The sequence below is a fragment of the Dermacentor andersoni genome, chromosome 7 (genome assembly GCF_023375885.2).
Source record: "Dermacentor andersoni chromosome 7, qqDerAnde1_hic_scaffold, whole genome shotgun sequence".
Lineage (NCBI taxonomy): Eukaryota > Metazoa > Arthropoda > Arachnida > Ixodida > Ixodidae > Dermacentor > Dermacentor andersoni.
In genome coordinates, this window is record NC_092820.1 from 56,522,151 (window position 1) to 56,594,239 (window position 72,089).

Here is a 72,089-nt window from a genome sequence, read left to right on the forward strand (position 1 = left end):
ATAACTTTCTCTGCTATTTTGGAAAATAGCGGAAGTACTGATATTGGTCTGTAGTTAGAAATACAGTCAAGAGGACCACCTTTATGCAGAACTGAAACCCTAGCAACTTTCATTTTATCCGGAAATATTCCTGTCAACAAAATAGTATTCATTAAGTGGCAAACTACGTCGGATAGCAAATCCGAGACCGCTTTAATTGGGGCTGCTTTAATGCCATCAAAACCACACGAAACATTACTTTTAAGACTGTTAATTATAGCAGCAATTTCAACTTCGGTAACCGGGTAAAGAAATAAAGTTTGTGGCAAATTGTGTTCCATATATGTTTCAAAATCCTAACAGGTGGTCCCTTCCGACGCTCCAAAAGCCAAAAAGTGGTGGTTAAACTCATTAGCGAGAGCCTTACCAGTTAATCTCTGCCCATCTATTTTCATTTCTTGGGGGACGTCAGTTCGCGTTTTCCGTAGTAAGTCTTTGATAGTGCGCCAGGTTTTCTGAGGGTCATAATATATTTCGGCAAATTTACTAGCATAATAAGAAATTCAGGACTTCTTAATATCTGAGCTCAGCTTATTTCTGATCTTTTTAAATTCTACAAGCATTGCCAAGTCTCTGTGTTTTATAAATTTATGGAAGAGTTTATTTTTTTCTTCTATTCGACGCAATAGCTCTCGGGTTATCCAAGGTTTTCTTGCTTTCTTACATTTCTTAATTATCTTGATCGGAAACGCACGATCATATGCTCCGATAATTTTATCAAGAAATCCATCATAGAGGTCATTAGGATTAGTCTCTTGCATTAATGTACCCCAGTCTATCAACGATACAAGTTGTCGAAAATTATCAATACAACTCGATGTTATAGGCCTGTAAGGCTTGTAGCTATGGGTGTCACCCTATGCACCGAGCGTTTTGGAGCAAAACAATAACGAGACACATGGTCACTGATAGCAGTAGTAAGTACACCAGCATTAATATCGCTTTTATCGAGATTTGTGAGGCATAAGTCAATCAGAGTCTCAGAAGTGGCCGTTATGCGTGTGGGAACATCAATAACATTCGAAAAACCATTTAACGTTATAATATCGACAAATTCTGTAACTAAATCCGTTTCGTTCAAAATGTTTATATTGAAATCCCCTAAAAAAATTACTGCCGATGTGAAAGATGAAAAATACTCCAACATTGGTTCAAAAAAGCGGTAAAACCCTTCTAAGGATCCAGAGGGCGGGCGGTAGATAACTCCAAGTGTGAATACGTTAGCTGTAATGAAAAGGGACTCAAAATCTGGATTAACAACAGAGTATTCGGGTATAACATTATATGAAAATTCATTTTTGATGTAAAGGGCCACGCCGCCACCCCTCCTGTTTTTTCTACATAGTGCCTCGCAATTGTAGCCATCGAGCTGTACGACATCCCAGTCACAAGTAAACCACGTTTCACTAAACGCCAGTACATCAAATTTGTAGTGTACAGAAGACAAAAAAGAGCGCAGTTCTTCCTCTTTGTTCCTTAAGCTCTGCGCATTTAAATGGTAATAAGAAAAAAAAACTTGATTGCTTCTGCTGCACAGATACAACGTTGCGGAAAGATGCGATATCATGATAACGGCAGGAATCCTTTGCGACGGGCATTGGAAATCGCTATCGCATTTAAAGAACAAAGGCTTAACCACCTATACCATTTTGTCGAGGTCATGTTCGTTACGGATACGAATGACGCCATCGCCCTCGTCCTTACGGACAAGCACATGCCCATTCTTTTGCCACACAAAACGGTAGCATTTTTCTTCAGCCTTCTTTCGCGCAAGCCACAGGAGATGTTTGTTGAAAGCAGTCATGTTTTCAAAGATACGCGTGTTAGGCTTTGTTAACTTAAGGACAGAGCGGCTCTGTAACCACGCTTCCTTAAGGGTGGTTGAACGAAACCGAACAATTACAACAGATTCTTTACCGGGCCGTGCTGGCAGTCGGTGAAGGGCGTCAACGTCAGAGCTCGTTATCTCGGGCAGTTCCAGTGTTCGGGCCAGGTCGTTAAACTTTTCGAGCAAGTTTTCATTCTCAGTTTTTACAATATCGTGAATTTCAGTGTTCAGGCGTCGGCTGTACTGCTCCAGGTCATTCAGTTGATGCTTCATTTGCTCAACTACTGGCGAGGTACCCGATTCAATGCGTTCTACCCGCTTCTTCAGGGAAGTAACATCCTTCTCTTGTTTGTTAACTTTGTCCATTATTTGGTCGTACTTTTCAGAGATAAGAGCGAGTGATGATTCAATGCCGGTAACTTTCGTGACCAGTTCAGGAAGGGCGTCTACTTTTGCGACAAGCGGAAGGAGCATGGAAAACTTATCGTTAAGCTCAGTTAGTTTGCGCTCAATGTTGGAGGCGTTTGATTCACCAGGGACACATGCGCTTCTACTACTAGCCACTACACAGGTTGCACAGTTCCAAGTAGCCTTCAAAGAGTCCTTTTGTTTGCGGAATTTAGAGGCGCTAAGGCCAGAGCAATCTCCAATGTGGTAAGGGTAATCACAGGAAGCACACGTTATGAACAAATCACCCTCAGACACTTGGCCATGACACTTTAGGCACTCGATCAAGCTTTCCTTAGACATCGCAGAGAAAACGGCAGCGGCAGCAGCAGCAGCAGCAACGGTAGCACAAGAAATAACTTATAGTACAGAAAGGCCGAAAAGCAACCAACCTGCAAAGTAGTTGGGCAAAAAATTAGGCCACGTTGAAGCGTGCGCCCGTTGCCGCTGCTGCGTGAGAAATGTCAGAGCCTCCGGTGTCCTCCAGCGTCCCTCGTCGATGCTGTCGGCGCCATGCAACTTACGCCGAGCCAGTAGCTTGTTATCCGGACCGTAGGTCAGGTGACGGTGATAGCGGATGCTTCTGCAAAGTAGTTGGGCAAAAAATTAGGCCACGTTGAAGCGTGCACCCATTGCCGCTGCTGCGTGAGAAATGTCAGTTGGCCTCTCGCCTACTGTTTTCTTTAGCTCGTAGATGCCTAAGTAAAACACTTATGCAGAAGTATCATTTTTTCAAATGCAGAATCGATGAGTAGTGAAAAAACAGCCCACCCATAATATAGGCATGACAAATTGTCTCTAGCAATATGTTCCTGCAACATGTTTTAGCCTAAGTGTGATTGTTTTTGTAGGTATAAGTCTAATCAAGCGTAACAGCATTCTGATCCGACCTGGCAGAGTGAGTTTGCTATCGCATTTGACGAGAGCGGTCTTCAAAATACATGATAAAGCGCAACTGAAAATAGCGCTGGATCATACAAAGGACAATAACACGACTCTAACACTGTGTGCATTCAAAAGAAACGGAATAAGTAAACGCACAGTATGCGTTTGCCTTGTTTGTGGTAGCCGATGGATGACGAAGACCAGACCAATTTCGTAGGTGAATCGCACAAATGAGGGTACTTCATTTTCTTCCACAAATAACCACTTATCAGACGTGCAAACCAACCGCTGCGGTAAGTGCGGAGTTGGCGCTCCAGGATTTGTATTTCTTTATTGTTCCACACAGATTTTCAGAGTGATAGAGTTAGTGCATATATTGCACTAATGCATATGGTGTATTCGGCGACAACGTTAGTGGTCCATCGCCTGCATAAGTTTCGGAAAGGGGCCCTGAATCAAGGTTGCGGTTTGCGTACGAGTGCTAGGTGTTGGTAAGGTGGGTCTTTCCCTTTATCAGGAGTCGACTTCGAGTGCCCTGCATAAAGTATGTTATTTATTATTAGGTGGTTATAATCTGCATCACTGGGCATCAGAGCGGTGCCCTTCTCCGCCTTTTCAGACACAGAGTTTCACACAATTACTAGAGAGAACTCTGGCACTAGTATCTACGGGACCTGCTACCGAGATAGTGCAGCCAACATGGAAATAATGGGCAGTGCATTGATTTTAATAAACCTTGTCCTCCTTGCTTTAAACGTCTCCGTGACATTGAAAGGTGAACATCTTGTAGAACGTACTGCGTTATAAGTGGTTCAGTCAAATTGATTGAAATGCGGAGAAAATGTGGCCGCCTCTCCCCATTCTAGATAAAAAAGGCGAGTAACGCCACTTGGGCAAGCTATCGGATTGGGTGGCCACTTGAAGTCATCAAGAATCCGTGAAACGTGCCTCTGCATAAAACATATTTCGCACGTTACCACATTATTTTTTTTTGCGTACACGAAAGATCAATACGCATATACAATAAATGCAGACGTTTTTCGAACAGATGGTGCATTGCCTATTGAGAATGAATAAGAATCGTCTGCTACAGCTGTTGTCTGTGCACGTGCATTTGCGCGCTTCTGTGGGACGCGTAGAAAAATGAGTTTCCTCCAAAACACTGGGCATTGCAGAAGTTTCCTCAAATTTTAACGAGCGAGGCGAGGGGTGAAAAGAATGTGACAAAGGTTACCGATTGTACAGCCGCGACGGCAGCCGTTCAATCGCGGGGGGTTCATTCGACGTTGATAGGTGCAGTTGTGTCTTCTTTGGAGGCAGGAAGTTGAATGGTAGTAGCGTTGTATTATCCTCTTCCATCACGGCGTGTGTGTGCAAGCTATAGAGACGCGAGTGATATATCTCCGTATCAACACAGAGACCACCCGTACATGTGAAAAGAAATATTCTTTTTGCGGCAACTGCAAGTTCCGCATTTCTGGGAGAGGCAGGTTATGTGTATTATTGGCAAAGGGAAGAAAACTAAACAAGTCGACATTGTGGAGAAATACGTTCTTAAGGTAAATGAACATGCTTTACAACTTGTCAAAACGGCTGTCCGAAACCCACTATCTTGAGTAATTTAGTTCCTTACGATTTGACGGTTAAGAGAAAACGGACACAAAAAACAATCACCAGTTATGGTAAACAAACAACAAATTACCAAGTACCAACAACCCTAAACTAGCTAGAAGATAACATTCTATGTCTATGATTAGAATTGCCTTAAAAAATCACGTGAAGGAATTCTTATGAACACAGTGTTTCAGAGAGTGGTTTTTGTAACATTTTCATTTTTAACGTGGATACATATATGTACATGCTCATATGCTGCTTTTGAGTATACCATGTGTGTGAAAATATTTACAACATGTTTTCGCTCCCTGCAGATGAACTGCCACTAAGTGATGTACAATAGAGTATATGTTGCAAGGACAGGGGCCCATGTATGGCGCTGCGCGCCTGTTGCTCCTGCAGCTTTCTTAAATTTGGTGCGCTATAACGTAAAACTATTCCAAACTTTTCTATTCCAATTCTCCCATCAACCCACCGCGATTGGTCAAAAACTTTTTGGACCCCCCCCCCCCCCTTCACCTGTCTGTCACGCGACGTCACAAAAACCGTGATAGCTCCCCATCTGATATGACGTGTGCACACTGATTTTGCATGATTTGACCGAACAAAACAAAAATAGTATATCTGATTCGACGCCTTCTCGCCATTAGCCCTCGAATATTGGTCAAAAGTTTCCGGGCAGCACCCACTTCACCTTCCTGTCACGCATCGTCACAAATCCGCAAAAACTGACCGCGTCAAAGTGACGTGTACGCCTTAAAGATGCAATAATATGCCGAACAAAACTGAATTTTCTTCTGCCCAGACTGCCCCGTTCCGAGATGAATAAAAGATGGCTGCCGCCGATCGCTCAGGCACTGGCGACTCGCAGCTGCCGGAGAGCATGGGTTTATTCACGCATAATAACACTTTTTTGCGTGGCCATGTAATGTTTTCGATCACTTCCGGCACGTTTACGACATTGTTCTGCCAACTCTTCTTTGCTGAGGATCCGTTTCAGTGTGATTTTTAAGCTTCCGGTGCATGGCGCCGCGATTTTCGAGCAGCCACCACAAGCTAAGTAAGGGAAAGCGGACCAATCACAGACGCCAGCACCAGCTCCTTGATCCGGTTATCGATTTTGAGAGCAGTGGCTCGGTCCCATTGAATGCCTCTCCACTTGAGCGTGCTCCTCGCCTCTTGTCAGCCACTTATATAAGAGAAGCCGGTCAATGTAGGCAAAGTTACTCGTTTTTCAAGCCAAAAAAGTGACCTCTTATGAACTAGGGGAGGATTTAATTGGTCTGTTCAGACAACCCTGGGGGTGACCCTGGGGGTGACGTTGGCGGTTACGCAAATTTGACGTCAGGAGAATTGAATAAAAACATATTGGAATAGTTTTACCTTATAGGGCCCTTGTATTCACGATCAAAAATAAATGTTCATTCATTAAACATTCATTCATTCATTCATTCAGCCATATTGGTAATGTCTCGGACACTTAGACAGAAAGTACGCGTTGGATTCTTGATGTCCCACGTACTTTTTTTCTTATATTTATTATTCATATCTCGAGTAGAGAGAATTCAGTTAGTTACACACCTGCTCACATTCACACCTGATGGCCAAATGGCGGCGGCAGTTGCTTTGTCCGCTGAAGGTCGCAGAGAACCCTTAGGAGCATAATGGAGAGACAATTGTGAAGGTGTGCTTCAGATATATATATATATGTTTGCAGGCTATTAGCGAACGAGAATAATACCGCAAACACCTACTTTGTCGCTTGTACATTCCATATGCGCTCCCAGGAACGCAGCGTACGCCTGGCGACGTGCGCCTTTCTTTCTCTTCATTTATTTTAGCGCAAGCCAGCGAACATTGCGCGCCGTGACCCCACGTCTTCATTCCTGGGCCGGAGCACGTGGTGAAATTTAATTTCATTGATTATCACCTTGAATGCCAGAAACCATTACACAAGGGGGAGGGGGCAATAAAACACGTGTAAAATGGTTAAAAACGTACGAATGACGCCATCAAAGAGACATTGTTGATTTTCTGCAACTTGAAACAAGCAAACAAAAATTCCGAAGGTAGATAATCAATGTGGCATACATAAACTCCATTTGGTTCTGCATAACGCGAAAAACTGCTTCAGATTAAGTTTTGGGATAGCACTTGCTTTAAAGCAAAAGGAAATAGACATCGTGTACGTCACTGCTTGACGTTATGGCCACAAGGCGGAACATAGTGATGAACGAAGGGTGTAAAAGTTCAAAGGGAGTGCTATGGTTCTTGAGGAGGGCCATATTTCAGGTAGTCGTAACTCTTTTTTTACCGAACGTTGTAGTCGACGGTGTCTGGCTATTGGGTGATAGAAAGAGTGAAGCATGCAGAGACACGAGATGATACGACGTGATTGGAAACTGGGAAGATCGAGTGTGCGCTTTAGTTCAGTTATGCTGGTTTTACTTGAGTAGTTTGACATGATGATGCGTGCACCACGATTCTGAATAACTTCCAATTGGTAGGTGAGATATGTTTGTGAGGGGTACCAGATGATGCGTACTCCAGTTTGTGCCAAACGTATGTCTGATATGCAAGTTTTTTTAATAGCAGGCGATGCAGATTTCAGATTGCCATGCAAGAAACCAAGTGTGTGCGCGAAGCGTTTGTTGCCTCACAAACATACACTCTACATTATTGGCGTGACCGACAGTGCAGCCTGCGGGGTCTGCGGCACCGAAGAAAATATCGACCACCTGCTGTGCCACTGTCCACGATATGCCCCAGAAAGAAAAGAACTTGCAAACGGTTACCAAAAACTGGATAATCGGCCGCTTTCCGTGCTGGTGGTGCTTGAACACCGCCCACATCGCCCGTCGGCCCATAGAGCGGTGAAGGCACTTTTATGCTTTTTGAGGACGACGGGCTTGTGTGAACGTCTGTGACTATTATTGCATTTTCTATTAGACCATACACGTCAGCGAACTCACCGCCAATTTCCTTCTTTCCTTCCCTCCTCTCTCTCCCTGTCATATTTGTTTTCCCCTTTCGCATTCTCCGGTGCAGGTAGCCAACCGGACGTTATTCTGGTTAACATCCATGCCTTCTGCTTTTCGATTTCCTACTCCTCCTCCTCCCCTTATGTCTGCTGTATGGCCGCGACCTGATCCTGCCTCTCGACTCTCTGCTCCCTCCCGATGTCAACTGCATTACTTTCTACCCCCACGATTCTAGGTTCACGCGGTCGTGGCGCCTTGCTGTGATTGACTTCAAGTGTCTCCTCAAAACTTCTTTCTGGGTGCGTTCGTGCATGCTTGAGTTGAGAAATAAAGCAGAGCTTGTGTCTCGTCCTTGTTCCTTTGTGATTACATGTGTTAGCGCTGTTTTATTCGTCAAATTAGGCCGTCTCAGGCGACCCAGAAGCTCCTGTTTGACAGTCGCCATTGAGATGTCAGCTTCAGCCCTGGGTCTCTTCTCTGGCTGCTTTCGCGTCGCGTTCGCCTGTGCCTAAAACTGGTGCAGGGCTACACCGGGCCTTACCGGGTCCTGCATCAAGTGACTGAACTAACGCAGGGGATCTCACCATTGACTTCGAAGTCCTCCTCTCATCCACTTTTCATTGACATTATGCACGTTGCCCGTCTGAATCCTTTTCTTCCGAACACTGATTCACCACACTAAATTGCACCGAGACAGTGCTTCCGGCGCCGCGAGTTAATGTTACGTAGTAGTTTGTGCCGCTATAGAAAGACGTAGACAGGATAATACGAAGATGATGTCACGGTGACATCGATGAGTCGAATCACTCTGTGCTGTGTTCTTGAGCTACGCGTCCTCCCTGTATATATTTTCCATGGGAATATTCTTCGCCGTAATAATATCAGCAGAATATATAAGAAATAAGGGAGAGTGATGATCACGTTCTATAAAAATATTATAATGTCATATTTCAGTAGCTCTCTTGTCATTGTGGCGCTGTCGGCTACGATCTCACTGTCAAAGCGGCCATGTCTGCTACCGCAGGCACTCGGATTACCTGATTTAAACTGGCAGAGATTTACGCTGCTAGATAGCTTAGTTTGCTTGCTTGCACAACGACACTTTCCGGAGCGCTTCGACCACATACAATTCTAGCCTACGTACCGTGGGCCCATTGTTACGGCTCTAAGTGCAAAATACCCTCTCCCACTGGGATGCAATCCTGCTCTGCCGCCTATAGCTTGTTGCGGCATTAACGAAGGTGTATTGTTTCCCTCTTGAAGTTGCCGATAAACACATGTGTGACATATGTGGCTGAAAAAAAGAGGATTGAACACATATCTTGTACACTTGTCTTAAGTACGACGTGTAGCGACGATCTTTACAGACCACATTAAGCCGACTGGACTCTAAATAAACAATTGGAACGAGAATTCTTCGACCCGGACCATAGCCATGAAGCCATGGATAGAGCTGCATGATGGTTGCATCGATGGATCAGTGGAGAGACATGAGCCACTAAAGTTTCTGAGGTACACCGACCTCAATGACCAATCATAGTACTGCTGTGTGTCCGACTGTGCGTCCTACAGTAAGCGCGTAGTGCTCATTCTCTTGCCCTCTTCATGTTTCCCCTTTATATTGGCCCTTTTCCTTGCCCTCAATGGTGGTTAGCATACAAGAAGCTCGTCTCGTTGGCTTCTCTGCCTTTCCCCTTGTTGTTTTCTCTTTATATTATCTTGATCTTAATCTAATAGATATTTCTGCAGTACTAGTAGTGCATATTCTTTTTATTTTATTTGCTTTTCAGACCGCTTTCCTAAAGTCCAACCTCTCGGTGTTTGCAACCTTTACTTTTCCATTGCTTGTTATGACTTCGTCCCAACTTTGGAGCCTTATTAATCACCTGTATATCATATAATACCTCCTGGGCTGTAAGACTATCGAAATAAATACCTAAAGTATTGTAATTTCATGGGTCGAAGTCACGCTGCCATGAGTTACTTACGCTTACGCTGCAGATGCCAAAAATTATCACAAGGTGAAACCTTATTTTCAGAGCAATAACCGTGGCACTAACAAAACCGAGGAATCAAAGCTGGCAGCACAAAAAGCAAAGTTCTTCTTGTAACATTTTATTTCTTTTGACAGCTAGACAGGTGGTTAGGCTTTAATATGAACTGGCTAGCCCAAGATGAAGTGCTGCTGATCTATCTACTGATTGGGTACCGTTGGGCCCATAATGTGGATCAGCAGCTAATTAGGAGCCCAACGGACAATGCTTGTTGGTCGCAAGAACATGCTGAACTAGTGTAGGTCCTATGATCCCCTGTTCGTTTTGGATACGTCATTAAATGTCTATAATTATCGGTGCTGCTCGCGTAGATTTAAAATTGTCCTTCTTTCTTCATATCGCGGGTACACTCTTCCGGCATTCATGCTATCCATTTGACGACTAGTTCAAGAAGTGCGACACAGGAAGACCGTGTTGTGTGCAAGCCAAGTCATGATATCAATCATGATGGTGTCCAAGTCTTCACTGGTGCAAAGTCAGAGAACACTCCCTTTGAAAAGCTCGATCCCCTCCCAAAAAACGTGATCACGATGCTCGAGGAAAAAATAGATATAGAAAAGAAGTAGGAATGGAAATAAATCACGAAGCAATCAAGAGCGATCCCCATTTGACAGCCCGTCAGCGGGAGTAAAATGGTTTTTTGCACACGATGTAGGCGACTTCATAGCACGTGCTTTTCTCAAAACTGTCGGAATACTTTGTACAGACCCAACAAAACCTCAGAGATATTTTTTTCTTCTTTTTTTGGAAAGTTCACGGAGTCTTATTGCTGCCCAAGCTCAAACATGTTCTGCCAAAAGACTGGGCAGCTCTTTCACCTATCAAATGATTGCCCCGCGATTGTATAATATAAGACAATCGTACAAAGAGAAAGAACAAAGAAGAGTCTGAACACTTTCTTTGTGTGCGGCTGTCCTATTTCTCAGTGGCGCGCTGCAAGCATTCAAAATGTACAACTGATTTTCTCCAACATTAGCGCTTCTAGTCTGCCTAGCATGTTTGAAGATTGTGGCGCCGGGAGTCGCTCTCATGAATGATTGCACGTTCTGTTTCCCGGCTACGTAGTTATCACTAGGCGCAAGAGGTACCTCCGTGTATCGGAAGAATCTCGAAATCAGATTGCACGCGATACGCATTTAGAGGTTTACATTGGGGAACCTACAGAAGCATTAATATATAATAACGATCAAATGTACGCGGGATTGTCTAGAAAAAGTTGATGCTCTTGACACATTTCAGACACTGACAAGATTGTGGTGTATGAGTGTTACTTGTTTTTTTCGGCGCAAGTTAGACGGATAGAGTTATTTTTGTGAATTGCTTTTGTACAGCAAAGTGACAGGTTCTTTCCAAAGGCAGCTGAATTACCATGCTACTGAGCGATGTACAAAGGTGGCGACATTTATGTTGATCTCGTCCGTGTTGTCTGGCAACCCTACGTATAGTGCGGAAACCACTACATCAGGCTGAACAATGCCATCAGCGTCCGGGTTTATTGGGCGTTCGCGCAATCTAACTTCGTTTATGAAAAATCTTATTACGTGGCTGCTGCTTCAAGGCCCACATGATGCATGACAACATTTTACGAGTATCTTGCTTTAGGTACTCAGTGAGGTAATTCTATGATGATCACATGCAGTAGTCCTATCTGTGGCTTTGTTTCTTTGTTTTGCATGCTCCCTTCTCTAATCTGGAACAGACAATTTATTCCTTGGTTGACAATGTGGACTGAATGCGTCAAGTTGTAGTACGATACTGTCGACGAAGAACCTCGAATATTCTGTTGCACTACTCTTCGGAGGGGCTTTGGTCTCACTAAAGTCGGTAAGTTTTTGAGTTGGCCGTGCGGTTTTCCTAATAACCAATGTTGACGTCGGAAATGTACATTGCCATCCTCTGGAGAGGTTCCAAAGGAGGTTTCGTATACTTTAGCTCTCCGGAGCGCCCTATATTGGCGGCTTACGTCTTTTACGTGTTCCGCCAGCCGTGAGGTAATTGGCGACGTCACAAGACCGGCGGCCAGTAGCGTTTAGTATTTTTGTCTATGTATATATTCGCTAGTATACGCAAGAAGGGAGGGTGCGCATGTTTTTTTTTTTTTTTTTGTGAGTATAAATGAGTGATTTCTTCTTGATTTTATTATTTCAAGATAGTCTACGCCTGATTTTGACAAAAATGTTGCTAAACTTCAAACGTTTAGCAACAAAATCCTTACTGTGCACAGTGGGTCCGCATCAGAACCAGATGCGGTTTTACTATGATGATTATGAAAATAACAGGATGCTAATATACAGAAGGAGGTTCGCAAGTCAAAGACTACAATTGGACCTCCTTTACAATCGAAACTAATAAAGCACAGATTACAGCAGTTTCATCAAATCGTTAGCAAGGAAGTATTACAAGTTTAACCAAGAATAGCATAATTCAAGAATAAAATGTGCAACAATCACAGGCGTATAAAAATGCATTGTAGCTTATTCTCGTACATGAATGTATAGTTGCGCTACTCTTTATAGTTTCAGAATTAGTGTGAAATGATGTGCGGCTCGAGAGAAAGTGAGTTCTCATGGTGGGAAAGCAACACGAAAGATAGATCACAAACAAAAGAAAACCGTAAACAATGCAAGAGCCATAAACTAATGAACAAGCACAAAACCGAAAATAACATTAAACGGAACAACGGTTTACGCGCCACTGAAAGCCGGTATTAAAGGCACAAGATGTGCCATGTTTTTTGATGATTAGCATTCTTTGGCGTAGGAGCAGCGGACTCTTGAAAATTTCTTATGCCTTTGCAGTTTTTCACAAATATGGTAGGGATTGTATTCTGCCGTGACAAATGTTTAGCGCTCTTTTTTGCACCGCGAATTCCCACAAACTAGCCCAGCAGTCGTTCTTCAAAAGAACGTTTTATATATCTATAGCATTGTCTTATTGCTCGTGAGTACGTTTGTCGACTCCAGTCCACGAGGAGTCTCCCAGCGCGTCTCCGCCTTAACTATGTTCCGCTGAAAGGGAGCTTCAAGGCTTCCCCGCTTTCTGTACTGATGGTTGTTAGAATGCTCAAACTCTACCGCGTCATTCTTCGTCTTTCCATGGCCACAAATGTCGCCGCTGTGGAAATGATCTGACCATTTTTTCGCAACAATAACACAAACTGCTTTCACGCCCAATCACACCCTACTTCTTGTCCAAAAACTGCTGCCAGAGTCATCACACTTTGGCGACACAGCCATTATGTCCCGGCAACTACCGAACTATTTATTTAGTTTTGTTTGTTTTTGCTTATTGCAGACGCAGCTGACTACACTCTATACGACATGCTTTATTATTAGCCGGCTTTGTCATGCCGGATCTGTGTTGTGGCCGCTTCTTTCGCAAGCCAGGCAATAATGGACGAAGTTGGACGCCGTACCGTGCGATGAGCACATATGGCATCGTAATAACTCAAGTAAACATAAAAAAGGGCGATCAGTCATATCGCACAGATCGATAGCAAAGATCTTTTTTCAGTGGTATAGTAAATAAAAACAATCGCCCTGAAGATGTTAGTTTAGGCTCTCGTCCTCGACATACTGCGGTTGTTTGCGTGCTCAAAACAAGGACTGTACACCCGACTCGAGTACACCCGACTCGAATTATTAAGCTTTCTCAATGTTATATGTTGTAGAAAATACCATAACATGGGCGCAATAACGTGAAGCTATTCCAAACTTTTCTATTCCAGTTGTGCAATCAGCCCTCCACGATTGGTCAACAACTTTTTTAATCTACCTCTACTTCGCCTGTCGGTCACGCGACGTCACGAAAACCGCGATAGCTCCCCATCTTATATGACTTGTGCACACTGATTATGCATGATTTAAACGAACAAAAGAACAATCGTTATTTTTGATACGACGCCTTTTCGCCACTAGACTTCGGCTATTGGTCAAAAGCTTTAGGGCTGCACCCACTTGTACTGCCTAACATGTGCCGTCAGAAAACCGCAAGAACTCCCCACGCCAACATGACGTGTACGCGTTAAATATGCAGTATCATGCCGAGCAAAACTGATTTTTTTTTCTGAATATCCGGAGGCTGCGCTGTTCCGAAAGGAATAAAAGATGGCTGCCGCCGATCGCTCAGGCACTGGCTACTGACACGTGCCGGAGAGCATGGGTGTATTTGTGTAGAATAATATATTTTACGTGGCCATATAACGTTCTCGAGAACTTTCAGCACGTTTACGACCTCGCTTTGCCAAGTGTTCTTTGGTGAGGATACGTTTTGAAGGCATTCTTAAGCTTCCGTTGCAGGGCGCCGCGATTTTCGACGAGCCGCTACAAGCTAAGTAAGGGAAAGGGGACGACTGCACCACCCTCTTCATCCAGTTATCGATTTTCAGGCTCGGTCCCATCGAATCCCTCTCCACTAGAGCGTAGACCTCCCCTGTAGTCAGCCAATTAGATATGACGAGCCGCTGAGTGGACGCAAAGTTATTCGTTTTTAAACCAAACAAAAGTGACCTCTTATAAACAAGGAAAGCCTTGCATTGGTCTATTCAGACAACCCTGTGGGTCACCGCCCGATGCTTGCGTCGGCGGTTATGCAAATTTGACGCCAGGAGATTGGAACAAAAACATATTGGAATAGTTTTACTTTATGGGGCCCCATATCAGATTAAAATGTGAAACATGAGCATTGACAGGTGAGCAACGCACTCCATTGTGCTGCCCACTGCCTCAGTGGACAAATATGGTGCGGACATCTCAAGTAGAAATACGCGGGATGATCACTTTTAAATATTCCGGAATTTTAAATATCGCCTGTTGCAGTTAACCTTCTTCTAGCCCTTGAGCTGCATTATTGAGTACTGCGGGCATGATTTGCATGCGAAAGGAAATCACTAATTGAAATCATTTAAACAATGAGAAATTAATTTCTTCAATAATTGGACGACAGCCTTCTAAGGCGTATCCACTTCCATTGCATTCGCAGAATGACACCAGTTTGGAAATCTTCATTATCAGTCTATTTTAATGCCCACTGCAGGACGAAGGACTCCCCCAGCGATCACTAAATACCTCTGCCTTGTGCTAGCTGACTCTGCTTTGCACCTGCAAATTTGGGAATGTCATCCCGCCACCTAAGGTTCTGCCGTCCTCGGCCGTGCTTCCCTTCCCTTGGTACCCATTATGTTTCTCTAGTAGTCCCCCGTTTGTCTACCCTAGACATTACATAGCCTGCCCCGTTTCATTTTTTTTGCTCCTAATAGCAACTAGAATCTAGGCTATGCCCACTTGCTCTGTGACCCAGATCGCCCTCTTCTGTTCTCTTAAGGTTATGCTTAATTTGTTTTCCTTCCAGTGCCCTTTGTGTTGTCCATAACTTGTTTTGGAAGTCCTTTGTTAACGTCCAGATTTCTGCTACATTTGTTAGCACCGGTAGATTGCAATGACTGCGCGCTCTTATTTCCAATTAGAGTGGTAAGCCCCCCCACCCCTCCCATCCCCCCTCTGCCAGGATGTGGCAATGCCTGCCGTTTGCACTGCAACCCATATTGCAGCGAAGCTGTCTACCTCTAGTCGGGCGGGATCTTTCGACGGCTGCTCACCCAAAGAAACAGTACCACCACCTAACGGATGCGGTCACTAGTCAATGAAGCAGGAAAGGGACTTTGTGTTCGAGTTTCCCCATAACAGAATTAGGTTTTCTCGTGTAATCGAATTTTAGTTTCGTATAATCGAATGAAACCTCATACTGTCATGCCTGCAGCTTCTATCTAAGCCATACTTTACAAATGTTCATACGCATTTCACCTCAATTAGTTCAATACGCATATGCGCTAGGACGAGGGCCTACAAGAATTAGGTTGTATAGTGCACTTCCGCAAACGTGCGAGTGCGCCTGGCGCACGTGTGCACACAATGTAATGGTCCTTGATGCATAGGCGCTCTGTCTGTTGCATCTGTCGCAAAGTGTGGGCCGCAAACATCATGGACATTACGACGAACCTTGTCCAACATAGAGTACTGCCACCTAACCACTGCCGTCACACAGACATACATCAAACCGCGGTCGAAAAGCGATTTGTGTTTCAGTTTGCATGTAAAAGGATAATTTGTTTTATTTATTTGTACATCTTGCAGCCCCATCGGAGGAGTATTGCAGTGGTGGGTTAATACGTTGGTGAAAAAAAATTTGAAATCGACAGTGCCTCTTAGAAAATTTGCAAATGTATTTCTGCGACAGTCAAAGAACTGGAACATTGTTTCATCGATTCTGAAAAACAGTGAAAAAAGCGGAATGCATAAATAGAAAGTGTAAACAAAACATAATTTAGGTAGTTACACATACTGGTTTTCCTAGAGAGCCGTTTCGAATTCGCTTATCGGGAGTGAACGAAGGTATCCAGGGGCAGAATTTCATACTTCTATAGTGTGGAGAAAGAAGCTGTACTGGAAAGTACTTGTACTGCCCTCGAAAGGGTTAACATTGAGCTCGTGGAAGTTGCGCGTGCAAGAAGTCTTGGTGAAATGTACACAAGCTTTGTTCGAAATAGGATAGGACATGTTAATTATGTGTGCAAAGATTTTAATGAGTCCGCATCGCGATGTAGTGAAATTATTGTTAGTTTCAGAGTACGGAGAGCAGATTAGAAGGAAAAATAGCAGTGATACCACTGAAAGAAGGAACAGATGGCTTTTTTTTCCTAACTACTTCTAGTTTCATTATGTTATTTTTGTTATGGGGGCACACTGTGGTGGCATCTTCGATAACGAGGTGAACAAGAGTTCTATACATTGCGAGTTTAGTTGCCTTTGGAGCCTTCTGCATAGTATGACGTAGGTACCCCAGTTGTTTTAGGGCCTTTGAAAATGTTTTGTCAGTGCGTCCAGTACATGAGAGATTGTGAGTAAATGTTACGTGAAGGAACTTATATTGTTGATCTCTGATTATAGATAATCCATTCAACGAATATTCCACAATTACACGTCCCACTGTTTTCGTGAAGGATAACACAACCGCTTTCTAAGATTATTGTTCATTTTTTACTTTTCACACCATACACAAAAAGACCCAAAGGAATCATTCAGCCGATTTCGAAGTAGTCGCAGAGTCAATCACGTCGTATAAGACGCAATCGTAAGTATAAACACATATGCTGCGAGATACCATTTCGCGACGTCATCGATATTCATTAAAAACAATAAATGACCCAGGACGGATCCTTGAGGAACGCCAGAGCCTATGTTTTCTCTTATAGCGTGTGATTCGTACTTTACGCATTTTGCTGATGCAGTTTACTTATAAACTTACATTTAGTTTGTTACGCACTTGCACTAGGCGGAGGGCCTAGAAGAATTAGGCTGCAGGGTGCACTTACGCACACGTTCACGCACGTGTGACGTACGTCGTTTGTCGTGGTGGTGCTCGTGTAACGTTAGTTGTGCTATTCTCACGTCCGCAACAGGCACGTGGTACATCCAACTTTAATAGGGCCTAATGGAGGGGGAATTTTTTTAGTCTTCTGTTATTTCCTTATCATGCTCAGGATCACTGGTGAGTAACTGACCTATATATAAACGCACTCCTCCAGAGACTGCAGAGGCTGACTGGCCTTCATCAATTCTTGTTTCTTTGTCAGGCTGTTAACTATTACCTTCGTCTCATCTGCATGTTATCTTGAACCCCGCTCCAGCACTCTTTCGGTGAAGGTCCCAAATCATCTGCTGCGATTCATCTCCAGTGTTGCTGCACAGGACAACGTTATTTGCAAACACAAGGCCGCAGAGATATTCGCCTTTGATCCTCACTCCTTAGCCATCCCAGTCTAATAGATAGAATACGTCTACTAAACAAGCAGTGGATAGCACTGGAGAGATTGTGTCTTCGTGCCTTACCCCCTTGTTGATAGACAGCTTTCTGCTACCCTTCTGGACAGCCAAGGTAGATGTGCAATGCATGTAGACATTTTCAAAGATATTCGCGCATGTCTCCGAAACTCCCTGGTTAAGCAATGCCTCCATGACCGCTGGTATCTCTGCTGAGTCAACGGCCTTTTCATAATCTATGAAAGACATACCGAGGTTGATTGTACTCCGCAGATTTCTCAATTACCTCATTGATGCCATGGATGTGATCAATTGTACAATATGCCCTCCTGAAGTCAGCCTGTTCTCTTGGTTGATTAAAATCATGTTGCCCTAATTCTATTTCAAGAGCCTATTCGATTATATTTGAACTTAGGGTTTGTCCTGGATCCATTATTTTTTTAACATCTTTGTTAATAACCTTGAAAAATGGTTGCGCTCTGTGAAATAGAATCAGAGCATGGTTGTGAATTATTACACGAAGAAGTAAATTCTGTTGCGAAGCGGTGTGCTTCCTACTGTGTGCGCATTAATGCAACTAAGACACTTGTTGTTTCCTTTAATCGCCAAATGTACTCTTTACTAAACGAATACTCACTTGATAACGTTCCTTTGAAAATAGAAAGTTGTACATGCGATTTAGGAGTATTGCTTGACTCTCGGCTAACTTTTGAAGAGCATGTTCCAAGCATCGTTAATGCATCCTGCCGGAACTTACTGCTTATATCAAGGATCAATAAACAGTTTACGAATGTGAACTACTTTATTATGTTGTATTCTTCTTTTTTTTTGCTAGAGTTTAGTTCTGTTCTATAAAACTGTATTAATTTGACCAATGCTGCAAGAAATTGAATATGTTCAGCGATATTTCATTCGTACCGTGTACGATCGATTTCATGGACGCCGTGTATTTTATGCCTATGAGTGTGTACTGTGCATGCTTAATATTAGACCCCTAGAAATAAGGCGGAAATACTGGAATTAATTATTCTTGCATAAACTAATTCACAATCACCTCTTCTGTCCGCGGTTGCCGTCAGCTGTAACGTTCCGCGTGCCTCGCCCTAACTTACGTAATCCTGGCATTTTCTACCTGAATTCCTCTTGCACCTCTAACGCTATAACACGTCTTGTAACACAACAAAATACCTTTCGTCATGATCTCTTTTTGTTGATATAATATAAGGAGATGTTGACACACAATTTAAGTCGCTGGCTATTCTTTACCTCTTGAATGGGTCTAGCTTACAGCATACAGGGTTCAAGATTACATATCAAATAACCTTTTCATACAAGCATCAGCACTTTTCAAGCAATGTTTTGGCAGTAACACAATGACGTAAGGAACACATGGTACGTGCAATATACAAGTTAAATGACTCCACATTTCCGTAGAAAAAGTATCGAAAATACAAATGATACTGTCGCCTAGTAACACAGTCTATAGTCAGCCTATTGGTCAGTCTATATGTAAACGCATTATCACATATATTCACGACAGAACCGTCAACATAACATAATCCATACAGACATAGATATATACAGCGACATTGAAGTGAAACGTACAATAAATATGTTATAACGGCCGACAATGCTGCTGTTTTCAAGAATAGTCTTTAGTGCTTTTAAAGCACTCTTCGGCGAAGACATTGTTGGCTAAGGACCCAAAAGTTCTTTTAAACTGAAAGGTCTGTGGTATAACGCAACTAGGGTTGATTTAAAGCGGCGTCCTGATGTGTCGTGATGTAGGCAGTCTTGAAGGAGGTGATGTATAACTTCGTTGAGAAATGCAAAATCACATTCGGGGGTTTCCGCACGGCGAATTCTGTGTAAGAAATGTTTTGTGTAGGCAGTGCCTAGCCTTATTCGATGAATAAGCGTTTCCATATTTCTTGCTAATGGCAATAAAAATTTGAATTCAGAAAACGGATCAATATGACACAAATCCCAGCCCTTAGAATTCTGCTCAAAGCACGTATTTCTAACCATATTGAAAGACGTCCTTATAATGCAGTATAATTCATTCTTTGATATTGAAAGCGGAACTGCATCATCTTAAAGGTGTGCTTGTCGTGCTGCTTCATCGGCTCTTGTGTTGCCAGGATTGGGCCCGAATTGCTGACAATTACTGCAAGGAAGTGCATGTCCTAGATATTCCTCGACAGGATGACTGGCGAAACCTAAGTAACTTATTCCTGAAGTAGGGCGATCGTCTCTGGATGTAAGAATTACTGTTTGAAGTGGATACAATTTTACTGGTCCATCTTCCTGGCGGTAATACTTTATCTGTCCTGCGTGTCGATATAAGTCATGCATATTTCAAGAAGTCTAGGAGTTGCTCGTCCATGTACTGCAGAGGCACATGCCTTACTGTCCCACCGTTTTGTGTGTATGACTCTGGGATCAAGGGCTTGACTTCTAGGCCGCCTACACTCGAGAGCACAAAAAGGCGTTTTCTGGATGCTAAGGAAGCAGCGCTGACACGGAAAATTCCATCTCTGCTCGTCCTAAAAGACTGTACTATTTCTTTGGCATCGAAAACTATTTCCGTCAACACTGGGTTTGGATTCACTTGCCAAAATGTAGTACCTTCACTTCTTGAGCGAAAGACAAGCGGAATGCCTTCTGCTCGTTTTTTCTTATACGTGAGCAAAGAAGATGGTGCATCTTCACAGATCTCTTCTTCATAACTTAGCTCATTATGTTGTATCATCATACTTGCTGTCCTCTAGACAAGGTTTCATGCTCTCAGCTTCACCGTCAGCCATTATTCCTGAAGTCGCCGAAGTTGATTCCGAGTTGTGGAGAAGCAAACGTGCCGGCTTTAAAAAGCTTTGTGACACCTGCAAGGCCCCAGGCTTTTAATTACGGCCTGCAGTATCATTCATATCGCTTGCTACACTTGGGCAAGCACAAGGCTCGTGACAATGTTTTTGGCTTCCGACCACCGTACTGGCAGGGTAATAGCCAGGTCCTCAAAAGAGAAGCGTCGTACCTCTATATCACCGGGACCGCTGAATCTTCACCCGACGTCTTGTTCCTCAATTGTCGTCATGATTTTGATATACTCAGCTCTACTATTCGCTCATTATCTAACTTGTCTTTTAATAATTCAGTTTTTGTTGCAATTTGTACCTCTGTTGTCAGAGATACTCTGTTTTGTTTTAAGTTGTATGTTACTTGCGTAACACAAGGGCTGCAATATTAAGGCGTAAAGCTGTTCTTGGCTAATTTCAGAAAATAGATAAATAAATAAATCTTATTGAATATTTTATACAATGCCGCAAGCAAGCTAGTATACCTATATTTCTCCAATTCATTATTTTCTCCCTTTTAAATGATTATTGTAATTTTGGCATTATTCCAGCTCTCTGGTGCACTTGGATTCGTGAGGCATTTTATATAAGGAGCCGCGATCTTTTAAAGAAGAATGTTTTTTTTTATCATTGATTAAAACTACAGCTATTGCACCATGTCCTGCCACTTCTTCCCAGGTCATGTCTTGCAAGTGTATTCTAGCTTCATCGCTAGTTATATAAGGAGCCGCTGCATCCTGCTCATTACTACTTTCAATGAAGGTTGCGTGGCTGCTTTGAGTGCTGTAGCGGACAGCATTCAATTCTGCTTTTACTATGTTATCTATCTCGCTGATGAAATTAACCTGCTTATCTTTCATTGCGTACATCGTGCCTCGTCCTACACAAAAATTTATGCTCACTGATGTCATTCTGCGGTCCTTTTTTACCAGTTCCTTAATATGCGCCGTGTTATGATTTTAAATGCCACTACTTCCTTGTTTATTAATTTTAACATTTCAGCGAATCCTATCTGATCTCTTGACTTGGACACTTTCATGCTTTGTTGTTTCTTTATTAGGTCCTTTTGTTATTTGGAGGAGCTTACCTACTGGTTGTCTTGGTGTCTCACCTACCACTTTAATTTCCACTTCTCAAGTCAGTCTAGTTATCGTTTCATTCATTGCGTCTATGGTACCTTCATCTTACTGTTCTGGACGAATCTCACCGGCGCTACTCTATATGAAACCAGACTAAAAACGTTCAAATGTTTGTGGATAATTTTAACCTGACTCCTTATTTGATTTCTGAGATGCACTGTTTGCCTCCAATCCAGAATGGAATAGTGCGGGTATCTTATATATATGAGCGTTGACAACCACCTCGTTCAGCTGCCAATGGTGACAATACTGGCGTCGGTGTTTACGCGAGTAACCTACGGATTCCCGAAACAAATGATTATACAGGCAATATGTTATTCGGTGTCCTCTTTACTAACACGTTAACTGTGTGCGTGAAAATAGTAAGCAGAATGAGATATATGTCTCTATAGCAGCACGTGATGCACACGTTTTTCCTTTCGGTGTGTGCGAAGGGCGCTCATACCAGCTCCAATGAAGGACATCCTATTAGGCTCACATGAGCGAAATTGGCGTATTTTGTGTTTGACGACGTTATGTGATGTTTTCATATCCATATGTATTGCAATTCAAGCGAAATACGAGTACCCATTACGTCTGCCGAGTTATCTAAATGCACCGGTCAGTCGATTAGATTGGTGCCGGCACTCTTCCGCAAAAAAATTGAGCTTTATACGACATACAAATGGCTAAAACAGCGCTCTAAGACAAGCGCGAGTATGCGAAACGGTTTCTTGAAAAAAGTAAGACACATTAAATAGCAAGCAGCTATTCGTTGAAATCAGTGGCATGAATCCCATGGAAATCTTGTCGGCAGGACTACAGGGCAGTCGCTTTGTTTCACCGGGACGTAAAACTCAGCTCCCTTTCATAATCACCTGCAGACCTCTGTAGTCGGAGCAGTGTGACAGAGTAGCCTGCGAAATGGAGACCGCAGTTCCAAGTAGTAAAGAGACAAAAAAAATGGAGGACACTGTAAGAGCGGAACGCGATAGAATAGTGCACGCTTCTGCATAGAATTCAAAGTTCCCTGACTAATTCTTACTCATCCCAGCAGCTTCAGTTTATGTAGCCGTAATGTTGTTCTGCAACATGACGAAGACGAGTTTTTCGGTTCTTGTTATACGGCACGGCGAGGAACCGAGGTGGCCGCGACGTGCCTACTACGACAGGCCTGAAATGAGAGCTCGAAAACCGTATCGCGTTAAAAGGGGTGTGTGTTTGAGTTTCCGGGTAACAGAATTATGTCTTTTTCGTGTATTCAAGTGACAGTCAGGCGCTATCATGTCTGTAGCTTATGTACAATTCGAACTCCACGAATTTTGTGACGCATTTCACATTAAGAAATTCAATTATTTCAGTAAGACGTCTGCGTCGTGCAGAGAGCCAGCGTGCATGGGAACACGTCATTTGAGATAATTTGTACGCTGCAGACATCGCCGCCGACGCGGAAACCGGATTTTCGCGACAAGGGGGCATTCACGCTCACGCTTTAGAAACGGTGGTGTTAAGCCGTTTTGTGTCCCCCCTGACGCCGTACGAACTCCGACGCAGGCATTTGGTTGTGCACCTCGTTCCTACTGCCGCGTTGCAGTGGTTAGACCTTTATGCCTAATGCGAAGGGCCGAAACAATGTATCAGTAGGCCGCGACCATCGCTCACAGAATTTTAATTGAATCTCAAAGCTTGGACATGCATGCATGACGTTCCCGAAGCATACGGAATTTGCGACAGATGGCTCAGGAATACAATCAAACGTTCTTTGTCAATGTCAACTTTTTTTAGTGCGAAACTGTTAGCCGATTCGTCCGTCCCTCCGTCCGTCTGTTGACCGCCTGTACGCTGAAAATCCTCCGGTGCCACCCCATGCGCATGCGCGAATAAAAGGAAAGAGAGGCGAGCGATTAGCCAACATCACCTAGATAGCACAAGACCTGTTTGCTCCGATCCAAGTCCTCACCCTACCTCGACCGAAATTTTTGTAGACAAGGCTGGCGTGATGAAAGCGGCGACCTCAAAATCATTGTTGCCTACTCGGGAGCTTTCCTATTGGATTATATGACAGTCAGGCCAGGTAACATGACATCATGGATCGAAGTGAAGAGGACTTGTGCTGTCTAGGTGGTGTTGGATTAGCTGCGCCAGTGGGGTCGTCGTTGTTCTCCGCAGCAGCCGAGCGCGCGCGCTGCAGTTTCTCTCCGGCTCCGGGCATCGATCTCGGGCACAAGAACAGGCTAGTGCAGCCGAGCGCAAGCATCAACGGCGTACCGAGGATCTGGCAGCCAACCAAGCCGTACTTTAATGAACCATCGGGATTAACCCACTGATAAATGCCGGGGCCACACGTTTCAGCTTCGCTGGTTGACCATCTATACGGAATGCTCTGGAGCTCATTTTTATTCAATATATTTTCTTAATGGGGTTGCGGAGTACAACTTGATTACATTAAAATCGAAATTCGGACCTGAAAGAAATAATTCGTGCATTTTTACCCCTGCCAAAACAAAATATGTAAACATCTCCACAGCTCCGCCGTGATGTAGTAAAGCTTTTCATCTTAGCATACCGATATTGACGGTGCTGAGGTGGCACTCGGAGTTTGATTATTTTTCTTTATATTGTTACCAAGCACTGCTAGAATACAAGCGAGGACAGTACCGAAAAAGACGCTTGCTGATATTGGGGCGACTGTCTTCCATCTTGAATGCCAGAAAAACCATTGTGAATACCAGTATATATATTCAGACCACTCTTCTCCCCGTAAAGTTTTAGTGGAGGTTGCGAACTGTCCAGGAGGCACGACAGATTTACGTCTCCTAGGCTGCATCTGCCATATCAGCTGAAGGCGAGAATGCTTCGCAGACGTCGCCACCAGCGTCCACCGTCATTGTGGAACAACCGCGCAACCCAGAAACCTTTACATCCCGGAAAACACCAGACAGTCATGTTCGCTAATCTGACCAGACCATACCACCATGCTCGCTAACCTAACAACTTACCTCGTGGGAACGGCATGGGTCTGGTCTGAGACCCAGGAAGAGGAACTCACCAGCTGGAACTTTTGCAAAAAAATTCGTTTTGTTTGGCAAGGCTGGTGGCCGGCGGCATGCCACGCAAAAACTCCTTGAGTGCAGACTTCAGACTTGCACTGAGTCATATGTGACATATGTTCAGGAAGTGCTTGCGCTTTGTCGCAAGGTTGCCGAGGAAATGTCGCGCACAACCTCAAAGGAATCGCAGATGACGCGTTGGCTCTCCTAGTATTGAAGAACTCTTCGACAGTACAGGGCAATATTGGTGAATGTCGCTTTTTGGAAGAAGCCAAAAGCCGTCGCATTGTTCATCCCTTTTCTCGCCTTCCTATCACCGTTGCAACTTCTACCTAAGAGGACCTCCGTCTACCGCCCTTGCCGCTTGTACCCAACAGTATTGTGCGCATTGTTCACCGGGAGATTGAAGGTGTCTCCCCAGTTCCTACCCAGATTCACGCCCGAGGCGATTTCGTCGCAACAATATCTGTCATCCAGGCCATCGTACGGCAATAATTGGTCAATGTCGCACTCCAGTCGCTTTTCAGACCCGAATACCGCTGACCCGGCGTAGCTGATCTATCACAAAGCTTGTAGACTCGACCTTGTTATAAAAACCTGGAAGAATGGCGCATTTCTGATAACAGACCTGTCTGCTTTTTCTGCGGACGCGTTAGAGAAATTTTCCTCCATTGTAGCTGTTTCTGGAACTAGCAGCCTTGACCGAGCTTTAGAAATATCCGGCACCTGCCTGGTTGTCCCCGGCCTCCGACATACAGCGAAGAAGACACTGCTCCCAGCATCTCGGCCCGCACGACCAAACCGACTCCTTTCGGCACGTCCACGCCTTTCCCGCTCAACTCTGCCTCGTCGCTCTCCATCTATTTCTTACTCCCGCCACTTCTCCGAAAACTAATGGACACAACTCAAAGTGGTGAGCTTGCCTTGACTGCCCTCTGCGTACACTGCCTCACCATTACAACCTCATCAAACTGGACATGGACGGTATACCTGTTATAGCACATATTGACACAGGAGCACACATATGGGTTATGAACTAGAAACTTTGTATTCGCCGAAAGAAAAACCTAACTCTTGCGCAGCTCGCTCTCATCCATGTAACGATGGTAGAACTCAGGCTGTCCCTGGGAAATGTGCCACCCGTGTAATGGTAGCCGCCCGCCGTACTTCTGTTGTGCTTTGTGTCTTTGAGCAGTGCGCTTACGAAATCGTCTTAGCCTTTTGTGTTCTGTCGGTGCATTCGGCCACCGTTAACTACTCTGCGGGTGTTGCCGAACTCGCCCTACCATATGCCATTGACCGCTTTGATCATACACCGTCGCCAATGTTCTACCGGTTACGTTCGCCTACTTGACCAAGCCCTGGCCTATAATGCCATTTCACACCGTCCACCTACTGTCGTCTGCGATTAGATTGTGCTGCCCAGTGTCACCATCCTCCAGTCGAAGAACGGCTCATTCACACACATGGTCGTCCGTATAAAAGACAACGCCACCTGTATTTCTGTGGGGAATTTCAGGCTCTCCTCTATCTATTGCAAACCTTGGGCGCGGCTTGCGACTACCATATTTATGCCTTAAATGGTGATGCTGTGTCGCCTACCTGTGTTTGTTCGTGCCCTCCATCCCGAACGTGAGAACCTTTCACGACAATGACCACTCCTGATTTCCTGACCCACCATGCGGACGCACTTCATTGTCACCTTACATTTACGATCTCGATGACTTTCTCTTCACGCCGTATCAATATTCTACACCATGTTTTTGTAGCTTTCGTAATGTTTTTTGGCGTTTTCCCGCCCATGGGTACAGTTTTCGATGGAGGCTTTGCGTTTGTCAGCTTGTGGCAGCATCTTCGCGGGTGATGCATAAAACTGAAGAATACATTTCGAGTTGTGTTTTGCTACCGGTGACACCTGAAAATTGTTTTTCCCTCTGAGAGATTCATCAATGTTATCTGTTCCCATGAACTGAACAAAAATTAAAGACAGTCTTAATAAAAATATTGTGGCCAGTTCTGCGCGTGGAAAGGGCAATGGGAACTGATCATATCTTACCTTTACAAAATGTAATCGCTTATTGCAAATTTAAAGTTTTCATTTCATAGAATGTTCAACAAAGAGCCGCACAATGTCTAGTAATCTGCGCGATGAGTTAAATTTGGTATCATTCAAATACCCTCGAAAGGCGATCATACAGAGGTCATTTCGTAATACGAACATGGCTCCCGTCGTTGTTCTATTGTTGTATAAAATGCGATGTACGAAACCTCATCTCTCCGCTGAACATTGCATATTAAGAACAGGAATGTTAGCGTTTCTGTATTTCTAGCGTACGACTGCAGAGACAGCATTTTTTGAAGCTGTCGTTATCTGATGCGAGCTTTATACCTCGCTCGACCGTTTCAGGAGTGGTTGAATAGGTTATGTGCATCCACTTGGTTTATAAATAGATCATAACATAGCACAGCAATTACGTGCTACTGAACCATAAGTTTATAGTGTAGTGCAATGGAACATCAAAAGCATTGCGCAGCCGTATTATACAATACTTTCAGGTGAACGCATTTAGTGTAACTGTTGTCAAACGTGCGACTTGGTAGGTACAACAGTGCGTGTTGGTACATGCGCTGAATGTGATATAATTTACCATATGAATCTTCGTTTCCTCATGGAGACTATTTACGCATAATTGTACAGAACTTCAATGTCACACTCCTATCTATGGATGAAAATATTTATTTAAGTTTGTAAACTCCGAAAGCAAAAACAAAAAATATACTAGGTGCATACTGCTGCACAATGTTTGTCATTTACTGATGTTTATGTTCACTAAGATCGAGAAGTAACATAGAGTAAGAACTTTGCCACCCTGCAACAAAAGAAAGCAGAAAATAGGTTGTAAGACGTTAGTATTATCCTACTTTCAGTGCTGCCATTTTAAGCTTTACATTTCAAGAAAAACATTTCATATTTTTGTTTTATGTCATAAGCTAAGCCCAACTTCGAGCTATTTCGTTCAGTAATCTCAATCACCATCTCACTACACGGCAACACAACAACTAGCGAACTGTTTAATGTTCTAAATAGAAATACGATCCCTGCTAAGAGTCTATAAAGTTATATTTGTGAATTTTTTGTCGGACGTAAAAATATGAGTGGTTATGCCACGTTACGCGCGTAGTCGGCTCTCAGAAAGCGTCGCAAACAAGAAATTTTGACACGTGAAACCGTCAGATATTATGGCTTCCAAAAGTTTGCGGATGCGAAAACGATGTGATGTTGTTTTTCACAGTGTAGAATGAATAAATACCCTTTTATAGCGCTGATAGAGGCATTCGGGTGATTGCGTTTCGAAAATTAGGACCCGGTTATAATGAATGACATGTCGAGAACGTTGTTTTATCGTAAGCTTTATTTCCCATTGTGTAAGTATGGTCTGGCCACTTCGTAGTATTAAAAAATGTTTTTGTCACAGCCGTATTTCACACCAAGCCTTGCGCATCTTGCAACAAGCGCCCCGCTCAACCGATTATCAGGTTACACTCGTCTGGTTCCCGGCTCATGTAGGCACCGTCCACCCGCACCTCCCCAACCTCAACGAGGTTACCCACTCCCTAGCGCGAGGCCTAGTTAACCGCGCAGGAGAAGGGGAGGCTGCCCCCACCGGTAGGGATCGCCTGACACGCTACAATGATCTTGTGAAGTCCTTCTACTTAGAGCGTAGAACCTTCCCCGGCCCACACAACAAACTATCCCAAGCGCAGGCTACAACTTTCCGCCTGCTACAAACCCATACTTACCCCTCGTTACAACTTTACAACAAGATCTACCCAGACATTTACCCCAATCCCACGTGCCATATCTGCAAGACACAGCCAGCCACACTTCCACACATGCTTTGGGACTGTACACACCAATACCCCGACACTAACCCCACGACCCTCTCGTCGAGATGGCACGCTGCCCTGCGTAGCCCCAACCTTGACGACCAACTCTGGGCGACCCAGCAGGCCTGTGAGGCGGCGAAGAGGCAACACCTCGATGTCCCCACGTGGGAGGCCTAGGCCCAGCCACCATCTCTTGCTGGTTTCAATAAAGTTTATTCAGTCAGTCAGCTTTACATCTGTATACCACGTTTACCTCAGCAAATAACTTTGGCCACCACAATAGCCTTACTATCAGATTGCTTTTCGATGGCACTGCTCAGTTTTTTCTTCACTTAGAACAATCTAAATAATCTCTGCAGAGCTAGGTAAACAATGCTGTTCATACTGCAAAGCCCTCAAAAATATCTCTTATTCGTCTGAAGGTATTTGTATTCTTATCTATTATTCAAAACCGGTAATCTACGAAGCGTATTCCTTTCTTTCTAAAGGTCATTATGATTATTTTAATGAATCAGCTCAGTTTGTTTACTACTGCCTCTGTAAAGTTTGAAATGATTTATTTGGCTTAATGGACTTGATGTGCGCAATTCACGTAAGTTATGTTCTCAATATTGTAAGTATTGTTCCTGTTTTTGTCAAATAGTAATATATGAAATATTCAACAATGTTTCGTGTTTTCTATTCACACCATAGTTGCGACAAATACACTCCGTTTTTGCTGGATTTGATGGTACTTTATTGTCTTGGGTTTCTCAATAAAATAGAAATTGTATGGCGTAACACATTCATATATGAAAAATTATGTCACATTCTGAAAGTTATTAGAATAATTGCACCCTCAGTGACGTCTTGTATTACCCAGTCAACACGCTGCTAAGCATAGCAGTCGATACTACCAGCACTTGCTTGTTAGACCCATTGTAGATTCCACCGTGCATTCCCTTGCGAGCTCCTGCAAAAGAAAATTTGCAGCTTCACATGCAGAGTAAGCGTCTGTGCTGCCGACTCCGTTTCCTCGTGCCCGTATTTCCGCTCAACGACACTACATGATGCACCAACTTGCCCAACACTCTATGCTGCTGAACAACTTTATTGTTTTCAGCTTGGAGGATCGGGTCCACAAACCTAGGCTCTCTCTGTTTGCACAAGTCGCGGGCCACCCGACAAGTGCCTGCTCGAAGTGCAGGTTTCAGTTATTTTAGCACAGCCTGTCAGAAAAATAAAAACCACCTTTGCTCGTAGGTCCTGTCATAGGAAAAGCCAGATGGCTCTGGAAAGCGAAGAATTTTCTTATATTCAGTAACTAAATGTCCGCACGAAACAACCTAATAACAAAACCAAGTGGTTTTAAAGACCGGGACCGATAAAGACAACCTTGTAAAACTTCTGCGCTAACACACGCATGGCCTTGATGTTAAGCAGTTGAAGTTTGAACGTCGGTTATAGATGTGCGTGCAAATGGAAAGCTGGTGAGTTTCTGCGGAAAGGTTTTGGTGTTCTTGTTTCAAAGGTGAATCGCAACTGTGGAAAGTCGAGTCTCACAGTTACGAATGAAACGAGGAATAGTCTCAGCAGCTTGATTGTTGAATCAAAAGCGCGCGTACCTGCGAAAGTTACAGCTCTTTTAAACATGCTGGCTTAACAAGACTTAGGCTAAAACTGCTAAACAACGTACCATGTGCAATATCCAGTCAACATTACAAGTAGTAACTGTGAACACTCCTGCTCTTGGTGGACGACGAAGACAGCTGAACAAGCAGGATTCAATGGTAAAAACAAAAACACAGTTAGTACCTGTACCTCACTGGGCACATGCATTCTTCAGCGCGTTGAGTTTAGTTCACTGCACGTTCAGAACTCCAGATACACGAGTTCATTAATAACACGGCAGCTCGGCCTTTCTGGAGGTTGCGTGAGGTAACATTATGCGCTGTCTCTGTAGTTCCCCCGAGGTGCACACAGTATTCCAGCAGCAAGGAAACCACTTAATACAGAAAAACGCCACTTATTCTTGAACATGGTGATTGGTACTCTGCTGCGTCTGCAGGTCACGACTCATTGAAACGCTCGTAACATACAAAAGTGTTTTAGGCAGAATAAAATCCACAGTCCTAACAGAACACATGGGGTGCATCAACCAGAAGTTGTGTTGATGAGACTGTGGCGTAGAAAACATAGCACAAAAGCGTCACTTAGCAGAAGCCACTCTCCAAACTTTCGGGATATCTTGACAGCTTGTCGCACATAAATAGGCTCAATTGCCTATAACAGTGGAACAAAACCATCCGCTTCGCTCCCGCAACATCACGAGGGATTCCATTTACAACAACTACACACTTGACTACCAGCTTGCGGACCTTAAAGCCACGCGCGAATGCTGCACCATTCTTTGCTGTTCAGTTCAAAAACGGGAACATTCGCAGGAGCATCATTTCACAGCAACGGTCAAGGAAACAGAGTGGCTATAGGCGAGGCGCTTGAATCACATATGATGTGGCTCGCTTGGTTTTGTTGCTTCTTCTGCTGATTATCCTTGTCCATTTCGTTTAGATCACGAGCAACGTCGACTCTGGAGACTCGAATGTCCCCAGGCGACGTCCACCAGGGTCAGGCCCACGAGCGGTGGTTGTTGTTTCTTCTTCCGAGCAGCTGCCCTGCTCCGTTCGCACTTCCACCAACCATTGCACCGTTATCGTTGACTCGCCTGCCGCATCGCAAGCACAAGAGGTCACGAAATGCCCGACGGAAATCATGATGGAATGTCACGTATATGACTGGATTCAGTGCTGAGTTAGTGTAACCAAGCCAAAGAGCAAGGCTGTGTGCCAGCTCTGGAAGGGGCTTCCCACCGAGAGGTCTAACCAGTGCCAAAGCGAAGAAGGGCAACCAGCACACTGTGAAAGCCGTCAGGATAATTCCTAATGTTATGGAAGCTTTGCGCTCCCTTACGGCGACCCTTAGGCTCCTTGTGCGAGGTCCTGGTCTTGCCCTATGTTCGGCCTCGACGACCCTTTTGGCAGCCCTATGAATTCTCCAGTACATGGACAGCATGACCACGAGGGGTATGTAAAATGCCCCCAGTGTCGCGTACAGCTGGTACGCCAAATGTTGGCATACAAGGCAGGTGGGCATGGTAGGTGTTCCATGTTCGTTTCCCAGCACGAGCAGCGGTGGCACGCTTATGAGCGCCGCCAGCAGCCAGACAGCGCCGATGCAAGCCCACGCTCTACGGGCAGTCCTTCGTACGCCGTAAGTCAATGGCCGAGTGATTGCCAGGTAGCGATCCACAGATATCATGCACAAGTTTAGGATGGATGCGGTGCAGGATGCTACGTCCACGGACACCCAGGCATCGCAAGCCGCTCGGCCCAGGTCCCAGCGATGACCGGTAAGCTCGAGGTGCAAGGCTGGCGGCATGACCAGCAGGGCAACGCACAGGTCCGAGGCGGCCAGGGAGACGAGGAGGTGGTTGGACGGGTGCCGTAGGCGGCGCACGAGGCAGACGGAGAGGCAGACGAGCGCGTTGCCAACTGCCGTTGCGACGATGAGCGCGCCTAGGCACACCGCCAATGCCAGAGCACTCAGCGTGGTGGTAACGTGGCACGACACCGCAGGTGCCGCTGCTACCGGTGCTACTTCAGCCGCTCCAAGGCCAGTGGTGTTATCTGCACAAGAACAATGACAAATAATACTTAATCTGCAATTATTTGCTATCTTGTATACGCTGAATTTCATTCGCCACCGCAGACTCTATTGTGGCGGGAAAATTATTTAGGCAAGAATGAAACAGCAAGTGTTTCCAACCTTTAAAATTTTGCATTTCATGCACAATGTGTGAACGCAAGCACATGAAGGCTTCCTCGAGCGCCTATTGCCCACTTCTGGAGCACCCGTTTATACCACCAATATTTACTCTATAAGCAAAACAGTACACACGTGGCTTGTTAGAGCCGAAGTACGTCTTAGAGATTGAAAATGATGTTGGTGATGTATTCTAAGCAATCTATGTTAAAAGCCGCTCTTAATATTCCGCGTCTGGCTCGAGCATCATTCGCGCAAACGAAATCTCTGAGTGCCTCGTCCGATCAATGGAAACAATGGATATGGTGGCAATATTTTTGCCTGCTAGAGAGTGTTAACATTCTCCTGGTTTTTGTCTCACATACACGAGGCTGATTCCTTAGTCAATCAGATAACTTAATTGCACGCCATGCTGCTTTACATTGTGGATTTCACGTTAGGCCTTACATCTCAGGTAACCGACTTTCTTAGAGAAGATCCATATATGAGTTGAGTGTTGTTAGTGTAAATGAAATTGTGTGGAGTGATTACTTCCTGGTATGTTAATAGAAGTGCATGCTTTTTTATAGTATAATTTATAGCATTTATGTTTAGACTGTTGGCATATATGATTTTATCAAAATTATATTGGACAGTCTACTTCATATCCAACTTCGGAACAGTTGTAAAGGATTAGTTTTGTATGTGTTGGTCTGGTAGACTTTTCAGTGTGCTGAAGATGCTTACACCATCAGTAGCTGTCACTGCGTTTGAAGGCACAAAATTTTGAGCATTGTCGATATCATCGATTCAAAATGGAAGAAGTTGCTAATACAATTCATTGGGTAAAGAAGGATAGTTTCGCGACCACTTCCATAGTTTGACGCAGTGCAAATTTGGAACTTTTGTACCACGAACATGATCTTTATAGAAAGCTTTCTCACACATGACATGTGAAATGGCGTTGTTAAAAGTTTATATCATATTGATTTTGCCTTTTCAGGTGATTGCTAAGGCGCTGTGGCACACTCGGACTATTGAATTAATGTTGCCGCTTATTCCTAAGGACGCCCTTTCTAACGACAGAATGCTTTGTTAAAAAATTAAAGTTGTTGTGGCAGTTTTTTGCCTCAAACAGATTCAAATATATACTTCTTTGTATTCCAATTATGTACATTACTTATTCACTTGTACCATTCTAAAACGTTATAAAATGGCATTCTTTATAACTTTGTGTGGAGCTCGGAGGTTGTGTAAGTGAAAACGGCATGTTTGGTGAAAGAACCGCATAAGGCTTCCCTCACGTTATGTTGAAACGCGAGCTTCAAGAAAGCGCATATACGCGCATTATTTTCGTCTCCCATTTAAACCCCCTTTCCCATAGAGCACCTCAATTTTCTATATCAGTTCCTCTACATAACCAAGCAGGCCACATTGCAAAATTTGCCAGATGAAATATATATACTCCGAGACTGCGGAGACCAAGTCATCCGCACAGCAATGTCCGTCCTTTTTGGCACCAGCCTCTCGCTCCAGCATTACTTGGGGTGCTGACTACGGCGCAAGCCGAATTGCGCTGCATGGTGAAAACAAGTCCAGCGCGCATTGTCGTCGCCAACGTGTCAGCTTCCCTCTACTGGATAGCATTGTGGCTGAAACAGGAAGACTCCACGCCACGAGAAAGCTCGTTTCGTTGAAACAAACGGTGTCATTTACTGCAGACAACACCTTGAGCTACGCGCTTCCCCACGTTGCATAAGCTTCCATTCTGCGTGTCCGGTCACGTCCACCTGAACGGCGAGACGGTTTTGGAGGCTGCGTGATCCGCTCGAAACAATGCCTGTGCTGCCTTACGTTTCCTGAACATGCAGCGCTCTCATAAACACATATACAGCTGTTCCCTTCACGAGCTCGAGCCCCAATGTACTCGCGCAACGAACTGCGTTCGGACGGGGTACAAAGACGGCGAGGAAAACAGGCGGAGGACAAAAGAGACGCCCACAAGCCGAAGAATCCTGTATCGTGATCGGCGGCCGTGCCTGACATCGCCTTCCTGGTCTTCTTCTCATTCGGATGAGAGCGCTATTATTCTCTCGGCCAGTCTGCTTGTGCAGCTCAGCGCCAATTGTGTCTTTTATTCGCGCGGTGTTCCACGCACCCCGCAGCGCAACAGGACAGCGGAGTGGTTCCCGGGGAACGTTAATTGAATAGTCTTAATGAGAGGTCCCTCCACCCTCGACGTGTTTTTCTCACTTCACCGCCACCCTCGGAGTCGTTGCCTGTCGGATGGCGAAGATGAAATACTTGCCTTCTTGTGAAACCGACCTTTGCAGGTACCCTGCAGCATAGCACAAGTTTACTGCGGAGCGCTTTTGCAGCGTGAATGAAGCGTTACTCCTCGTCGTACAGATGGGACCGAGGCGGCAAGCAATTTTTCAGGCAAAGTTTTCGTAGCATTTTTGCCCGCACTGAACAGTTCTTCAGCATTCGTGAATGCTTTTTACTCTTCTTACTCTTCTTACATGTTCTTACTCGCGTATTAAGCACTGCGGGATTTCTAGAGGAAAGGTTGCATTGCCATGTATTATCACAGCCACCGTGAACCACAGTTTGTTCAATCTAAGTACGTTTTTATCTCCACTAACTATCCTATTACGCGTACAAAGGAGATATAGCTGCAACAAAATTATCTCATTCGTTGAACTACACGTGGAACTTGATGCAAATGTGATGCCACGTTAGCATAATGTTGTAGAAAGAGAAAAAGAGACGATAAAATAAGATAATGTTCAAGTCACCATGTTGCCTTCCAGCGTCTTTTTCACACATCAAAAACATGGCATCATACCATCACAAAGAAAAGAAAAACACCGTTTAATATAAGGACGAATTTTTATGGCATGAGAAGTAAAGAATAAATATTCTGAACAAATCTATTTCGAAAAGCAGTCAACGACTGAACTGTTAATATGTTATTCGGAGCTCGCGCTTTGTGTGTCATTCCCTGAGGAATATCATGAGAAGCCAACAAACACTGACACCAAGGACAACATAGGGGAAATTACTTGTGTTTAATAAATGAAATAAAGAAACCATAAATGAATGGAAATTAAAGTGGATGAAAAAACAACTTGCCGCAGGTGGGAACCGAACCCACAACCTTCGCATTTCACGTGCGATGCTCTACCAATTGAGCTACCGCGGCGCTGTTTCCCCATCCACTTTCTTGGGTATTTATGTGTCCTAGTAGAACCCTGGGAGTGTTAGCCAGCGTCATCACTCACATACCTTGGCGGCTGACGTGGAACGTCTTTCTTGCCGCAGGCGTCACGAGAACGTGATCTTTTTCGGTGAAGGCAAATGCGAAGGTTGTGGGTTCGGTTCCCACCTGCGGCAAGTTGTTTTTTCATCCACTTTAATTTCCATTCATTTATGGTTTCTTTATTTCATTTATTAAACACAAGTAATTTCCCCTATGTTGTCCTTGGTGTCAGTGTTTGTTGGCTTCTCATGATATGACTAATAAAAATCGGGACCCTCGGTTAACCCCCTCTCTTCTCGTTTATTACATAACGAGGGTCTCGAATCCGGCAACATTGATGCCTTCAGGTAGCATGTGTGGGTTTATTGACCAGTTGCCTTCACCGAAAACGATCACGTTCTCGTGACGCCTGCGGCAAGAAAGACGTTCCACGTCAGCCGCCAAGGTATGTGAGTGATGGCGCTGGCTAACACTCCCAGGGTTCTACTAGGACACATAAATACCCAAGAAAGTGGATGGGGAAACAACGCCGCGGTAGCTCAATTGGTAGAGCATCGCACGTGAAATGCGAAGGTTGTGGGTTCGGTTCCCACCTGCGGCAAGTTGTTTTTTCATCCACTTTAATTTCCATTCATTTATGGTTTCTTTATTTCATTTATTAAACACAAGCAATTTCCCCTATGTTGTCCTTGGTGTCAGTGTTTGTTGGCTTCTCATGATATGACTAATAAAAATCGGGACCCTCGGTTAACCCCCTCTCTTCTCGTTTATTCCCTGAGGAATGACACACAATGAGGTGGTAGAGCTGTGATAGATGTAATAATGCGTTTTGCTCCTCCGACTTCAATTATTGAAACGCAACTACCCGGATTTAACCAGCTATCAAATAAACTGAAAAGAAGTAATAGTACCTTCGCCTTCCCTGCATACACAGAACGCTATACCGCGCATTACAGTTCCAGTCAAGCAGTATTATATGCATTGTGCCTCAAGTGTAATCTTCTATGTTTTCTTCTCCAACTTAAATTTTACTGCAGCCTGACGTAATATTGCGCTGCAGACAAATCAGCATCTAGATGCATGCCACAAAAAAGGAGCAGCGCCCCTGTTGCCATCTTCATGTGCTCCTGTAGACCGCATTGACTTTTTCGAAGAAATGTAAAAATACATTAAAATCTGGGGTTTTAGCGACCAAAACCACGATCAGATCATAAGGCATGCCGTGGTGGGGTGTTGAGATTAATTTTGACCACCTGGGGTTCGATATTGCACATAAACGTAGGTACACGGGTGTCTTTTGCATTTTAGCCCCATCAAAATGCATCCATAATGACAATAAATTGATTCCTCGATCTCAGACATAGCAGCGCACTACCAAAGCCAATAAGCAACCATGACGGGCCACGAAGAAATTGTCTAGTGCCGGCTTCATGTTACGACAGTTGTACAGGCACTTATATACATAACCTACAGCACCTACACCTTAACCTTACCCAGTTTTACTAAAGCAACGTGAAATGTGTCTGGGAAAGCTGTTATGAAGTGAAAACAGGTGTGTGAGGCGGATATGGGTCAACGATTGCGCCTGCAGTCGGGTATTGGACGACATTCGCAAGTGAGGCTCCGCGCCTACGCCCTCAAACTGCTCGACGTATGTCGACACGTGCCGCCGTTTTACGGAAACATTTTCGAGTTCTCACTGCTGCCGCGACCAACACGGTGATTTTGAAATATGTTATCGCTAACCCACGGAACACAGCGGTGACGAAAGGACCACATAAGCGCATACTCACTGAACATGGAAATATATACACACCCTGCAATCGAAGGAACGCAAGGTCATTCTTCGCACGAGGCAATATATGTGTTAACAAACAAAACGAAAACGGACAATGTGACGTCACATCGATGTGGCTATCCGTAGGCCTCAGGTCATAGAGCAATATGCGAGCCTGACTGATGCACTGCGCAACTTTGCCTGCACATTGTGAAGCCAGCAATATCACACTCGTGTTTTGACGCTATCATTCGCTTGAAAAGTACACTTCAGCAACCTGATTACGTAGTCTCCTGATTACGTAGTCAACGTACGGAGCGTCCTAACAAAGAAAATGAACGCTGCCGTGTAGCTTAGTAATACTTGTTGGGGGGCTAGTTGGTGCACGTTTCCAGAAGAGGGTTGTAGCGCCGAAAAAAGACAACACATAGCAAGCGAGACGGGACAGGCGCTTGTCCCGTCTCGCTTGCTATGTGTTCTCTTTTTTCGGCGCTACAACCCTCTTCTGGAAACCGTGTAGCTTCCCGGACAGCCACCCATGATACCCGCATGTGCGACAACACTGACTGCCTTTCTTGATAGCTATGGTGCCACACTGCTTGAGTCGACGTCGCGAGTTCGATCCTGTACGTGGAGTCGATTATTCAATGTGAATTTTATGCAAAAACACACGTGTAGTTATATTTTGGCATACGGTAGAGAATCCCATGAGCTCAATATTGTCTGGGGTCCTTCATTCGGGCGGGCCTCAGAATCAGAACAATGTTCTGGAAAGTGAAACCCACGAAAATGTTGAAATATTAAGGTGAAAATATAACGATTGAAGGCAAAAGTTGTGATTAGAATATATAAATAAAGTCAATATTTCCATTTAATAGTGCGTGTTTTACTGTAGCCTTGGTTAAGTACGCAACATTTGTCGACAGAGCTTTTCGAGCTTTAATTCATATCCGAATTTGGTAAATGATGAAGGAAATTACTGCATTAATTAAAAAAGATTACTGCATTAAAAAAGATTGCAAAAACGATCAATAAAGCTTTCGCATTTGCTATTTTAGAGCCATCACATTTCCTATATTCTACGTAAAGCCTTGAAGTCGACTAATATCACACATTAATGAAATATGCGCTTTCAAACAAAAATCTTGTAAGAATAATGGCCTTGCAGAAATGAATTTAACCAAGAAAATAAAGGCGTTTTAAAATTACTTTTTATGTGCTTGAATGTACGTTCCCTCTATCGCTGGGCCTCTTTTCCACAAATAATCCATCCTCCTTCCTAGTTATAATTCGCTTCTGCCTCACGAAGACGTGTATTCGAGCTCTTACTTCACTTGGCAATTAAAAAGTCAACTTTGTGTCAAACCCTCTTACACGTCCCACTTCTGAAAGCCATTTAGGATAACGATGCAAGACAAACAAAATTGAATTACGAGACAGAATCTCGGATAGATATAAATTTCGCTTTTGTTTAAAGTTTTCTTACATATTTAGTCGTCACTATGTTATTTTTCGTCGTAATTGTTCCGAAAACTTTCCCTCCGAGTCTCTTTTTCTGGGTGTCATAATTTAATTTCCAACGATTAAGCAAGTTCTCTTTGTGGCAAAACCTTAGCGAAACGTGTTATTGATGCATCCTCCCGAATGCTGCCCAGATGACTGTAAAAAGATTACTTTGCTATTAGGAATATTACATTTCAATAAGCTCTTTCTTGAAAATTCAAGAGCAGTGAAAAAGAACGACGCCCCTCATGCAGCAGTTCCAGTTTTATTAAATATTTGACTTCAGCGAGGGCAAAACGATCGCTGTTTGCATACCTTATATATTTTCTGCTTTAAGCTAATCTGCGATTTGAAACGCGAATGTTACTTTTTTTCTCTAATGCTCAATCTAAAACATATGATTAGATTTAAAGTCTGAGAGCTGCAGCTCAATATCTTTTTCTCCACAGTGTTTCATCCTTAGTCATAGAAAAGGTGGATATGTATATATAGATCTTTAGGATACGACACCTCCTGTTTGCTCGTCCGCGAATTAAAGTTTGTGCATGACCATTCAACGTGCGCTTTCAACACCTGAAGATGAAGTGAAAGCTGCCGCTTTCTGCGCGTCCTGTCGTTTAACCAACTCCCCCAGCCTCTTTAATAAGGTTATTCAGGGAAGATAACTTCGCTGTCTTAGTATGCAAATTTTTTCTACTAGAGGGGCTACAAAGGTTGTCAGGGGAGTGAATTTCCAAGCCGTTTTGGGTAATTGCCACGTATTACGGCCTAAAGTTACGGTCAACAGCGGTGACTCAGGAACGTTTCTTGTCCTGAAGGTAAACGGGAAACACAAGCGGTATAAAATAATAACAAAACCGAGACATCGTGTTGGCTTCATCTTGCCGCGCCTTGCTTCTTTTGCTCTCAACTCAGCTGCTCAACTTGACGCCCTATTCACTTTGCCAATGTCGTTAATTTGCTACTGAAAGACTGTTTGGAAAAAAGCATTGGCCATTTTTTTAAAGAACCAAATAGGCAATACCAAATTGCTTTTACACTCAAATACCAATTTCAGTAGCACCAAACTAAATAAACGAGGAGAGAATTGGCATGCAAGGTAAAGCGATATGGACATATAGTAATCTGGTTGAGCAAAATTAGCATGTCCAATACCATCGGCACTTGCTATCAATCAGACTTCAATGCGAGAGCGTGCCTTAACGTACCGCCCAAGCCATCTCTTCACAACCCCAAATGCTTTACACGCCATAAATAGGCGTCGCTCGTTTGGGGTCGCTTCAACGTTAGGATGGGCGTGGCCCATGTACTGAGGTCTTGATTGTTTGGTCGTAATGCGCAGGCACTGGGTGATGTAGCCAGAGGCGCGGACCGGCCGTAATTTGGGCGCGATCAGTTGAAGCCGATGCCCGCAGATGAAGACGTCTCACGCGAAATCGCGAAGTCGTGTCCTTCGCAATAAAATGAAGGCGAAGAAAGAAAGGAGGACCACAATATTGCATCGCATGTTGGTTGCTCGTTGCATTAACGTTATAACAGATGTTAGCATTGTAAGTGTGAGAAATACAGGATGAATCAGAATCGTTAGTAAGCGGAGACCTCATTACCTGTGTGCTGATTCTGGTGACAATCATGAAGTGCGATAATACAGCAGGATGCCGGCTTATATGACCTTCCTTCAGGCACTATTGCGCTTCTTAAAAGTAATCATTCGGACACGTTTGTTGGATAGACACTCACGTAATCTGTACTTGTTCACCATAGATTAATGAAAGCAGTAATTGTACTAGTTTCTGATGGACAATGAACCGTCCAGTAATAACCTTCCTACTTGCCTTCAGCTCCCTTCTGAGCAAGGTATGATGCCTACATCACGAGAAAAAGGTTTATTAGCGAATACACAATTTTCTCTTTGATTCGTCGTTTTTCCGGCGATTAGTAGCGTGAATTGCATGCACAACGCAGTCGCCTCCGTCTTTATTAACGCTTTTCGCTTTGCCTGTCATCACGGCATGCATATGCGCTGCGTCATTTCTCGGCCATGTACCCGCCGTGGCTGTTTGGTGGCTATGGTGTTAGCACGAGGTCACGTGATCGAATCCCGGCCACGGCAGCTGCATTTCGATGGGGGCGAAATGCGAAAACACCTGTGTACTTAGATTTAGGTGTACGTTAAAGAACCCCAGGTGGCCATAATTTCCGGAGTCCCCCACTACGGCGCGCCTCATAATTAGAAAGTGGTTTTGGCACGTAAAACGCCATAAATTCTTTTCGGCCATGTGATCTTGCACACATCCTGCAAATTATTAGTTTAAAAAAAATATCTTGTTGACTATTTATTTATTTCCTCATATATGAGGCTCATAAGACGGTAAATAAATATTGTGAAAGGAAAACTGTTCTTGAAAATACCGATTCAAGTAGAATAGTGAGTTTTATGTAGGACAACACGATCAACCTAACTACAATTTGAGTAACCCGCCTGACGATTTGAACCAGTCGCTCGCCTGGCGCCTGATTTTGTAGGTACACACGCTCACATTTCTGGACCATGTGCACCTGAACAGAGTGCTGGGGGTTTCAATAACTTAAACAGCAAATATCGTGTTCAATGAATATCACAGTGAAGAAATTGCGCTTAAGCTGTTCCATTGTCTCATCGCCAACTTATTGTTGCCGACAATATTCACAGGCGCGAACAAAAAGAAATCTGTTGCCTGTGCGGGGTGAATCTGATGGGTGTATTTCCTTGCATACGCGACTCGCGGTGTCCCGGTAAGCTCTGAAATCTTTTTTTTTCAGACACCTTTAGACGACTCTTTAAACTCACTGACATTATATCATGTACCTAGACGCATCAATAGCTGCATGGATACCTGACATTCCGGAACCACGATGATAGAACCTCTGAGATAATGTTATATATTGTGCTACCTATTAATGAAGGAATATTTTAGGAATGTAGAATTCCTTGGGCGGGATTTCTCCGAGATAAAGTGGCCTCGCCGCATACAGGATTATCTGAGTGAGCGATCTAGGTTGCTCGGTTACCAAAGTCAGAAGACGACATCTTCGCTTTTGTTCCTTTTTTTAAATTCTGAACGTGGTAAGTTCAAAATCGCGTCCTCCAGTACATCTCCAGGCTTCGACTGATGCCTCACACGGGCAAAAGATTCCGAGAGCCAGTGGTGTTATACTAATTATTGTACAACCAAATCAGAAAAACCCGTTAAGCTTCAACAAAAGACACTCCCTCACCAGAACAGGGATTGGCCACCCTGGTGCAGCATTCGGCCACTCCCTCCCAAATAACTCAATCCATTAACCAATCGCCCTCTGTCCCCAGCAGCTGCGGAGAAGCTGACCAAGGCGACGGTCACACCTGTAACGCAGCAGAGGTTGTTAAGAATCTCTGGACCAGGACAGACCGCCAATGGAAAGTGACCTTTCAACCTTTAGCACCCGAACTCTGTGAAACGAGGCTAGCATAGCAGGACTCTTGGAGGAACTATTGGGCATTACTTGGGATATCATGAACCTTATTGAGACTAGAAGACCTGGTGATGCTTGTACAGTGCTGACTAATGGTCATGTGCCATGCTATAGAGGGTCCACAGGGTATGAAGCAATACGGGGTGGTTTTCCTAGTCTATAAAGTCTTAAGGGGACACATTGAGGAATTCCGCAGCATTAATGAGAGATTAGCAATAGTCGTGACAAAACTTAATAAGACGTATAGAATAAATGTGGCACAAACATATCCTCGAACTTCCAGCCATGGTGATGATGAAATATATCAGTTTTATCAAGATGTTGAATTAGCATGAGAAAAGATCAAACTCGTTATACTGCAGTAATGGGCGACTTCAATGCAAAAGTGGGGAAAGAGTAGGCTGGTGAACGAGCAATTGGCAACCACGACGTCAATTCTAGAAACACTAGAGTAGAGATGCTGGTAGAATTCGCGCAAAGCAAAAAGCTGCGAATAATTAACACCGTCTTCAGGAAGCGTAGCAACAGAAAGAACTCCTTGAAAAGCCCTACTTGTGAAACAAGAAATGAAGTAAATTTTATACTTCCCGGCAATCCTGCATAGTGCAGGATGTACAAATGTTAGGTAGAGGAAAACACAATGATCATGAGTTAGTGAGGTCTAGGATTTATCTGAATTTTAGAGTGAAAGAGTAAAATTGGTCAGGAAGAAATAGGCCAACCTAGGCCTAGTAAGCGTAAAAGCAGATAGATTCAGGCTGGTACTTGGAAACAATTATGCAGCCTTAGAACTGACAGAGCGGCAGCAATTTAAGTGGGAGCTAAGGCACCATGGCAACCAGTAGACAAGATCCCCAAGTGACACATGACCTAATAAAGAAACAGCAAAAATGAAAGTGTCACACTCAAGAGATAAGGTGGAATTCCCGAAACTGTCAAACGGATCAACAAGGAGAAAACAAGAGGTATTCTAAATTATGAGGTGAAAAAGACTGAGCAAGCAGCCAAACATCTGCAGTATGAAATCAGTGTTATAGAAACTTGGCATTGGACAAACCAATATTTATGCACTGAAAGATAAGCATATCTCCAGCAATCTCGAAGATATAGTAAAAGCAACCGGAAAATTCTATACTAGCCTGTACAGTACCCAGAGCCGCCACGATACCTCTATTTGAAGTAGTAGTGGCCCTTTATACGAACTGTGTCACGAATTCGAAGGTCCCAGAGAACTGGAAGAACGCCAACATTATACTAATCCACCAAAAAGGAGCCGTTCAAGAAATGAAAAAATTATAGGCCCATTAGCTTAGTTCTAGTAATATATCAAATATTAACCACGATAATTTCCTATAGGACAATGGCAACACTGGACTTAGGTCCACCAACGGAGCAGGCTCGCTTCAGGAAGGAACACTCTGAAATTGATCACATCCATGTCATCGATCAGGCTATCGAGAAATTCGCAGAGTACAATAGGCCTCCCTATATAGCTTTCATATATTACGAAAAGTAATTTGATTCAGTAAAGATACCAACGTCATAGAAGCATTACGTTATCAAGGAGTACAGGAGGCTTGCGTAAATATATTCGAAAATATGTGCAGCTATTCCACAACTAGTTTAGTCATACACAAGAAAAGTAGGAAGATACCAATAAAGAAAGGGGTCAGACAAGGAGACGCAATCTCTCCAATGCTATTCCCTGCGTGCAGGGAAGAAGTATTTAAACGGAAGCTATAGAGGCTCAGGTGCTCCTATCTAAACACATATACAGGGAGAATTCCTTTTTCTCGGAAACCACTGCGCCAACCTTGACGCGGTTTGTTGCGTTTGAAAGAAAACCTAAAATCTAGTGACTGTTGGTTTCGAATTTTCGGTTTATGTCGTCAATTCTTTTATTAAACATTGGAAAAATTCAAAATTTTCAGAAGACGAAGCTATCAAGTTTACAACTCTCTAACTCAGCAAGTAAAAATTATATCACAATTCCGTGAATTGCACCTGATAGTACACCTAAAGCGGAGAAAATTGATGTTTTACACATGAATATCGAAAATTTTATTATATAGAAATACATGTTTGCAGAACCCTTGTACACAAGATAACAATTTCCCGTCATATATAAATTTACATATCAAATGTGTCCGCTTTGAATGATCTAATGGATGCCGTTTACAGTACCACGACATCTGTTTTTGATGCAGAGCTATTATTTTAAAACAATTTTGTTTTCATACTTCTGAATATTTGAAAACATCTTTCATAAAATTCAGGCCCTAAATCGAAATTCCGCTTCCAACAATCACTAGAATTACCTCTCTCTCTCAAATGCAACAGATTTCATTAAAATCGGTGCAGGGGTTATCTCAGCAAATTGTTTTTGCGTTTTACATGTTTATGAATAGGCCGCGTCGGAGTTTCGCCCGAGCTAAAGTTTTTCTCTTAGGTTATTTAGCTGGGAAGGCTTAGGAGTGAAGATCATCGGCGAATATCTCAGCAACTTTCAGTTTGTAGATGACATATTCCTGGTAAGCAACACTGCGGACTAGTTACAACAAATGATTGAGGACATTAACAGAGAGCGTGTAAGTGTGGAGTGCAAGTGAAATATGCATTAGACAAAGATAATGATCAATATCCTGGCAAGGGTACAAGAGGTCAGGATCGGAAATCAGGCTCCAGTCTGTGAAAGAGTAGGTTTAGCTGAGTCAATTACTAACAGGGGACCCTGATCATGAGAAGGAAATTTACAGAAGAATAAAAATGGGTTGCAGTGCATACGACAGACAATATCAGATACTGAATGGAAGCTTACCTTTATCATTAAAAATGAAGGTGCACAATCAGGGCGTCTTACCAGTGCTGACATATGGGGCAGAAACGTGGAGACTGACAAAGGAGCTAGACAACAAGTTAAGGACTGCGCAATGAACGGTGAAACGAAAAATGTTAGGCTTAAGGATAAGAGGCAAGAAGAGACCGCTTTGGTTCTGAAAGCAAACGGGGATAGCCTATATTTTTATTCACATTGAAATAACAAGCATTGAGCTCGGAATGTTATGTAATGCGTAGGTTACATAACCAACCGGTGGACCATTTGGGTGTCGAGAGAAGGGAAGTGCAGTGGAGGGTGGCAGAAGACTAGGTGGGGTGATGAAATCTGGAAATTCACATGCGCAAGTTGGTATGAGTTGGCGCAGGTCAAGGCGAATCGATTTCTCAGGGAAAAGCCTTCGTCATGCAGTGGCCATAAATTACGCTGATGATAATGATAATGACGAACAAGTGCGGGGTGGAGACGTTGCTAATCGTTGTGGATCTCCACCAGTGGAGAATCGCTTAAATAATATTTTACGTGTGATGCCTTGCATAGTGAAAAAGCATGCATTTTTCAACCTCATGTTGGAAAGACAGAATCCGGAAGGAAAATTGCCATATCACGCCAAAAGTCACCGCTGCTGCCACGCAGTAAGCAGGCTCGTTACCCATACGCGCGGAAATTAATCATCAGCACATTCATTTTCATCGCGTTAGCAAAGACTTTGCCTGCTAAACATCTGGCTTTAGGGCGAATGCCAATAATTGCCGTAATCGTGCAGGTGTTTCCTACCGGGCTAGGTATGGGACACCTTATGGTTAGTCAAGGGCGGCAAGCCTCTTTACATTTTGTAAAAAGATTTCTTACGTTATAGAAAATAAACCTTCAAGGTTCGACGGAAGTTGAGTAAGCAGACTTTGCTTTAGGACGTGAGCTAATTACAATGTCACTCTCTTGCTTGTCAGAAATTTTAGCTTTTACTCAAAAAAATGTATCATGCATAAAAGGCTCCCAAGAAAAAAAATTGGGGCAATTCTTACGTTTGACATAGCATAGAAGCGAAGGTGGATAGCAATCGTCTAAGAGGAGTGACAAAAGAGAAGCTTCACGAATTCGGTCCCTCAGCTACCTGTGTGCAGAGCTACTGGATTGGTCTTTTCACTACTCCACGTGTAATACCTGCAAGGTGCCCTTGTTTATTCAAAAGAATGTGCCGAAGCTTGAAGTCAATGTCGCCGGACGGAAATCGTGAGCCTTTTGCATTTTGGAACATAATCGTTAGCCCACAAATAGAGCTGCGGTGTTTCTACCTGCAGATGGGGTGCAGGCGTGTGCAGGCCTTGATAAAAAGTGTTGTGTCGTGATAATGTGACGAATTTTTATTTGATTAGACATATCATCACTAACATAGAATTAACATAGTGTGATACCATTCACCATCAACATTTTAATCATCATGCTCAGAGGGGTACAATTATTGTAGCAGACATCACACGGCTCTAGCCTGCTCAGATCGGTAAGATAACGCCCTTGAAAAGGCCTCTCAGCCTGCTCAGATCGGTAAGATAACTTCCTTCAAATGGAACCTTCTAAAACATTATTTACCAGGTGTTTTGTTGTTTGTAATTTTTATCATAAAAGACTGACCGTCATTATCCTAGTGACGTCCCATAATACAGTCAAATTAGTGACGGAATCCGTCCAGCCTCATAAAAACAGGAAAACACTGCTTGCTCAAAGTTGATCACTTGCTGAGGACCGGAATCTGGCGGCATATGCTTGCTGAAAATGTATCGAAACGCCAATGTTGCGCGTTCGTCTTTGCTATCACCCTGTCGCAGTGTGCTAAAACAGGCTGAGTCCAAAACCAAGGAAAATAACATGGCACAGTCACGTTATAGTAACAGAAATGACAGCATGTCGAAAAATCATATCAATTTCTGAAAATGAGGGTCTATCGACTAGACTGCAGCGTTCGTATTAATATATCCATGCGGGAAAGCCAAAGCGGCAGTTGGCATTGACGAATCGCTGGCACACAAAAGCAGCAGTCTTTGCCCCCCTTGTCTTTTCCCGCTTCATATTTTTTAAAGTGCACGAGTGCTACCTTTCTGCTGGTAAGCTAACTGCCCCTCATTATCTTTCTTGCGAACAGGTGCCTCCATTCACACATATGCCAAAATAATGTTTTCTTTTATTTTCATGCAATGGAAGTCATGTGCTTTGGGCGACTGAGATAGACTATGTACTTTTGTAGGCGCATCATTATAAAAAATTGTTTAGCGCCCAAATATATAGAATACAAAAGTAAATAAGTAGATTACAGAAAGTTGCAGAAATACAAACAAATTTTGAGATAAAAAATTGTCAAACGGGGACACAAAATGTCACAATGAATTAACTGTTATGGAACATTAACGAACAAACTCGTTTCGTCTTCCAAATAAAAGTGTAAACTGCAATGCAGGCGTTCCATCAGCTGAGGCTCAGCGAAGACGGTCCCAAGGAAGTTAATTGCTGGAGAAGGTAATGAAAGCCCAAGCTAACGAAATTAAATATCTAAAAGTTTCCTTTGTCTTTAAAATTAAAGGCAAGACAGGAAAATGCCGAGGAAGCTCAGGGAAATCGCAAAAATCACACAGAGGAGACGCAGTTCGACGAGACCGCACCACGACAGTGTACTCACCTCCTTCCCCCTGAGTTCTCCTATCGACGCCCTTTTCATCTTTATTGCTGCCCCCAAGTTATCACATCACAAAACACTGTCCCATAAAACTCCTTATCATCTGAACAAACATGTGTGGCTGTAACAAAGGTATTCTTTTCTCAAGCATAATCGTTTGTTTCGTTATCTGAGACATTTCAATGCGACAAATCACTATTTATTACTCGAGCTAAATTACTGCTGTTCTTAGCCCATGGTCCGTAAATCCAGTTCAATTTCGCTTCGTAAGTCTATAAATGGATCGCTTCCGACCACGAATTCATCGCAATCAGACAGTTGTTACAAGTGCATCTAGCAGCTTGTTGCAATGTGGGAATATCACGGTAAAACGGATGAGCGACCTTTGGTGTCAAGGTAGTGAAATGGATCGACCGATCGAGAAAAACGCAGTAAATACTGAAATCAGCTGCCTTTCTCTACGTCATTTTCGGTAGGTTGCAGTTCGCGACATCGATGTCAAACCTTGCGCAAGCTAGTATAACTCTGGGTGGAACGGAAAGATAAATATATGGCAGAGAACACCGCACGGGACATCAAACTAGTTGGTATTGCGTTACTAGTAAACATGAAGCATGAATAAAAAACAATGACAATAAAGGCGGATATGGACAATCGCTAAAGAAGTAAATGGTCTGTACAAAGAGGGCGGGCCTCCACAATGCTATACGCTGCATCTTTGCTTGTAACAGCTTGCACCTCTCTATGGATACTGAATATTTAAAAAAAATGCTATTTTTAATACATGGACACATTTCCTTTGGTAAATTACTGACCCGCACTGTGTATATATACTATGCAGAATCCCAGTGTCCCTGTTCTGTGACGCTATAAAAAAATTGAATTTCCCTTCACCTGCCATTCGCAAAATCGTTTCCCTTGCGTATACACACATTTTCTCCCTATAGCAGTGCACCTAGTATCTAAACTTGCCAACTCTTTAATTACCAGCTTGCAACTTTGCATTGTCTTCATCCGGTTTCTACGGCTACACATAGTTTGATCTATTTATAGCTTCGGTCGTATGGTCCCTGCGTCTCCTTATGCTTCTTTATTTCTTCCAATTTTCGACACCAAAGAGAATTTTTCGCAGAACACAGCCATAGAAAACTTTACTTCTTGTTGTTAACAGGATGCCGCCATTCGATTTTTGATAATTGCTGGTAGTTTCACTTCTACCCATTTTTATTCACAAAGAGATGCGATTCCCATTATTGGGATCTCGAGTGATTATAGGCCTATAGGCAAACACACTTTATCACAGCTGCAAAAGGCTACCGTCTAATTGCAATGCTTGCCTTTTTATTTATTTAATTATTTGTATACACGCACGCACGCACGCACACACACACACACACACACACACACACACACACATATATATATATATATATATATATATATATATATATATATATATATATACATACATAGACTGTTTCTTCAGAAACAAGAATTGCACTAGTGAATGCATAGAAGAAGGAAAGCAATGTATAAACATCTCGTTAGAAGGAATACTTCGTTAAAGAAACGTAATAACCAGCAGATATCTTAAGTGACTTGCAGTCAATAAAGTTATCAATTTATTTAGCAAACTTTCATTTTTCCAAGCACCGGCAATGAATCAAATTGCCTTCCAGCCTCCACAGTCTCAATTTGTGACACCACCAACTTCAACATCGGCGTTGAAGGTGCCTTATAGTTTGATTTTCAATTTTCCTCCTGTGCTGTAATTATTGTACATTTCACCACTTTTTTTCATTCAGGTTCTTGGTTTTGTTGAAGGCCTTGAAAGTATGTACAATAAATAAATAAATAAAGTAAGCAGCGCCCATTTTTCGCATTCTTCAAGTATGTCACCTGAAGTTCCGCTTCTTGTGCAGGTGTTCTACGGATGCATTTGCCTCGGATAGCTCACGGATGCTTCTTTTTTACCTGGACAACGTCTCTACGGGTTCAGCGCGCCAGTGCGACTGTGCACGGGCTTCCGGAACCATGCATCTTTGACATTAGACCGACTGGCCGGAGAGCACGTGGATAATGCTCGTGACCCCTACCTTGCTCTCGGAGTGACGTCAACAAATGCCCATGTGTTCACCCGACCAACACCTTTAAAAGGAATGCCGGCTTCATTCACCAGCAGTGGACGCAGCAGCACCGCCGTGACTATGTCACCTGAAGTTCCGCTTCTTGTGCAGGTTGGTAAAAGCAAGTATGGTTTCTGCAGTGGTTACATCTGCTTATTAGTGCTGCCGTGTCCCCGCACTCTTGGTTGTGTCACGGAATGCCTATCCGTAATGAGCCTACTACTGAAACTTTCTGGGGATGTCGAAGAAAACCCAGGACCTAACGATAACATGGTTGAACAGCCCATGCTGTCTAAAAAAAAACTGCTTGAGAAAGTTACTGAAATTAGAGATTAACAGGCAACATCGAAGGGTTTCCTCTCGCAGGTTGACCGCAGACTTAAAGCTATTGAAAAAAACTTGCAACCGTAGGCGAGGTTCATAAACACCTTTCGGTGCTTAATTGTGCTGTAAGTAGATTTGACGGAGATATGGGCAAGTTGCCTAAAAGAATTGATGATACAGAAAACCGCTCAAGGCGAAATAGCCTTATAATTAGGTGTATAGCAGAAGAAGACAAAGAAACAGACGCAGACCTCATACGCGAAGCGAATTCTCCCATTTTTGATTCAAATACTGCAAGTTAAGTTGAACTCGATTGAACGTATCCACAGGCTTAGTAAGAAGATAAACGGAAGAAACAGGCCGGTCATTTTGCGCTTGGTTGTTTTTCAGGGGAAAATGAAGGTACCAATATATTGTTTGAAGCTTCAGGGAACACATTTCAACATCCAGGAGGATTCTTCTATGAGAGTTAATAGCGCACGCAAAAGCCTGTGGAAATAACCAGTCGAGAGAAAAAAGAGGGGTGCTAGAGTTAAGCTCATCTTTGATAAGATAAAGATTGTTAACACCCTATACGTTTGGGATGACGTAAATCATAAACGGCACGCGTGCTCGGATCCTCCAACGAGCAGGGATGCATGACTTCAACCATACAATCTTGCATGTTTAAAGATCATAAATCTTCACGCCCGCAGCATAGTGAATAAATTAGATGTGTTAGAAAGCGAGATATTGTTGGCATTAGGGAAACATGGCTCCACAATGACATTTCTGACACCTAGTGTACTCCCTGCAATTACGCTCTATTGAGAAAGGACCGGTGCAGCAGAGGAGGGGGCGTAAGATTACTTGTAAAAAATTCTATTAGGTACAGAGTATTGCCTGATTTCAGATATATCGAAGCCCCATGGATTAAAGTAAAACTTCGAAACCGTACACTTTGCGATGGTGTATTTTACAGACCTCCTGGCTCAACCGACAGCTTGATCGGAAACCTTAGAACATTTATGGAAGGAAGTTTTTGCCACACAGATAACATATGCTTAATTGGTGACTTTGATTTACCTGGAATGAATTGGGTAACAGTGGATATTGCTTCATCTGAACCTCGATCCTGTGAAGAACTGCTTAATTGGACCCTCGGCTTTCATTTTTCCCAGATTGTCTGAGGACATAATAGGTTGTGTACGGATAATTCCTCAATCCTAGATCTTGTATTTCTTTCTGAGCCGTTACATCTCTATCTTTCTAGCTGCTCGGTTGAGGATGGAATATCTGACCACAAAATGGCTATCACATGCTTTAGGCTTGATGCAAGGATCTGGGAGGACCACATGCGAAAGTTGATCCCGAATTTTAAAGATACTAGTAATGTATGCATACTAGATGACCTTGCCTTATCATTTGAAGTCTGGATAGAGCCGTTCTGGATAGAGCTTTGACAAACTCTGGGATTATTTTTCCAACGTGGTTCGACGTTGCATAAATTTCTATGTACCGCACCATCTTAAGAACACTAGAAAAAGAAATCTAAGGATAATCAGATACATTATTCATGCAAAAAGAAGGTTGAAGCCAAGGCGACAGGTGGTTGCACAGTCTGGTAGCCCACGTTCCATTAAAGATCTCACGTACATGAGCCATCAATTGAAGCAACTTATTACAGATTCAAAAACTAGCTTCTTCAACACTACCTTGATATCATTCCTCAAAAATGCTCCTAGTATATTCTGGAGATATGTCAACCCCTCGCCTCGCACTGACTATAAGGATAATACTTTAGATTGAGCTCAGGAGCGTAACAATTTTTTTTCTACCGTTTATACTAAAATTATTGCTCCGCGGCTAATTTGGCGAAGTTCCCAATCAACCCCCTATGAAGGATATTGAAATAAATTAAGGGTGTATGAAATCTAATATTGAACATCGATAGCAAAAAGAGTCCAGCACCAAATAACATTCTTAATGAGTTTTTGTATAGTTATGCAGAGCGGACCGTTGAATACCTTACAGTTATCTATCAGTCCTCAATTTCTACTGGCTGTTTCCCATCTGCTTGGAAGTGTGCGAAAATTGTTCCGATTTACACAAGTGGTAATAAGTTGGACGTTAATAACTAAAGACCTATTTCATTTATTAGTACATGTGCCAAAATACTAGAGAATATTGTCTCCAAACAGTTATCCATATACCTCGCTGAGTTCAATATCCTAGATCGCCGCCAACATCGTTTCCGTAAGCAGCACTCGACAATACCTTAGTTGATTGAATTAACACATGATCTCACAAGTGCCTTGAACGAACGCCAACAAGTAAACATAATATTTTTTTACTTTGCCAAAACCTTCGATAGAGCTTCCCACCCTAAATTGCTCCTAAAGATTGGTAAAATTTTCAAAAATCCGACGATCACTAAATGGTTTTCATCCTATCTCTCCGACAGAGAACATTACATTGAGCTTGAAAACTGTCACTGTGATCCCTCAGGGGTACTATCTGGTGTACCTCATGGTAGCGTTTCGGGTCCGCTCCTTTCTTTAAATTTCCATTAATGATATGCCCAATAATATCACAGTACCCATTCGGCGGTTCGCAGACGATTGTGTCTTGTATAACAAGGTAGAAAATCCGGATGAACAGACTCTTCTTGAATTAAACTTGCAAAAGATTAAAACCTAGTCTGACACATGGGAAATAGTACTAAAGACAAAAAAAAAACTGTTGTCATGATGGTTACGAGAAAAAATAAACCCCTGTTTCATACATACTCCAATTAGAACACTTCCTTAATAAGGATTTCCGCTCATAAATATCTTGGTGTTACTATTGCATCCGACTTAAGATGGAATGTTAATATCGATGACGTGTGTCCCAACTCACGCAATTTATTATGGTCCTTAAGAAGACGCATCCACAGCGCAACTCCTGCAATAAACATTCTGGCCTATAAAACGTTAATTAAACCAATCTTGGAATACGCCAAAATAATATGGGACCCTTACACGGTAACGAATAATTCTAAACTTGATAAAATTGAACGCCTCACTTTAAGTATTTTTATAGTAAGTATCGATGGCATGACTGCCCCTCAGAACTTAGCAAAACGGCCAATCTACCCTCTCTAGAATCTTCACGCTGTTCTTACCTTCGTTGCTAATCTTACATTCCATATTTTTATACATGTTATAACAGGAGGTCCCCCTGAGAGTTTTTACTGTAATACTTCTTTCTGTATTAGATTTTCTTTGTAATTGTCATAATATTTATATTAATAAAATTGAATTGAATTGAAAAAAAAATATGTGCTGAACATGATAAAAAGTACCTTATTAAACCCAACATTGTCACCCCCAACTTAGGTCCCAATAGGGCACACGATGATCTGTATATAGCAGTACATTAATAGGTTACGAATGGCTATTTTCAATATTATTATTATGTGTAATGAATAAAAAAATCCCAGTACAGGAACTTGAGGTTACCTGAAGCAAGTCTGATCTCTCAGGCTCAGAATAAACGGAAACGAATTGAATCCTTAGGCACAAGTAATATGATATTCAAGCAATCCAGTTATTATTTAATTGACTTGTTTCACGTCTAGAAATTAACTTCCCTTGGCATACTGTACAGAAAGGCTGCGCATAGTCGGTAATCACCGCGCAGAAGCGAAGCATGAAAATTTATTGAGTGATTGACTGTACAAAAGCCTGCTCGAAAGTCGTGCTGCTAGCGCGAGATAACCTTCCTTGCAGTTCCTTTTCCCTTTCCAGGCACTAAAAATGTTATCTTTAAAACATGACCTTAGGCATTGATGACTGATGTGCCCACCATATTTTAGTCGGTGATGCTCAACGGCACTGAATAGGGCATTGTCTTTGCCAATCCGAGTCGGCTGAAATCCTCCCCTCCTTCACCTTCATAATTTTCAATTCATTGTAACATACAGAAATCAAGAGTCGATCGAATCACTGGTGGAAAACGAGTGATGTACTTTAATCAATAAAGCTTCTAATCCAATGTGTGCAGGCCAAAGTACAGACTTCTAGTGAGCGCAAGGACATTGGAGAAGATAACATAGAAGGCAAGCTCCGTGGAATGGCTCGAACCACAATCCACTGATGGATTCAAATATTTTCTTTTCAAATTCTGAGAAAGAGCTACATTTTCCTTTTCGTTTATTATCTGAGTATCAATGTCTTCTTTTGTTTTTGTTTTCTTGTAACGGAAAAATTGCTGCAGGAGGTTTTTCAGGAATAACGTAGAAAATAAGAGAACGTGCGCATTCTTCAAAGCAAATATTTTTTTCAGCGAAAGCCTTCTTTGTGACGAGTAAGCGCATAAACATTGCTTTGGCGTAGAAGCGAAGTTGCCCTCCCATTTGTAAGCAAAACGTACGCCTGCATTATCTCTTCTGCTGCTATTTATTCGGACATCACTATCGTATTCGTCTCAGCAGCCTTCGTCTCGTGGCTGGCAGAAAAAGCAGAAACGCAGAAAAAAGAGAAACGCCCCAACAACTATAGGCTGCATTACGGCACGAAGCAATCCTTGTCTGCGACCTGTCCCCCCCGATGTCTCAGGAAAAGCTAAACAAAGCAAAGAAGAAAAACACTTGTTACCTAAGACACGTTACCAAACACTGTGGCTGCATAATGGATTCCGGCTTAGCTTCGCAAGAAAACTACTTCGCCAGATGTAGTCGTTTTATGTCTATATTGTACCTAGATGGGATCTCCGGTTGCTGTCTATCGTTTCCTTCGATACATGTGCGTTGTGAATGAAATACAGCACCATCTGCACGCACGCTGTGTTTGCCTGCTTTGTCACTCTTAGCAGTCTGCAGACTCAACAATATTTTCGCTCAGTCATCTCACCCACACGACTTATGATTCTTTAGACATGCACAAAACATATATTATTTCTTGTATTTTTCAATGGAGTTAGCCTTACCTCAACCACGTAACTGAAGTCACGTTCAGCATTGTGTTTTTCAAACGTACTTTCCAAAACTAGGCTTGCATTATGCACAAATACAGCTGCATTTTAAGCAAAGCATCAGGCAAAGCAAGAAGAAGGAGAGGTTGGCAGCAGCACACTGGGGATATAAGCTGCTGACTTATATATTAAGATGCTGAACTTAGAATGGTATACTTGGCACCCAAAGATTCTATGTAGCCGTTACACTCATCTCAAGAATGCTCTGTAAAAATAGAAGACAGATCCGAAGGGTTATCTTCTGTAGTACGTTGATTGACCCAACGGCCACAGGGTTGCTCTTAAATGGCTTGAATACCTCCTATGAAGATAAGCACTGTCGATGAGGCTTGGCAAAAACTATAAATAGTAGCTTACCGCCACACTAATTATGTGAGACTCGGCTACCATTGGTGATAACTTGCAATGCGGCCCGACACACAACACTGAGTGACAGGAAAGAAGTATACGAGGAATAATGTTCTACCTCTCATTTAGCAGCGTAAATCTCGATAGGGATATTTGTATTTGTAAGTCGGAGAGAGTTAGTCGAGAACTACATTTTAAGCCATTCAATGCGAATTGAGATTGCGATCTAAATTGAGTAATGAGAATTTTCTATATTTTCAATATGAAGGGCTCCACTGTGCTATTCTTTTTAAGTCTTCGGATTGATGGATGCTCCGGCAGGCATTTTCTTATGATATATGCCGTCACTAGCTTCTCTAACAGGCACAGGATGAGCTTATTTTATGTTTGAGAGAGGGCCGGCGAAACTTTTAAAGAATGGTATGGAACATAAGTAGATGCTACAGAATGCTATGGTGAATATGTGCGGAAAATGCAGTAGCGCCTGACTACAACGAAGTTGAAGAGGGTTCAGCACTTTGCCATATATACTACATCGTTTAACGACTGCCCGCCTTTGCTGCCGTCATTTGCCGTCAGAAAAAATGGAGCAGCGCTCTTAGTACCCCCATTGAAAGCCAATGCAAAAGCCCGCAGCAGAAAGTCAAGTAATTGAGAATATTTTATGTCACGTATTCCACAGCCAGATTCTCGTTTCTTTTAATTCAGCTATCAAAGCTGTGTGCATCAGAGTGCTGTAGACATGGTGCAAGGAAAAACACAAGCAGGGAGCATTGCACATAACAATTGACACCAAATAAGTCGGTTCATTTTATTACGTGATCGTCACGCGCTAGAGTGCTGTATAATTTAGTGATCTTGCCCTGCAGACAGAACCACCGCATAACAGCTAAACAAGTGAGCAAAACGACCGGGCACCAAACATTACCGGCAATACACTGGATTTCATAGGCAATGTGTTGGCTCGTCAAGGGTGCCTGTGGGACGTAAGTTGTTTTCCCTCACAGTTGACTTTCTTCTGCCGTGACTAGAGTGCAGTAAAGTGAAAGAACCAGTGGCGTTGTGACAGTCTGGTACCACGCGGCTGTGGTATTGCAACTGCCGAATCAGCAGCGTGGAATGCAGGCGCTTTGCGAGACCAAGCAGATATGTCGCGAGAATTTTATAACTGCAGGTACATGCCGACTGCAACCAGCGTTGTCTAACACCAGTTTAAGGCTTATTCGTGACAAAATTATGACGTATTTATTATTCTGAACTAGGAGAAAGTCATAACTTACTTTCTAAGAAAGTATTGCTTAGTTTTAGCGATATATTAAATACATGGGTTCCCATGCAAGTTTCAAGAAGAAATCACGATTTATTCTTTGTATTTGCTCGTTATATCTTGTTTCGCTATGCCGAGATATGCTGACACAGCTTTCTTATTATAGGCAGCAGAGAGCCGGCCGTATCGTTCGAAAGAGCCCATGCATGTTAGCTAAACTTACTGAAGTCTCTATGAAGTTATATTCATGATTTGGCACAGCGAATAATTAAATTAAATTATGGGGTTTTACGTGCCAAAACCACTTTCTAATTATGAGGCACGCCGTAGTGGAGGACTCCAGAAATTTCGACCACCTGAGGTTCTTTAACGTGCACCTAAATCTAAGTACACGGGTGTTTTCGCATTTCGCACCCATCGAAATGCGGCCGCCGTGTCCGGGATTCGATCCCGCGACCTCGTGCTCAGCAGCCTAACACCACAGCCACTGAGCAACCGCGGCGGGTGGCACAGCGATTAGGTAGGGCGCATTTACAATATATTTCGGTCTTTCAAACAGCACGTTGCACACTTTTAGTGAAGACCTGCGTAAGGTCTTTGGTATAAGCGGTACGTTCTCGGTTCCGCCAGACCACCTCCCATAAGCGTACCTTCCAGCGAGATCATGCGCGACTATACGCGACCGACCCGCTGCTCAGGGCTGTATGCGGCTAATAAGCAAGCACAACGTTTATATGCAGCCCTGCAAATTTGGTGAGCAAGAGACGCGTCGAAACATTGAGAGAGTGTCACAAAGCAAAAGATGCAAGGAGCGGTGAAGCAGATGCTGTGTTGGACAAAGAAAAGCGAAAAGCAAAAGGAGACAATGAATAGACTAAGGAAGAAGTCGTTGCCTCAGTGCGCGGCTTTGATGGTGGAGGAGGACGAAGGATTGTGCCAGGTGGTAAGGAGCAAAAACATGGCGTGAGCCAGTGGACGAGCCGATTCCTTTCGGTGGAAATTATCGTCATTTCTTTGTACCAGCGACGTTATGCGACTGCGCTCGCGCTGTGAAGGCATCTGGCCGCGTCGATGACCGCTCTCGGTAATCTCACTGATCACCGAGAATGCGACTACACGGCGACACCAGGAATGCGACCAGAGGGCGACAGTTAGCAGCGGTGAGCCTCATTGTTCGCTGGATCGTCGGGCCCTGGAGTGTGTGCTGTACAGCTGCGAACCAACGTTGATAATGGTAGGTTGATTTTTGTTTCCAATACGACTAAATGCTTAATTTCTACCATTGCATCGTTATGAACCAGCACATAAATAATCTCGGTGATTAAGAGACCTGAACGGGTAATGCTAATGCGGACACGCACACTGAAGTTTTGGTGTGTGAACTGGTTATTATTGCAGGCTTAGTTCCGTTTCCATTCCTTCCAATTGCATTATTGCTGCCGATAGTTTTTCTCGCGTAGCCAGGTGTCTTTGCATTATTATTCCATGCGCGGATTCTTATAGGTGCCTGGATTTTATCCCGCCGCTAGTAATCGCCTCCAGCGTTCTAACCATAAAATCCTTGTGTTTTTTCTTTATTTGCACCTCATAGTTTAAGTCTGTCGAACGACAGCTTTATTCTGAACAATTGTGTGGTGTGTTGCAAATTTTCCGCTGTGTAATGGCTAGATTTCCGTGGGTTTCTGTCCTTCCTGTTCCATGCGTCGAGTTCACTGAAAGTCAAACCGCACTTAAGCTCGAGCTTGCTTGGTGAGAAGAAAATCATTTAAGTACGACGACGCAGCAGGAAAGAACTGTTGGTTTGGGCTGGAAGCAGAATTTGCCACAATATCTCTGGCGGAGAAGCCATACACTCGTCACTTGTAGAAGGGCCGAAGTTCTATACCACTGCGAAATTTTAATGGCGAGGTATCTCCAGTTCTAGGTGGCACTTTCAATTTTTATTACAGTTTCAAAGTCTGTGGATTTCAGTACTTGCGTCATTTCATAATCTTCTATAAAAGCAGCACTGCATCCGTAAAAACTATGAAACAACCAAAATATGTACAGTGAACTCTCACTTGAGTGAACGTCAAGGACCGAAGGAAATAGTTCACTTAAATGAAAGTTCACTAAACTGAATATTCACTAGACCAACATAAGGCATGGCAGACAGTCAGAAGTTTGAAGTGCAATTCATAGAGCAACAGACAAGGCATCTATAGTGTTAGAAATGTGTGAAATGGACTTTGTACACATCAATGAAAAACACACAACGTGGGTCGTTTGTGTGCACACGCGGAACCGACGAGACTGGAAAGAAAGAGACGACGACCATGCCACGACTAGCTGGTCGGAAAAAACACACACCACGTGGTTTGTGGTGTGACAGATCGCCGCTTTGTTGTGGCGACGTTGTAAGCGCCAGCGTTGTTACTTTGTTCATGGCTTTCGAGATTACATGCTTGGTCGTTTTGTGCGAGCGATCTCGGAGGCCATGCCTCATTGCCGTTTGTTTTCCCTGCTGCCGCTTTGCCCCAGGGGTGCTGTAGCGCCAGCGAGGTTACATTACCACTGGAGCGGCGGTTTGATGAGGGCGGGCATCGGTTGCGCCTGCAGTGCAGTGCAGTGCAAGCCTTGGTCGTCTGAGCGAGTTCGTTAAACTGAAATACTGACTTTTCCGAAATTCGTTTAAGTGAAACATTTTTGCATAGAATCTATAAGAAAACTGCCGGAGATTTTAAAAAAGTTCGTTATTCTCAAATGTTCGATGAACCGACGTTCGTACAACTGAGAGTTTACTGTATCAACAAGTTGGACATCTTTGTTTTGTGTAGCGATTCCTATATAGTGTTGGCTTTCGGTTAAGAGTAACCGACTAGTCTCAATTTGGTCTTTATAACACCTTTTCTATGAGCTTTTGTTTATCTATCAACGTTCGGCAATTCCTTTTTATACGTAACTGAATTTTTTTCTATACAGGAGTAGAGCAGGAGACGTCCACACTAATAACAATACCATAGAAGAAAGCAGAACCTCGGGCTCTTCAGTGCACCTATAGAGTGGACCACAGTCCCATTGCAGTGCTGCAAAGATTGTATATTTGTGATGAAGCACACAAAGAAAAAGCTGACATTGTGTCATCACGAAAGTGGGGGAGAGGTAGGGGGCTCTGACAGAGACAATTGTTTACAATATTTCTTGCATGCGCATGACATTGAAGTACTTGCATGCGCTCCCCTATCAATTTAATTTCAATTCAATTCTTTTCATTTACCAGAAAATATCCTGGCTGGACTTTTGGGCTCAAAGCTGCAAGAAAACAGCTTGAGGGAGCCCGGGAGACCATACAAACATGACGACATGTGACAGAGAAACCGATAAGAGATGTTTAAAAGCATCAAACACGAAAGTTAGTTACACAAATGGTTGAATATTATTATAAAATAATTAAGAACGAGCAAGCTTACTAGAAAAAAAAAAGAAACAATGCATTTGTGTTGCAATGCACAACATAAGATGAAGAAACTAACAAAGCACAATTCTACCGTAATACGTTTGATGTCAGGGTTATGCCTAGATATTTGAGAGGAGTAACTGCAGACGCAGGGTTGGTATTATTATAAGAATTTATGGAGTTTTACGTGCCAAAACCACCGTCTCATTAGCAGGCACGCCGTAGTAGCGGACTCCGGATTATTCTGGACCACATAGGGTTCTTTAATGTGCACCTAAATCTAAGTGCACGGCTGTTTTATCGGCATTTAGCCCTCATCGAAATGCGGCCACCATGACCAGGATTACATACCGCGACCTCTTACTTATCACAACTTTTCCTGGGCTGATTGGTGTTTGCTGCATGACATGATATTGTAGCGCTAAAAACTGGGAAACAAACTTTCTAAGTGACCGACAGAAAAGCAAGAAAGGCGGCGCTATCCTCAAAACTGTTTAGTAGGCCCAAAGCGTACTACATATATGCCGCGCACACTCTCAACACCAGGGGGCGGCAAAGAGTAAACGACAGGTCGCCTTTCTTGCCACAAACCTATCAATTTCATTTTCGCATCATATAACCAAACACATGTTTGATTAACACATTTTGACCATTGATACGTATGTGATATGGCTCTAGCAGTTCCCGCGTGGTTTTATCTGCACTCCTACCTAGGATTCTCACCCCAGAAAAACGTGGCTTACAGCAACACGATCTCCAATGAGCAGAGAGATGGGAACTCGTATCTTTTTAAAAATAGTTTGCGTGTTCCCTCGTTCGGACTTTCGCACAGTGGTGTCGAGAATGTGCGCGGTACATATGTAGCAAGCTTTGTGCCTAACAAACAGTTGTGACTGTACTGCCGTCTTTCTTGCTTTTGTGTCTGTCACATTAAAAAATTTCTGGATTTTTTTTTTGCGCTACAATATTGTGTAGTTCGTGCTTAGCAGCCCTACATCATTACCACTACGCAACCACGGTGAGTTGTTGTAGAATATAGCATAAAATTATGGATTTAAATCTTCGCGAGTGAAAGACATTACATTTATATGCATGAAGCGACTTTGGCCACGAGTTACACCAACTGCTAAGGAAGTCAAGGTCATTGCGAATTTCAACGTGGTCATCGGTACTTGTAGTTGCGCTGCAAATTATACAATCGTAAGCAACAATTCGCACATGGGAAGATACGTTATTCAGCGACTCGTTTATATATGAGAAAAATACTAAAACCGGCGACACAGCCCTGCAGCACACCCGAGGAAACGTAGTGGAGGGGTGCGCGAGGAAAAATTGTTAACGCCGGTGAACTGCTTCCCATTGGTACGAAAGTTCAGTATCCAAGATAGCGTTAAAGAACGTAAGCACAAAGTACATAGTATAGAAATTAGTCAGCAGTCAGCTACTCAATCGAAGCCTTTTGTAAAATGTAAAAACATGCAGTCAGTTTGCAGTTTTTCTTTTCCAGGTTCAAGTGTAGTTCAACGGTGAAGTCAAATAGTTGGTCTCGCGCAATAAACCCATCCCAAATACATGTTGTTGACCGCCTGTTAACTCGGTTAACTTATGTTCGTGTTGGTGTTGAGTCATTGCCTTAAGATTCAACTTTTGGTGTTCGGCAAGGGTCGACCTTAGGCCCGTTATTTTTTTTAATATCTTTGTTAATAACCTTGAAGAACGTTTCCATTAATCGCGTCTGTTTTCATGGGCTGACGATACTAAAGTTTGCCGTGAAATGAAGTCACAGCAGGGTTGTGAATTATTATAGGAAGATGCGAATTCTGTTGCGAAATGGTGTGCTTCCAACTTTTTCCGCATTAACCCAACTAAGACACTTGTTTCCTTTCTTCGGAAAATGTACCTTTTACAATACGAATAATGAATTCATACTTTAATTTAAAAACTCATTTGAAAATACCGAGTTGTTCGCGCGACTTGGGAAAATTGGCTGACTCTCGGCTAACTTTCGAAGAACATGTTTCAAGCACCGTTAATTCATCCTACAAAAATTTAGGCCTCATATCAAGGATGACTGAACAGTTTACGAATGTAAACTGCGTTATTCTCTTGTATTTTTCATTTGTCCGCTTCAAGTTAGAGTTTATTTCCGTTGTATGGAACTGCATTAATTTGACTAATGTTGCAAAAACTGAATGTGTTCAGCGACGTTTCATTCGTATCCTGTGCGATCAATTTCTTGGACGGCATGGTTTTTGCGCCAATCAGCGTGTATTACACATGTTTGACATTAGAGCCCTAGAAATGAGACGGAAATGTTGTGATTATTTATTCTTGTTTGTTTTATGTATTGTTTTCGTCGGTCCTGAATCAGTGCCTCTGCCTGCTGCTGCTGCCCTCAGATCGGGCTTAAGGCGCGTCAAGGTGCTGCGAGCAACTTCTAACTTAAATCCCCCATAAATTGTATGTTTACGGAAAACAAAGACAAAAATTGTATAAATTGATTCAGAACCGCTACAAATGTCCGCGGTTACTGTCACCTGTAACGTTCTGCGTGCCTCACCCTTACTTGCGTAATCCTAACATCTTCAACGTGAATTACTCTTGCACCTCTAGCACTTTAACACTTCTTATAGCACAATTAAATAAATTGCGTCCTAATCTTAAAATATTCAGCTCTTCTATTTGCTCATTATCTGGCTTCTGCCTTTCTCTATTTAAACTTTTGTAGCACCTCGTACCACTGTAGTTCGAGATATTTTGTTTTGTTTTTCGGTGTCGTGTGAACTGTGTAAAACACTTGCACCAAAATTAAGGCGTAAAGCAGTTCTTGGGCACTTTCAGAAAAATTAATAAATCAAATGAAATGAAATAAATGTTTATTTGGAAAGAAAAGCTTATTATGCTCTAAATTATTGCAAATATTGTAGGCGGTAATATCCTCTAGCATTATATAGCAGATGGAAGTTAGTGAAATTGGTTTGTGATAGAGGGGTGAATTTCCATTGACACATTTAAAGACAGAAATGACCTGCGCGATTTTTCAATCTTGGGGAAGCATTCATGTCGATAGCGATTGCCGGCGTATATCATACAAAATTTTCATCGAAACTGATATCGTATTTTGCAGCATCTTTGAGATAATCTCGTCAATATCTGCTGGTGTGGACACGTACAGCTAAATTATAATGGATACGATGCAGTCGACAGTGATGTTAAGAGGAGTAGGCAAGATCAGCTGTATTTCTTTCCAAGATGGTGTGCACGAGTGTTTTGCGGGCGCGTACATTCACTTCTTTTTGTTTGCCAGTCTCTTAAGTGACTCAGTGAACGAAGGGTTGCGTTTTTCAATTGCCCTTATAATTAGCTGAACACATTCACTAACCAGTGTTGTTCGCTTATTTTTGAAGAGATAGCAGTTATCATGAACTGATCGGTTAAAGAAAGAAGGAAGTAATGCACTGTTAAGAAATGTTCCAAGTTTTGCTTTGATAATAATGTAATTTCCTCTGTTATAATGCGAAATTATTTGTTAAAATATGTATTATTAGGCACTATATATGACATTATGACTTTGAATTTCTTGGTTTGCAGCAGAGTTGTGAGGTTCGTACGTGAGATTTTATTTTTTGTTTTAAAATATAATCAAGAAAATATTCGAAAGTATTTGTAGCATTATGCTGAGAATTCGCTTCCGATTTTTTATGTATAACAAACGCAATAAAAATTGGTACAGCAGTTACCGAGATAAGTAGTGTCTCCATCCTCACACACTTACGTAAGACCTCAAGAGCTAAAGCGACCTATGAAAGCAGAGGCACTAATTTTCACAAAGAACCAGAAGATAATTCAACCGAGAAGCTCATGCAAAGGCGATCTGGCAAATGAGCTAGCTCCTCTACAATAAAATTCACGCTGATCTATACCATGTGAGGGAGGCCATGTCTAGGATTTCTCCATATAAAGATAGATGTACACGACAGACTCAATTTAACAGATAGAGTCCGATGTAGCTCATACCACCGAATTACGCCGCATGCTACTACGTCGCAGATCTGTCTCTATAGTGGCGCGATTCGTATCAGCTCGGGCATGTAGTGCTCGTCTGCAGGCTCATCTTTTATTTGTCTCATTTTACAGCAGGTGTCTGCTGTCAACTGCGCTTTGAAATATAAAAAGTGTAAAGCTTTTGAAGAATCAAATTGTTTGCGTAATTGCCTAGCAAGTTCAAGAGGGAGAAGGATTTATTTTAAGCAATGCAGCCAGGATAACTGGAGCAAGAACCCTGGCCTTCTACTGGGCAAAGGGGGAGAAGGAACGAGAAAGTAAATCCGCGATGAAGAACGATCCTGACATAGAAGAGGGATGGACAATGGTAGGCACGAGTGTATTATTGCGCTTGAAAATGGAGAAAATCCAAAAATGTGATTTCGGAATGCCATAATAGAAGCGACCAGCTATGAAATCTTGGAGTGGGTCAATTATTCAAATCAACCTTCGGAAACAAGCCGGACCACACTAGTGCGCTTATTGTTATCATATCGCGCAGATGTAACTTTAGTGAGCATTGACTGCAGCGCAAGACCACGCGGGCAGCGGTTTGCTGTCAGTGCAATAAGCCACAGCATGCTCAACATAAGGAGCAGGCTTTTCTTTTGATACCTCTCGCAAGCCCGTACTGTGTCCTTTCATTGTTTGTTCCTTTGCCCAATTGCAATCACATTACTGTAATGACCCTGATGACGATGATTATCAGTGATTTTATTTAAGAATATAACCTTTTGGTATTATTTCTCAGTATTAACAACAGCAGCTACAACGAAGGATACCTTAAAAACTCTCAAACAGATATATAAATCACTAAAAAGAATCGGGTGAGACAGAGTACACGACAAAACTGAAAAGGTGTGTGCGACATTAGATTACTGGCGCACGACAGATACTGAATATTATACTGTTGGTTAGGATTAGGATACACATAATCCGGCATATAATGCGACGTGACTTCGCCACAGTTTCTCCTGCCATTCATCAGCGCTATTGTCGTAGACGCGCTTTGTTTAAACGCGAGCAATGTTTACAAAATGCGAGATTAACCCAGCTTGAATCTACCGCTACACGGCCATGCCAGGAGTGCAGTGTACTTGCGTAGTGGTGCGAGATGTGATGTTACCCATGGTAAAGACAAAAAGAGGAAGAGAACACCGAGCCAGTCTATTGTTATAGGTGACTGTGCCTTTATGTCAGAACAAAAGCAATACACAGCGAATATCGGTGCGGCCAGGAACACCTGACACACGGAAATAGCGGGCTCGGGTCGAAAGCGGAACCTGATGTCGTGTACTCTGCTATTATCCCCAATATATAATCGGCTTACAAAGCACGCAACTCCCTCATAGGTGGGCTTTCTATGCGAACAAGTAATCTCGTTAGCTACTCGCGTAAACTCCTGCTTAGGAAACACACGGTAGCGTTCTTCCCAATCCGTTTTTCTAATGGATAAATCACTTCGGTGAGGCGAAATTCTAATGGAAATTGAGAACTTGGTTACTTAGCAAGCTGCGGCGGGAGTGTGGCCGCTATAGAACAGCGAATGCTATTGTCTGCCAAGGAACAATCTAGATGTGTTGAATGCGAGCTTCTTTGTGTACTCCATTCAGACAAATGAAATTTATTTATTTATTTCATTACCTTCAATTACCGAACGCGTTACAAAAGGCAGTGGAGAAAACTATTACATGATAGTTACGATTGTTAGTGGCTGGTACATGCACTATTAGTCGTGGAGAGCGACTTTAAATGCACGAGCCCTTTGAATTGTGACAGCAGAAGTAGGCACGTGGACCCGGTCCTTCGATGCCTTTGGCAAGAATAAATCAGAAAATAGGCTACTCTGGCAAAAAGGGACATCAACTTTATGATGACTAGTACGACAATACAAATAAGATGGCTCATTAGGAAATTCATTTTGCAGGTGTGAATTATGAAAAATTTTATGAAATAAAGAAGAAACACTTTTCTGCGCAGAGAAACGTTATGAAGTTTCAAAGTGTGCTTCATGGATGGCACACCTGAAAGCGAGAATAATTCGACACAATAAAACGCGCACTATGTTTTTTTACTGATTCTAATTGGTTAACTAGAAATTCCTAACTGCGATCTCACGAAGCAGACGCATATTCAACCTGAGACCTTACGAGTGTATTGTACGATGTTAATATAGGAGAGCTTGGTGCCCTTGAAAAGTTGCGGCGTAAATAAGCTAAGGACGTAGTTAACATGGGTTGGCCAACATAGGTTAGAGGTTTGCTGAACACCTAGATACTTTTACGTGGTAACCTCATCTAGTACAGAACCAATAATGTGATAAAGAAGAAAGTTACAAATAAAATGTATTTAGTAGATTCTCATTACTTTACACGTTCTAGCGTTCAAATGCATTTGCCATGCATTTCACCAGTTAGAGCGTTGAGGTCAGGTTGAACTGCTGCGAGGTCAGTGTAAGGTGATATTAGGCGATTGTTTAAACAGTCATCAGCGTACAGCCTCATGAGTGACTGAACTACATTAGTTAGTAATGCCATTAATACACACTAAATATAAAGACGGACCGAGGACAGATTGATTTGGCACACCAGACGTAACTGGACAATAAGGGGAATCAAAATTGTTAGCCATCACAAATTACGTTAGATCCAAAAGAAAGTTTTCAATCAAAAGAAAAGTGAGAGGGTTGATGTTTAATTGCCTAGCTTGCATATTATTTCTGCAGGTGTTCGTCAGCACAGGTAAGCTGTATCGCGAATACCCGGGAAAGAGCGTCCTGTATAGTTGCATCATTGCACGTACCGACGTACCGCAGGCTTGTCCTCCAAGAAACTTGAACACATTTGAAACAACCGTCAGGCGCTTCTTTAGGAAGGCTCCACGAGGGCTCTAGCAGACGTCACAATTGATGATTAGGCCTAAGAATCGGTGCGTCCTGACATAAGGTATGTCAGGACGCGCTTTTACCATTGTTAGATACGTAGTATCATCGCATTGGCTTTCGGCTAAACGCAATAAATGCGAATTTTTCTGTCGATATCTTGAGGTCTTGTTCATTTAGCTACGTCGATATTAACGTCGCAGCTTTTTGAAGCTTTGCAAATACCTACGGCCGTGACACACCAGATGCCCAGACGCAAATGTAGTCGGCATACATTAATACTTTGACCGTATTCGGCAGTCGTTCTAGAGACCGAGTGCAAAGTTGAAGATCGTGGGACTCAAGACACCGCCTCGCGGAACTCCATCGTGCGTTTTTCTTTCATGCCTTTCTTTTTGTCCGCGCTCCTCTTTCCATCTTTACCTTGCCTTTCCCTTCGCCTACTGCAGGGTAGTAAACCGGAGGCTTTAACTCTGGATGACCTCCCTGCCGTTCTCTCATTTGCCTCTCTCTCTCTTACCCCGTGAATCTTAATTAATGGATCTTAATTGTAGAGACACTATCATGTATTCAGGACGCAATAGTTTTCGAGATTCTCTACAATTTCGGTCTGATTTCGCCACAGTAAGCAAAAAAATAATCCTCAACACACAAATCTGTTTCCCTAGAAAGCAGTGAATAGGGAAATAAGAGAGGGTGCTGAAAAGTTCCTGGCTTTGCACAGAAAGAATAGAGTCAAACTTTTGAGAGTACACATTTATTCAACATATTCCGCCCTCAGACTAATGCACTTGTTACATCGGAACTTCAGCTTTTCTAATGCATTTGAGAAAAACTCTTGTGATAGGTCGTCAAACAAACTTTCAGCAGCATGTTTGGCGTCAACAATGCCGTCAAAATGGCGATCCTTCAGGTGCTTCTTCAAGTTAGAAAATAGATGGCAGCCAGAAGGCGCCAGGCCAAGTGAATAGGGGGAAGGTGGAGCAATTGGAAACCCAGGCTCTTCAGATTAGCAGCCACAACTTTGCATGTGTGCGAAGGTGAATTATCATACAACAATGTCATCCCTTTGGTCAACTTTCCCCGGCATTTCATCTTTACTACCTCCCTCGATTGCTCCAGGAGGCTGGCGTAGTACTCTCAGGTTGCAGCACTGACCTGAGGCAGGTCGTCCGCCAACATAACACCGTCTCTGTCCCAGCAAAAGATCGCAATGACTTTTCGGCCAATTTCTGAGTGCGAAACTTCTTTGGTTGATGCGACACGCTGTGACGCCATTCCTTTAACTGTTCGCTCACAGCTGCGTCATAAATGTTGAGCCAGGTTTCACCCTCGATCCCTAACCTATCCCCAAAACCCATTGTATCATCAGAATGGGCTAAACCAGCCCTGGATGCCTCAACCGGTGCCTCCTTCTCTTCACTGTTCAAACATTTTGGCACCCACTTCGCTGAACTTGCGGACAGCGTCGCTTGCTGCAGCAGGATCTGCTGAGCTTGTGGGGCGCCCACTCCGGGTTCATCGTCAATGGTAAATTGCCCGGTCTTGAAATGAGAAACCGAGCTTTTTACTGGGTTGTAAGAAGGACACTTCTCCCATAATGTTTCTAACATCTCCGTGTGAATGTCCTGTGCAGACTTTCCCGGCAGAAACAAGAATTTAGAGTATGCCCCGTAACTCCGACGACGTGAAACCAGTTTCTCTCTCTGTCTTCTCCCGTTCTATATGAAATTAAAATAGTTCTGAAAATCAGGCATATCTCATATTTTCACCATTGTTTAACAAGATACCTGCCTTTTATATGGTGCCAGGTTTATGTTTTAATTTTACATGCAAGTTGGCAAAGCCACGAACTCTTCAGCACCCCCTCGCACTTCAGTTATGATGAGGATGTATAACAACAAATAACTGAGGACCTCAAGCGATTGAGAAAGTCTAACAGCAGGTTTTAAGATTCAGATGCAGAATACAAATTAATATTTCACAACCTGGCAACGGAACAAGAATTTTTGGTGGCCAGTCAGCCTTTAGGATCTTTGGAGGAGTACGTGTATCTATGCGAATTACTAAGAGAGGACACTTTAGGGAAGAATAAAAATAGGTTCCAATGTATACGGCAGGCCAAACCAAACCTGTCTGGGAGCTTACATGCGTTATTGGAAAGAAAATAGCAACCATTGCACTCTACCAGTGCTTACATGCGAAGCAGAAACTTGGAGGTTAACAAAGAGGGAGGTACGCAAGCACCGCGAAAAGAGTGATGGAACGAAAAATGTTATGCGTATTGTTCAGATACAGTGAGATGGTGGTGTGAATTTAATAATGCGACTGTGGATAGCCGATATTCTGGTTGATATGAAGATCAAAAATAAAGCTCGACAGGACATATATTTTGTAGCACAGCTAACTGGTGGGCCATTAGAGTTGGACTATTGTTTCCAAGAAAAGGCAGGCACAGTCGGTGGCGCCAGAAAACTAAGTATAGTAATGAACGTATGAAATTTGCAGGGGCAAGTTGTAATCCTTAGCGCAAGTCGGCGATAATGGGAGGTCGCTGGGAGATACCTTCGTCCTGCAGTGGGCACAAAGATACGCTGCTACTTCTGCTGCAGATGATGATGAGGGTGATGAATACCTCTGAATAGACTTCAAGCGGCATTGTTCAAAACTTGCGAGCACCATGCATGTAGCATGCAACGCTCAACACCATGCTGATTCATTGCGTAGCGGCGTCTTTCATGAAAACATGATAGCTTCTGCAGCTGAGAGCCTTACTCATGAGGTGAAACAACCGGCAAGACAGTCGGCGCTGGGAAAAACGGCAGTAGCGACATCCTCCACAAGTGTCTTATACGCACAAATAATAGCTTAGGGATTCCAATTGCCTTATTCCGGCAACTTCGTGGGTGAAGTAAAAATCAACGATGCTTCTTTGCGTCTTAGTGTGGCTTGGATTTTTCGCTTCCCATGAATCACTGCTTTCATTGCAGCAAAAGAACAGCTGAAACCCACCACCGAGTTCCTTATGTTTCCGTTTCGTACTGCTTCCTTTTATTGATTGTTAATACTGTTTAAATTCATAAAAACTAAAGCTACGTTACACGTGGTTTTGCTTAGTTTCCTTTAAACCAAGAAATGCTATTTTCTCCCCTTGTCGTCACTCTTCAAATGGCCTTGAGCCAAAAGCCAGAGCCGTTGCCGCGAACTCAAACGAGAACATCCGCGCAACCAACCAAAACTTCAGAAAATGCGGTCTCTGGCCCCAACCCTTTATACAGGATTGCATTACAAGCGCTGGTCGCCGCCCAAACAAGTTACAAAAGAAATTGCTTCTGAGTTCTTCCTAACATTTATTCACAATGTCAATCAAGCTGAAACTTCTATCACGCTGACGTTTTATTTGTAATTTCCAATAGCGACGTTCAAAAGGCAGATAGAGGGCACCAAACACATTATTGTCGTCTTTCGGTGCTGTGAAAGGATTGCCGGCGATTTTCTGAACGCCAGTGGTCCGTAAGTTCTGCGGCGCAGGTTCTAGGTCGCCTCGAGAGATGGCGCCGCGCTGCGTGGCGCTTCCTTCAGGTGATTTTCTTCTTGTCGCCGGGCACTGCGCTCTGTCTCCCTGGCCTCTTTCGCTGCCTGTCGTGCCGGTCTTAAGGCGGTTTTCTTCTTCAAGTTCGGCAGCGTCCATATGAACCAGTTCATATGGATATGCTACATATATGATATGTTGCGAACATGCACTAAACGCATTTTAAGATTTTAAGAACCAATCTGCTTTGACTGTTCCCATTTCATGCTTACTATTACGGGAGAGCCAGCAATCATTTTACGCGCCACTTAGCCAAACATTTCATCTGGTCTTCGAAAGAATGGTAGTCAGGAGAACCCAATCAGGTAGCATGTAAAAATAGTGTGAAATTTTATGTCTCATTTCTAGACGCCTGTTTCAAGCCTTTTACCAAAATAATAATAAATATTCATACCTGAGCATGCCTTCGATAAGTATTACCGTAAAGATATAAGATGAACGTTTCCAGTTTTTCTTTTTTTTTTGGAATCCCCCAGAGAAGTCAAGTAGTTCTGACGCATTGCTGACCTTCCTTTCACCATCGGCGCATTACCGACAGAAGGACATCCTTGATCTCTGCCATACGTGCGAAACTCGTCCAAATCTCTCACACTCATCAAACCGATGTCAGGTTCTGTCGGAGTCTTTCACCTTCGGGGACAAGCACCACTTATTATTTTTTTTCCCAGCACAGTCGGTGTTTCCATCCTTTTCGTGGCACGGCAAGGTCCGCCCTTTCATCGACGACATTCGATTCCCTGTGCCCCTGTCAACGGCTTTGGCTGACAGGCTTCAAGACTGTGGAAAGCAAGAAAAAAAAAGAAAAGGCCGATAAGCAGAACCGCAGAACGCCGCTGCGAGTCGACCTAACTCGATGTGAGGCTATGAAGTGCTGTCTGCTCTTCACGATGCCACTGCAACGGCAGCAAAATAGAGGATTCAGACGGTGTTATAGCGGCGCATCTTCGGACGGCCCCTTACTTTATGTCTAAACTTCCTCATGTGAAACTGTCGAATAGGTTCACCTGTGGACTGTGACTGAACAATGCACGAATTTTATATAGAAATAAAAAAAACAGCATAAACAGGGAGTCATAGAGATCTATCCTTCTCAGTCGTGCGCTGGTTACGCAAGCCCCCAAATCGATGTCTCAAGTTGCGGAAAGGCTTTCCCGGCTCCCCGAACGAAATGCGGCTTAAGCT

The 72,089-nt window shown here is 43.2% G+C and overlaps 1 protein-coding gene and 2 non-coding genes across 3 annotated transcripts; 1 reads left to right on the plus strand and 2 right to left on the minus strand.

Moving 5' to 3' along the window:
• Positions 1-29,288: 29,288 nt before the first annotated feature.
• Positions 29,289-32,236, minus strand: LOC126534422 (5-hydroxytryptamine receptor 1-like). Its single transcript, XM_050181700.3, has one exon. It carries the CDS (start codon positions 31,991-31,993, stop codon positions 31,184-31,186), a length of 810 nt encoding a protein of 269 aa, XP_050037657.1. The 5' UTR covers positions 31,994-32,236; the 3' UTR covers positions 29,289-31,183.
• Positions 32,237-35,488: 3,252 nt separating this feature from the next.
• On the minus strand, positions 35,489-35,561 carry TRNAS-UGA (transfer RNA serine (anticodon UGA)). Its single transcript has one exon. It is a non-coding gene; the product is annotated as a tRNA-Ser (tRNA).
• A 585-nt stretch (positions 35,562-36,146) lies between these two features.
• On the plus strand, positions 36,147-36,219 carry TRNAS-UGA (transfer RNA serine (anticodon UGA)). The gene has a single exon. It is a non-coding gene; the product is annotated as a tRNA-Ser (tRNA).
• The last annotated feature ends 35,870 nt before the right edge of the window (positions 36,220-72,089 follow it).

What these genes read in the sequence shown, in the direction of transcription:
- LOC126534422 (XM_050181700.3), bottom strand. Translation starts at nt 31,993, where the DNA reads ATGCCGCCAGCCTTGCACCTCGAGCTTACCGGTCATCGCTGGGACCTG.